This window comes from Talpa europaea, assembly GCF_964194135.1.
Source record: "Talpa europaea genome assembly, chromosome: 9".
Taxonomy (NCBI): Eukaryota; Metazoa; Chordata; class Mammalia; order Eulipotyphla; family Talpidae; genus Talpa; species Talpa europaea.
In genome coordinates, this window is record NC_140076.1 from 116,912,247 (window position 1) to 116,978,422 (window position 66,176).

Below are 66,176 nucleotides of genomic sequence, written 5' to 3' on the forward strand. Positions count from 1 at the left end.
GGCTCAGCAGGAAGAGTCTCACACTGCAGCCAGGGTGTGCCTCCAGGTGGCTGGGAAACTCTTGTGAAAACAGCTACTGTTAGGGCCTCTTTACTGCCATTGTTAGCTGTGGGCAGGGCTGAGGTGGGGCCACCCCGCCTGCCCGAGGCTCTCCCTGCCTAACTCTCCTCTCCCCAGGCACCTGGTGGTCTTCTTCCTCATCGTGACCCAGCTGGGCTTCTGCTGTGTCTACGTTGTGTTTCTGGCCGATAATTTAAAACAGGTAGAGTGTTCTAGAAAGGGAGGAAGTGGGCACGACAGGAGCGTCCCCTCCAGCTGCGGGTCAGATCGCTCCTGCCCGTGGGTGCCCGTCCCGAGGGCCCGGCAAAGGAAGGTGTGAGGGGCTGCAGGGGGCCGGACGCTCTGCCTTGCCCCCGCCAGCCCCCGCCCCTGCCCAGGCCTGTCCTCAGGGCCGGCTCTGGGAGGCCCTGGTTCTGCCAAAGTCCTGGCTCAGGGCTCGTGGGGGGCACCTGCTCTGGCACCTGCTCCCGTCTGCTGACCTGAGGAGCCGAGGCCCGAGCCCTGGTCTGGACCAGACGCCGCCCTGCAGGGGGCGGAGCAGCGGCCATCGCGGCCATCCTCAGCCGGGCACGCGCGCCCTACACGGCCGCTCCTTAGGACGCGCCTTCTGCTGCATGAGACCAGAAATCTGGACACTGATAACTATAGAAAGAAGGGGCGCCCGGCGCGCGAGGCTGAGTGGCCCGGGTGCAGCGTCCCGACCTGCCTCGCTCGGCTCCTGTGACCTTCTCGGGCAGGTCTGTGGTGAAGGTCACAGCGCCAAGGTCAGAAGCGCGCGTGTGCCCCAGAGTTCAGTTCTTAGCACCGAGCCCCGGGTCGGCCTCAGAGCAGAACCGCGTTACTGTTAGTCCACGGCGATGGGCAGCGGCCAGGCCCTGCGGGCCTCCTGCAATGCCCTCCCAGAGCAGGAGGCGACGGCCCACCCCACGCTCGGGGTCTCTGCTACTGCGCCTCGGCCTGCAGCACACCCTCCGAAGGCGTCTACACCCTCCTTAGAGTGGAGTGACTGGGTCATTGTTTGAGGGCACATAAAACGCACGGCCCAGTTGGTTGCACCAAAACCCAGCTGAGTCCCAGCATTGCCCCTGGAAGCCCACAGGCGCCAACTCTGGGGCGGGGCTCAGCCGGGCACCGACACACACCCGTGCAGCAGCAAGGTGGTATTTTGGGGCCGGGGTCGGACACCACTAACAATGCCCAGAGAAGGGGACAGAGCAGGGCGGGGAGGCTGCTGAGGCCTCCCTGGGGTCTTCGGCCATGGCCCTGGGCGCAGGGAGGGTCCCAGCCCCGGGAGACGAGGTGGGTGGGCGGGATCTGTGGGCTGGGAGCAGACGCTCCAGGCAGTGGCCCTGCAGGAGGCCCGAAGGCCGGGGTCACCCCCTCGTGGTGAGCAGGCAGAGAGGCTGGGACTCCTCGGGCCTGGGGCTGACTGAGGCAGAGCCGCCGGCCGGCCGGCGCTGCTGTTCCGGTGTGAGGGGCTGCAGGGGGCCGGACACTCTGCCTTTCCCCTGCTTTTCCCCCCACTGCCCGCTCAGCCCCGGCTGCCCCTCTATGCCCCTATATCCCGAACCCCCTGGTGGGGATTCCAGCGGTGGGGGCTGTCTCCTGACAGGGCTGTGCTCCAGGAGGAGGAGGACACGCAACAGGGAGGGAGGGGATTTTGGGTGGAAGCGAGAGAAAGATTCTGGGGAACTTAAAGAGAAAGCAGGTTTGGTGGGGAATGTGGGCTGACTCTCAGAATGACAGCGAGAGCTTGAAACCTGCAAGCACAGAAGAGGAACAGACTGGGGACGGGGCGCCCAGGGGTGGGGGCGGCCGGGGGGCGGGGACGGGGCTGCCGGAGCCCATGGGGCGAGCATGGATGTGTCTGGTCTGGCTCTGCTCTCATGTCAGGCCCCGGAGGGGGTGCCCGCTGAGGCCCAGGCTGGCCTCCTTCCCCGTGACCCCCACACCCCCAACCCAGCGTGTTGGGGTGCACGCTTACCAGGCAGGGCCGGGACGCCAGGCCGGGCGGGCCCAGCCAATGGGCAGTGCTCAGGTCCAGGGAGACCTACCTGCTGCGCCCCAGCCCCCCACGTAGGCTCCTGGGCCGGCCCGAGCCTCCCACGGCTGAGTGCCCACCTGTCCCCCCACGCAGGTCGTGGAGGAGGCCAACAGCACCACCAGCGATTGCCAAGCCAACGCCACGGTGGTCCTCACGCCCACCATGGACTCGCGGCTCTACATGCTGGCCTTCCTGCCCTGCCTGGTGCTGCTGTGCTTCTTCCGCAACCTGCGCGTCCTGTCTGCCCTCTCCCTGCTGGCCAACGCCAGCATGCTGGTCAGCCTGGTCATCCTCACCCAGTACATCGTGCAGGTGAGCGTGGTCTGGCCGGCCCCGGGCGCCCGAGGGTGGTGGCGGTCAGGGGCGGCGATAGCCAGTCCTGTCCCGCTCTCCGCAGGGCATCCCGGACCCCAGCCGGCTGCCCCTGGTGGGGAGCTGGACGACCTACCCGCTCTTCTTCGGGACCGCCGTCTTCTCCTACGAGAGCATCGGCCTGGTGAGCTGCCGGGCGGGCGGCCGCAGCCGGGCCTGGCCCGCGGGAGGGGTGACGCAGAGGGTCATTCTTGTCTGTGTGGTGGGGCGAGGCCCAGGCTGGGGGCTCCGGCCATGTGCTGGGGCCCGGGTGTCCGTGACGAGGGACCGTGGGGGCCTGCAGCCCCTTAACCCATTATCTGGACACCCAAGCTGACCCCCCAGTGTCCCGCAGCCGAGGGCGGATCTCCTGTGTCTCCTGAGGCCCTTGCTGCCCTGGGCGTCCAGGCTGTGCTGGCCACAGCTGGCCTTTGCTTTCATGGCGATGGTGGCAAAATTACTCCAACATGGAGTTCACGTCTCTGAAACGCGTTGCCCGGTGGCTTTAAAGACGTTCACGCTCTGCGGGTCATTCCCACCCCCGCCCACCCCCAGGTCCCCCTCGGCCCCCCACAACTGGGCCCCTCCCCGTGGGCAGCGTGTCCTGAAGGCTCACGGGTGGGGAGGGTCAGGTGCCCTCTGGAGAGGCTGCCGCCGGCCACGGTCGCTGGGCCGCTCCGCCTGCTGCCCGGCCACTGCCCTCTCCGCGCTCACGCCGTCCCCCGCGCTGGCCCCAGGTCCTGCCTCTGGAGAACAAGATGGAGGACGCCCGCCGCTTCCCGGCCATCCTGTCGGTGGGGATGCTCATCGTCACCGTGGTCTACGCCCTGGTCGCCACGCTGGGCTACGTGCGCTTCGGGGAGGACGTCAGGGCCAGCATCACCCTGAACCTGCCCAGCTGCTGGTAACGGGCCTGGGCCGCGGGGAGCAGGGTGTGGGCCACGGGGCCAGGCCCCCCCGGGGCGCTGGTGTCCTCCCTCGCACACCCACCCGCGTGCTCGCCACGGGAGGCCTGTCTGTCTGAGGGTCACACGCACCCTAGTTCTCCTAAAGGGGTGCCTTTCCCCCCACACACACGGGCACACCAGTGCCTGTGCACACACACCTGCTCACACATCTGCTGACACAGACCCCGCTAAGTGGAGGCAGGCCTGGGCACCCCAGGGCCCCCGCCCTCAGCCCCAGCCCTGCAGCCCCCTCCAGGCCTCCGCCCCCTAGAGGGGCCCTACCCCTGAGGCAGGCGGAGGGTGTGAGGCTGGAGCCCAGGGCACTGGGGGCCCCAAGGCTGCACAGGCTCCCTGGCGGGCCTGGCCTCAGGCTGTGCCTGAAATCTGGGAGGGCGCCCCGGCAGACCTGGCGGGCCCAGGGTGCTGCGTCCCGCAACCACGGCCTCTCAGCGGCCCCGCCTGGGCTGGGGGTGGCCGGGCTCCGGAGGTGTCTGAGCGGGGCTGAGGCCTGTGTGTGCCGCAGGCTGTACCAGTCGGTCAAGCTGCTGTACGTGCTGGGCATCCTGTGCTCCTACCCCCTGCCCTTCTACGTCCCGGCCGAGATTGTCGTCCCCTTCGCCGTGTCCCGTGTGTCCAAGCGCTGGAAGCTGCCGCTGGACCTGTCCGTCCGCCTGGCCATGGTCTGCCTGACCGGTGAGTGGGTGCTTGGGGCCACGGGCGTGTCTCTGGCTGACCAGCACCAGCGGCTGGAGGGTGGCGCGGGGCCTGAGAGCAGCGTGAGGGTGCGTGTCCTCCAGGCCCAGCTGGGGCCGGGCTCTGCTGCTGACCACTTGTCCAAACGCATGGAACAGTCAGGCCCGAGTGCAGGGGTCCAGCTGGCCGCCCGCCCGCAGCAGGCCTGACGACGTCAGCGCTGCCCTGTGTCCCGGGCAGAGCCCTTGAGTCCATCCGTCCGCGTGCTGGACTCGGGCGCCGCGGGGGTGCTCAGCAGCTGGGGCTGTGACTGGCCCAAGCTCACAACAGGCAGCCAGGCGGGAGCCAGGCGCAATGACCGGGACGAGCTCATCCACTCCAGCCCTAGCCCAGGGCCGCCCTGCAGGCGTGATGGAGAGCAGACGCCCGGCGAGAGCAGTGGCCGCGAGCGTGGGGCTGGGCCTCCCTGTCCGCACCCAGGCCCACGTCTAGGGCGCCTTCCCACGCTCCGCGAAGGCCGGGGGGCGGCAGTGGAGGGTCTGCGGGTCTCGGGCCGCACTCCCCGCTGCAGTGCCCTGGGTGTCCCGGCAGCCGCGCCGTCCCCTGCAGCTGTCCCCTGGCCTCGGCTGGCCTCTCCCCCAGGCCCCGGGCTCCGGCCCAGGCCGCCTTCTCTGGGTCTTTTAGCCGAGACAGAGGGTGCGCAGACGCCCAGCCAGTGTGAGACCAGCGTCCTGCGGCTGTGATGAGCGATTCAGCGCAATCATCTGAGTCTCACTGACCTGGACGCAGTGTCCAGTGGACACGCTGACTTTCTCAGTCCCGTGTCGTTTCCAGCGGCGCACGCAGAACGTCAGACCCCAGAGCCAGGGGCCTGCCCTGGGTGGGGTGGGGGGGATCCCGGGTCCTGGAGCCTGGACTCCGACGGCGGGTGTGCGGAGCCCATGCCAGGGCGAGCCGATCAAGGAGAGCAGAGACCGCTCGTCTGAGGCCTTGAAAGAATCAGCTCTCAGACGCGGCCCTGCCGGGGGGCTGTGCCCTACACACAAAGTCCCCTGCCAGAGACACGAGACCGTGGGGGGCTGCAGCGCCCGGCCCTCCCGCCCGCCGAGCCCCTCCACCCTGGCAGGGGCGTCTGCTCTTTCTTGGCTGACCAGTAAAATTTTCCATCAGGTAAAATCAAAAATAGGCAAAAGCTGCAAACACTCAGAATCCTCCCCTCTTAGTGTCTGTCCAGCAGGACAGCACTGGAGGGGCCGGCCGACTTGCTCGCACACGGCCAGCCCGACCGGGCAGCGGGCGATGGCGTGTGGCCGCAGAGGGCCCGCCCCGAGCCGGGGTCTCTGAATTCTGTCTGTTTCTCGGGGAGAGATGTCAACAGCACAGTGCCCGCGACCGGGAGGACCTTCGCTGTGGAAAATGTGGGACTTGCAGCCGGGGACGTAACGACTGTTTCAGGCCAAAAATGTCTGCGCGCGCAGCAGGGGGTGAGGGCACCTTACCCAGACCCCTCGTGACGCCGGGGGTGGCCGGCCCCACAGCACCCTCAGGGACGCGCCCCAGAATCGGTCTTGACGTGCGGACACGTTCTCCCCGCGGCTCCTTCCGCCCCATCCCCCACGAAGCGGGGCCCGGGCCCTCTCTGTGCTCCTTTCCCCGAGGGTGTCCAGTCCTACAGGAGCCCGTCCGTCCTCCCGTTAGAGCCCGTCAGAGGCATCCGCCCGCCCCGGCCGGGGCCTCATGGGGGGGGGAGCTTGGCGGAGTCGGGGGAGCACGTCTGAAAGAGGAAGGAGCCACATCCCCCACGCAGCCTCCTGCCAGGCCCGGGGCGAGGGGTTTCAGTTTCTCGACGGAACTGGTGGTGCGAGGGCCGGGAGCTTCCGCGCGTTAAGAAAAGGATTTTAGGAACAAGCCCAGGAGCTCAGCTCGCACGGACGACCCACCCGCCCGTCCTCTCCCACAGGCGTCCTGGCCATCCTCATCCCCCGCCTGGACCTGGTCCTCTCCCTGGTGGGCTCCGTGAGCAGCAGCGCCCTGGCCCTCATCATCCCGCCCCTGCTGGAGATCGCCACCTACTACTCCGAGGGCCTGAGCCCGCTGGTCATCGCCAAGGACGCCCTGATCAGCGTGCTGGGCTTCCTGGGCTTTGTGGTGGGCACCTACCAGGCGCTGTATGAGCTGGCCATGCCAGGCGGTGCCCCCGCCCATGCCAACTCCACCGCTGTTGTCCAGTGAGGAGGGCCCATCCCGCCCCACCATCCCGGCCAGCGCGGCCCAGGCCTCAGATGCGTGGCCTCCCCTGGGCAGTCCCGGTGGGTGAAAAGCCAGGACTCGCAGGTGCAGACAGTGACGCCGCTGTGCTGCTTACTCCTCGCCGCCCCCTCCAGCCTCACTGGCCGCCCCTTCCCGAGGCCTGCCTCCGCCCACTTCTTGGCAAATCCGCACAGATGTCACCCCGCAGCGTGCGGGTGTGCGCATGTGTGTGCGGGTGTGTGCATGTGCACAGGTGTGGGTGTGCGGGCGTGTGCGGGCGTGTGGCACTTGTAGCCGCTGCAGGGATGGCCGCACCCGGGATGGCTCCACCCAGGTGGAGCCGCGGGGATGCAGTGGACAGCCGTGCCCCCGTGGGGCTGCTCCGAGGAGGAGACCTCCTGGGCGAGACAACACAGGCCACAGGACACGGCAGGCCGGAGGGGCTGGGAGCACAATGCAACCTGGCGAGGGATGGCTGGTGCCCACGGGGCAGAGGGTGGCAAGGACACTGGCTACCCGAGTCCCCACCAGCACACCCAGCTGCCTTCTGCGTGCCAAGCCGCCCAGGGTCCTGGGAGCCACTTGGGCCTCGTGGTGGTGACTTCACAGCCCCTTCCGGCCAGGCCGGGTCTGCGTCTCCACCCTTGGGTCTGGTCCCACCTGGTAATGCAGAGCCTGGGGGACAGCAGACCCTGGGAGGGGCCACCCCCTGCTGTCCCTGGAGCCTCGATCTCAAGGCAGCAGCTGGGCACCCTCGGGTGAGAGGCCACACAAGGGGCTTCCCAGCTGGGCCGTCCCCCCTGCCCGGCCTTCCAGCGACAGGCTCAGGGGTGCTCCCCGGCCCCAGCCACCCTGGTCTGGCTGGCCCAGGCCACAGCACTGCCCGTGAGCCGCCGCGCCGTGAGAAGCAATAAACGCTGTGTCCCATGGTGTGGGGTCCCGCGCAGCTGCGTGTCACTCTGAGGGAGGCGCGCCAGGGAGACAGAACCCCCCACCCCAGAGGAGGGCCAAGGAGGGCCCACCAGGCCAAGCCACCACCGAGGGCCCCTTGGAGCTGCTGGGCCAGACGGCCCCGCTCCCAGAAAGAGCCCAGCTGAGTGCCAGGACAGGTGCCCGGCGCCCTCGTCAGTCTTGCCCCCAGCCGGTCAGCTGGGGTTTGGTCTTGGGGTGGAGAAGCCGGCGCGGCCCTGGCATGACCGAGGACGGGGCGCTGGCACCTCAGACATGGGGCTGAGTGTGAGAACCGGCCGAGGACGGCCCCTGCGCCCCGCTTCCCCCCCTAACACCAGGATTACAGCGTCTTCAGCTGCTGGGTTGCTGTGAGCCGAGGGTCACAGACGCCCGCCGGGCGCAGCAAGCAGGACGCGTGCGCAGAGGCCAGAGTGCTGCCGTTGGTGGCCATTCAGAACCGAGCCAGAGCCAGGCCCACCAGCCAGCCCGGCCGTGGTGCAGCCCAGCCCTTGCCTGCGGCCCACTGGGGTGGGCGCCCCCCGCCTGGGTCCCAGAGCAGAGGGCGGGGGTAGGCGGGGGCGGGAGGGTGCACCAGGACTCCTTGAGCCCCAGCAGCTGCCCAGAGGCGCCAAGTTGGGGGGGGGGCTCCGCCACAGTCGCAGCCCCACTGGGAGGAGGATGCGCAAGGGTGGTGCAGGCTCTGGCTTCTGTGGGTAAAGCGAGTTCCATCACCCTCCAGCCACGGGCGAAAACAGAGGCCTCTCCCACCAGCAAGCTGCCGTCACTGTGGAGATGGGGCCTGCAGGGGTGGGCAAGCCCCCTCCTGGCGTCTGCGCCGAGCGCGTCCTACAGCCCCCCACGCTCCGGAGGCCACGCTTCCGCCTGCGATGTCTAAGGTCGCCGGGCGCGCATCGGGCTGAGGGGCTGAGCAGTTTGGGGGGCAGGATCTCACCACGTGCAGGGGCTGCCAACCTACTCAAAAATTACCCTGAGCTTGGGGACGGCTTTGCAGGCGCGAGGGCACGGCCAACATGCCCCACTGGGCCAACATGCCCCGCCGGCCCGCTGATTTCATTCTGGGAATCTTTCTCACGACTCTCGTGCTGGCAAAGGTCGCTGCATCGCTGGGGTGATAGGAAGCTGGATGCTGGCAGCCGCGGGCTGAATGGCTGCTCCGCCGTGAATGGCGCGCCCCGCGCCTCCCAAGGGTGGCAAAACGCGCGTGTCCATGTGCAGACACTCAGCGGCAGGGAGCCGGCCGGGACACAGGGGGGCCGAGACCAGCTGCCTTTTAAGAGCAAAACTTGGGCGTCCAGACACAGGACATAAGTGGAACCTGGACCCTGGCCCTGAAAGGCCGGGCCAGGCCAGCTCTACAGGGGTCCCAGATGGACACAGCAGGCCTAAGACGGCCACGGCACCTTCGGGAGACGTCACAGGGGGAAGAAAAGCGGCCTCGGGCTAGGCAAGGACTGCTCAGCCGGGACGCCACGGCACAATCCGTAGGAGGAGAAATTACTAAACGGGCGGGGTCCATCAAAACTAAAACCCACGCTCTTCCAAAGCGCCCTGGAGAGACAGGAAGGCCAGGGCCTCGGGGCTGGTGCACCCCCTTGGGCAGCGGGAAGCTGGGCGGGCCTGAGTCCACAGCGCGCTTTATCGTCAGAAGGCGGTGATCTGCAGAACGGGGCGCTTCACCCCCAAGCCCATCCGACATCGCCCCTGCAGCTGGCCTTTTCCTAGGGAGCTAAGGAAGAGGTGAACCAGAGGGAGGCCCCGCAGCAGCCCCTTGGTCAGCCCGATCCCCGAGTCCGCTTTGCCCCACAGCGAGCAGGAGCTGCAACTCCAAGAGCGCGGGCGTCGGGGCGCCTGAGCCGTGGGCCGCAGCAGGGGCGCCCCCAAGGGTCCTGAGGAGCAGGGGGAGGTGCCGCGCAGGTGAGCAGGGGAACCCCAGGAGCCCGCCTCGCCCCTGCCCCCCCCAAGGGCACCCACCTCCCCGCGCTGGCTCCCGAGCATGCATCCTTCTTGCCCTCCAAATGGGAACCCCGGCCGTGGCAGCTCCCCAGGCGGCCTCACGACCCTCACGGCCTCCCTCAGGCAACCTGCGCGGTTCAGCCCGAGCCCAGCGTCAGCCTCGGGGGTCCCTAATGCACTCATCCCCTTGCTTGGGGTTCACCCCATTGCTGTACTAGGGTTCTGCCCGCCGAGGGGTGGCCCCCCCCCCGGGCTCGCTCCCGACAGCACCCCGCTCCGCTGGGGGCGCCTGCGCAGGGCAGGCGGGGCTGCAGGGGCTCCTTTGTTTTGGGGGCTGGTCCTGCGCGGCGGCCCCCGGGCCCGTCCCCCCCCCCCCCCGCCCCGGAGGGTTCCTGGGAAGGTGTCTGGCATGGGAGGCGCTGTCACGGGGGGGGGGGGGGGGACCCCTCCCTGCGGCCTGCCCCACCCCCAAATAGCTCAGCTCATCCGTCTGACTCGGTGCAGCGGGGCCGAGTCCCCTCCTGGCCCAGCAGCAGCGCCGGACACATCCCGCAGCCTCGCGCCTTTAGCGTGTCCCAGACACCCTGCGCCCCTCGTCTAAGCGCATCCTTGTCTGCCCGTCCCCTTGTCTGCGCACCCCCTCGTCTGCACGTGCCCCCCCCGCCCCGCCCCCGTCTGGCGCCCCAGCCCAGCACCGGGCAGACCCTGGGCAGGGGGTGCTGTCCCGGGAGGTGACCCCGCTGCACTGCTGTGGGTGCCGACTTGCCCCTCAGCCCAGGAGGGTCCACGCGGCCACCCCCCTCCGCGGGACGGCGCCTTCCGGTGTTTCAGGGCCATTTGTGTGGGGAACAGAGGGCGAGAGAGACACCCCCTCATTACCTTTCCCCACTCTCCCCATCAAGTTTTCGGTCCTTTGTCCTGTAATTTTCGCTTCCTAAATCTTTTTTCATTGCGATGACATCAGTTTACAGTAGTTTTTCTCACCTCAGCACCTGTCCACATCACACCTCACCCGCCAATGCCACCATCCCCCCCCCCCGCCAGCGCCCCCCCACCCCCCCATGCTCTGCAGTCAGGGTTTGCCTTTGCTTTGTTCGTTCCTTTGCTTTTTTCCGTTTATATTCCACAAATTTTACCCTACTGCAGTAAGGGGGGCGGGATCCTTGGTCTACAACGTGAGCTACAGATGCTTTCCGAGCGCTCTGAGTTTACGGTGCTTTCGCCAAGCAATCGCTTTGTTTTTGGGGATCCACGTCTATCTGCCCTTCACTGCCTCTGGGCCCTCCCCGAGACTTCTCCGTGCGGTCACCCTGTGCACCCCGCCTCCACTCCCGAGGCATCCCCTTGGCTCACAGGCGTATTAAGCCCCCTCTGCCCGTGACTTGCGACTTCTCAGGCCCTCCCGCTGGGGCCCGGGGGCCTGGCCCCAGAACCCAGGCCCAGCAGAAGCGGGTGCTGAGATGTGGGGTGAAAGCGCTCCAGCCAGCGCAGGGGCAGAGGCGGCGGGAGGGGGTACAAAGGAGGAACGATGGGGGGGGGGGTTGACGAAGCCGGCAGTCCCTGAGTCAGCCCCGAAGCTGCCCCCGGCCCCAGCAGCACCCCACAGTCGCTCCCGGAATCCCAGAGGCGGCTCTCAGCAGGTCAGGTTTATTGCCACGCAGGCTGCGCGGGGCTGGGTGCTGGCCACGGCTCTCCAGCTACCTGCCCCTCAGAGCGCCAGATGCCACCCCCAGGCCCGCGGGCGCAGCAGAGGCTGCTGGGAGGTGGGCGCACACGCCGCCCCGCCACGAGGCTTCTGTCTCTCGGGCCAGGATGGTGTTTCCAAAAACAACCAGTTGCCAATATGCAAAGATGTAAGATTTTTAAGATTACATATAAAAGTCTGGATTTCTGGTACCTCTAGGGAAAAACATTGAGAATATTTGGCAAAAGGAACCCCAACACCATCATGTGGCACCAGCGGGGTACAGAGCCCCAGCAGCTGCCCTGGAGCAGGTGGCCCCGGTGCCCCAGCCAGCCCAGTCCCCAGGGAGACGGCTGGGCCGCCTGGTGCCAGGCAGAGGATCCGTGTAAAGGTCAGAGGGCAGAGGCGCCCCCGTGCCCCCTCACCCCGCCTGCTGGGGTGCAGCGGCTGCTGTCAGCCAGGTCAGTCCAGGACAGAAGCGTGAACTCGTCGCAGAAGATCAGGGAGGAGACTCGATCCGAGGCCCCTCACCCAGGGCCGGGGCTGGTGAGACGGGGAGGGGTTAGCGCGCTGGCGTTAGTGGCCGCCCCACAGTGGGGGGCAGCAGAGGGGACAGCAGGCTGGGGACGGCCAGCGTGAGCCAGATCATGGCACGCAGGCCCACCCTTGCTGGGCAGGAGGGAGCGAAGGAGGGAGCAGCAGCGTGGAGGGCGGCTGCTGGCCCGGCAGGGCTGCGGCGGGGAGGCAGCGAGGGGCTGGTGGCACTGAAGTGGGGGCCCGAGGGGCAGAGTCGCGTGCGGCCTGGCCATGTACCTGGGACCAGGTGGTGCCCACCCCATGGGGCCTGCCGTGGCACCATCATTTGCCCTTCAGGGAGAAGGAGACCTTGACGCAGCCCAGTCGCTGGCCGCTGCTGAGGACGCCCTGGACGCGGTAGTGGCCGCTACTGAGCCAGCCGGGCAGCTCCAAGTCGGGCAGTGTGAAATCGCTCCTGGGCAGCGCATAGGTGCCCTGTGGGAAGCGGGCGTCAGCGGGTCCTGCAGGCCACCCTTCCCGGCCAGCCGCCGGCGCCACGGTCAGGCCCCCGCACCCCTGTGGACAGACTGAGGCCCCTCAAAGAGCAGCAACACACACCCACAGACATGCAGATCTGTGGGGCTGACGGGACCCCCGCACCTCCCCTCCGCCCCAGCCAGGGCCCCTCTGGTACTCACGGCTTTGAAGGGGCAGTGGCAGGGCAGCCCGTAGGTGTGCAGGAGCCCCGGGCAGGGGTGCCCGGGGGGGATGAGCGTGTCCAGCATGTCGCAGATGTTCTCGTAGGTGCAGCTGCCCATCTGCTCCACGCACGGGATTTTCACCCAGATGCCCGCCACCTCCTTCTCCACGGTCAGCTCCACCTGCCGAGAGAGCGCAGGACACTCAGAGTCACCGGCCCCACCTCTGCGAGGCAGCCCTTCCCCTGGCACAGGGTGCCGCTGGCACACCTGGAGTGCAGCCCCTGGGGGGGTCAGGGCTGCGAGGCACCTGGCCCCACTGCCGGCCCGCACATGCCCTGATGCACATGGACACAGGCAGGACGGCCCTCTGGAGGTCGGCGGGGCACGGCTCAGGGGCACACTGAGTGTGCACGCGCCCTGTTTACGAGGACGCGCTGTGACCGCGGGAGAAATCCCAGAGAACAGCCTGCACGACGCTGACGTGCCGGACCCTCTGCCCAGGGGCCAGCATGCTCCCGGATGTGTCGGCCAGTGCTCCGACCGCGGTCTTGGGACTGATACCACCTCGGGGCCCAAGTGCCGCACCGCCCGGGCTGTCTGGAGGGAGCACGCCCACCGTCGCAGTGAGGGAGCCCCTCCACCCACCACAGCCCAGGCCACACCTCGCGCCCTCTCAGCTCCGTGACCCGACCGTCCCCGAGTCTGAGCCCGAGAGGGAGCCGCGTCCCTTGCTGCCTGGGACTCTAGCCTCTGGCGGACCCTTCCCTGCCCCGCACCCAGCTCACCTTCAGAGGAGTGAGCAGGGGGACGCTGGTCTTGGCCTCAGCGCTGACAGTCAAGTTTCCAGGAACGGCGATGGGGTCTGGCTCCACGGTCATGCTGGTGACCACCGCCGGGTCCTTCCCCTCATCACAGTTGTCCCAGGTGAAGTTGCTGGCCTGGCGGGGACACGGGGCAGCAAGGAGAGAAAAGGCCAGATGAGCTCTCCCACGTAAGCAGAATCAACGGACTGGCCTCACTGGGACCTGGCAAGGCACTGCCCTTCCCAGCCTCACGCGGAGCTCCACACCTGGGGCTCCACACCTGGAGCTCCGCACCTGGAATAGACACCTAGCGTACACACCTGGGGCTCCACACCTGGCGCTCCACACCAGGAGCTCCACACCCGCACCTGGATGACACGGCCCTACCTACTTCTCAGGCAGGAGTAAGAAAGATTCAGTCTCCCACAAGACGCCATGAGCCACGAAGCACAGGACACCAGCCTTCAGAGTCAAATGGGAGACCCACGAGGTCGGAGCCTGGCAAACGTCTCCCTGTCCCCCACCTCCTGGTTTGGGGGGGTCCCTGGGAGATTCCTGGAGGACCCACCTTGCAGCCCATTCCCAGCGGCTTGTTCAGGTCACTCAAAGCCCAATCCAGCCCAGGAAGTCGGGAGCAGGCCAGCAGCGTGACCTGACACTGGGCAGCACCACATCCCGAGGGCACAGGCCAAGCAGGAACGCCCCCAGGCCACTTGCTGATAGCCGGTCCTCACTGGGGCCTTCTCCCTCCCGGGCGCCCGCAGGTCCTGTCTGGGCACCCTCCTCCCCTCAGCTGAGTCACCGCTCTTCCTCCACACCCTGAGGGCTCCTGACCCCACCACCCGCCCACGACCCCACTGCCTGGCCAGGGCCCCAGCCCCCTCCCACTGCAGTGGCTGCCCTGCGCCCGCTCACACCGCCCAGCCCCCAAGGGCCAGCTACAAAGCCCACCTCTCCACCACACAGCCCGGCTGACCCCACGGCAGGACACCCAGAGCCAGAGCCCGACAGGCACCTGACCATGCGGCTGGCCCCATCAGGGAGCCCAAAGACCTCGCTCTTCGGCTTGGCCCCGCTGTGGGGCCACAACCTTTGGGGGCAGGGGGCCAAGCACCTGGCCTGTGGGCCGAGGCCCAGCCAGTGCTGGGGGAGAGGCCAGAGGAGGGGCTCTGCTGGTCCGGCAGGGTCCGATGGAGCTCCCCCCTCCCCCCGCCACAGGCTGAGCCTGGGGTGGGCTCTGGAGGAGAGACGGGTAGGTCCGGCTGAGTCCTCGGCCCCCGGCTGAGCTGTGAGCCGCCCCACCTGCTCCTCGGGCAGGCCCAGCCCAGGCAGGTCTCCGGCTGGGGCAGGTGGGCATGGGCAGAGCTCCTGCACATTGAGGTCCCCAGACCGCCGGCCCCCACAGCGTGGGCGTCCCCACGCGATTCCCCGCACGCCTGGGGCAGACGCCCCTTCACCTGAGCTTCCTGGAATGAAAGGCCGGGCTGGGACCAAGAAGGCAGGCCGGGGTGACTCAGGGCGCCTGCCCCTCAGCCCCCCAGCGGGTGCCTGTCAGCACAGGCTCAGCGTTCACTCACAGTATTTGTGGAGCGGTGGCCGAGGTCCGGCAAGCACGGCTGCTCCCGCCCTACCCTGAGAAGCTTCCAGGCCAGGGCAGAAAGATTACTCACCCAGGCCCGAGCAGCACCCGGGAACGAACAGGGGTGATGCTGGGAATGACACGGGACTGCCTAATGGGCGGTGAGGAAGCAATACCTGGGGGTGAGGAGTCAGCCCTGGACTCACCAGGGAAAGAATGTTCCGGCACAGGGAGTGTGCGCAAAGGCCCCGTGGTGGGGAGAAGTGGCGCTGCCCTGGCACGCCAAGGCCGGGGCGGCTGACCCAGAGGAGATGGGAGGGCGGCAGGGTCACGTCCGGGAGCTGGAAGGGGAGGTGCCCACCGGGAGCTCCCCACCGCCGCCGCCGGGGCCGTGCTCTGGGGAGGGCTGTGAACACGGGAGAGGGGAGGCCTGGAGGCCGAGCATTAGGGTCCCCTCTGCAGTGCTGAAAGGCCCGGACCCCGCTGGGCCGGGCGGCCCCGGGAGCAGCTGTGCCTGCAGCGGGGCTGCGCACGCGGAGGCCACAGGCGGGTGAGCCCAGGAGGCTCCGTTTCCTCCTCAGGAGCCGGAGCAGCTGTCACGGGACAGGACAGGACGGGAACCGAAACCACCCGTGGTGCAGCCCCCAGGCCGGCGGGCAGGTGGCGGAAGGCCCACTGGGCTCTCAGCTTCCACACACACGCACACGCATGCACACACATGCACGCACACACCGTGTGTGCTCCCACAAGGGTGCAGCAGGGACCGCTGTCACGTCTGAGACTCTGCCCCAACCTAAAACCACCCAAGAGTTCACAGGAGGCAAAGCACAGGCTCGGCTCCGCTCCGCGCCCAGGGAGGGACCGCGGGTGCCCAGGGGCGCCCCAGCCTGGCCGGGCTCAGCGCTGCAGGAGGCACTGGAAGGGGCTCGCGCTGACTCACACGGCCCGGCCAGCTCTGGGGGGCTGGGGCTCCTGTCACGAGCCCCGAGCCCTGGGTGACAGCAGACGGAGACCACAGTGCAATGTGGGGTGCGCCCCCCACTCTCGGGCCCGGAGCCTGCGGCGGGAGCCGGGGCGGCCGGCTGGGCGTCCAGCCGCCTCCGCCCCCCGCCCCATAGCGGTCACCCCGGGCCAGAACAACATCCCCGGCCCGCGCGGCCGGCCGAGGGGGGCCGCCGGCCCCGCGCTGCGCTCCACGGGCAAACGGACCCGGGCGCGCGCCCCTTCACCCCGCGGTGAGGCACCTCCCCGCCCGCGGCGCTGGGGCGCCCCTGGACCGGCCCCCGCCCGCGGCGCTGGGGCGCCCCTGGACCCGGCCCCCGCCCGCGGCGCTGGGGCGCCCCTGGACCCGGCCCCCGCCCGCGGCGCTGGGGCGCCCCTGGACCCGACCCCCGCCCGCGGCGCTGGGGCGCCCCTGGACCCGGCCCCCGCCCGCGGCGCTGGGGCGCCCCTGGACCCGACCCCCGCCCGCGGCGCTGGGGCGCCCCTGGACCCGACCCCCGCCCGCGGCGCTGGGGCGCCCCTGGACCCGGCCCCCGCCCGCGGCGCTGGGGCGCCCCTGGACCCGACCCCCGCCCGCGGCGCTGGGGCGCCCCCGCGGCCCCAGGCCGGCCCCCGCCGCCGGGAAGCCCCCGCGGCCCTCGCCCCCGCCCGCCCCCCGCTGCTCCCGCGCGTTTCCAGGCGCCGCGGAGGGCCCGGCCGCGAGGCGCGCGAGGCCTGCCCTGGGCCCGCGGTGCAGGGGCGCGGGGGGCGCGGGGCGCGCGGGGCGCACGGTCGGCGGCGGGTCCGGGCCGAGGTCCGCCCGCCCGGGGCTGCGCCGGCCCAGGCCCCCGGCCCCGCCCCCCCCCGCGCCCGCCCCCCCCCCGCGCCCGCCCGGGGCTCACCCGGCGCAGGGCCCCGCGGGCCGGCGCGGCGGCGCGGGCGAGCAGCAGGCCCAGCGCGGCCAGGAGCGCGGCGCGCAGCGGGGGGCGCGGCGGGGGGCGCATCGCGGGGGCGCGGTCGGGGGCGCGCGGCGGCCGGGCGCGCTTTAAAGGGTGGCTCGGGACGCGCGGACGCACGGCGCGCCGGCCCCGCCCCCTGACGCAGGCCCCGCCCCCGACGCCGGCCCCGCCCAGGGCGGAACAGGGAAGGGGCGGGGCTTGGACGGGGCGGGGCCGGGCTGGCCGGTGCCTGGCGGGGCGGAAGGGGGTGGAAGGGGGCGGAGCATGACGGGGCGGGGGCGGGCCGGGGCGGGAGGGGCGTGGCTGGCCGTTGCCTGGCGGGAGGAAGGGGGCGGAGCTTGGCCGGGGCGGGGCCGGGGCGGAAGGGGCGGGGCTGGGCGGGCTGCGGCCTGGGCGCGGGGAGCCCCGGGTGTGCCCCCCAAGCCCCGGCCCGCGCCTGCGGGCTCTGGGGTCCCTGCGCCCGCCTCCGCGGCGCTGCCGAGAGCAAGAGCCGCGCGCCAGGAGGGCGAGGAGCACAGCCCGGCCTGTCCCCGCCCCCGGCCGCGCGCCGCCCCCGGCGCCCCCTGACCCCCACGGGCCCGGCCCACCCGCCGGCGCCCCGCGGGCCCTGGAAGGAGGAGGCGCCCGGGGCCCAGACACCCCCTCGCAGCGTCCCCCGCCGGCCCGGGTCTCCTGCGCAGTCAGGCGGGAGGCGGCAGCTGCACAGGCGCTGAGGCCAGACAGAGACGCCCTGACGAGCTTCCTCGGAGCGGGAGACCCTCGGGCTCGGCCCCAGGGCGCGTCCTCGGTCACCTCGAGAAAAACTGTCGGGCCTCCCCGGGGGCGCAGCGGCTGAGCGCTGGGCGGCGAAGCTGCCCGCGGCCTCTGCGGCGCCGGTTCGATCCCCGGCTGCTCCCCGGCCACCGGAGGAGGGTCCCGCATGGCGCGCAGACCTCTCCTGCCGCCCGCTGCTCCCCCTGTAACAGGGTGGTCCCCAGGAAAGGGGGAGGTTCCCTGCCCCACCCAAGGGAGGGTGGAGCTGAGCAGGAAGAGGAGAAGCTGAAGAAGAGACTGAGGAAGGAAGCAGGATGGAGCCAGGAGACCTGGAGGAGGCGCATGGAGCCTAGAGACACGTGAAGAAACTGCACTTGTCTTTTGGTCGTGGACTGGGTGACACAGATGTGGGTGAGACCCGTGGGGAGGTGACCATGGCAGCTTTTATCTGGATGTTGATTTTGCTCTTTTCCTTCCGGGCTTGTCTGGTTGTTTGTGACCCTTTTCTGTGGGTCCCCACTGGAAGATGCTTTAGACTTGTGGCAGGCTTTGGGGCCTTGCTCTGGGCCGATCCCATTTGGATGGAGTTTTACCCACGAGGGGACGGGTAACTTTGGGTGCTTCATTTAGAAACTAGACTCTTTGCCTTACCTGGATTGTTTCCTAGTTTTATTAAAGTTCCTTCCCCTTAAAGTCTCCTATGTTTTGTGTTGATGCGGCGGATGGCAGAACCCATTTAGAATAGGCAGGTTTGCGGGGTTTGGGCTGCCCCTCTCCCTGTCCTATAACACCCCCAGCAGGGTCCTTCCGTCCCTCTGCCTGCTCTGCTCCCCGCTCTGGCTCTGGTGGATTCTCTCTCCCTCCCGCGCTTCTGACTGTGCCCAGTGCTTGTGTAAAACAAACAAACAAACAAACAAAAATAAATAAATTACAAAAAATGCTCTATTTAAAAAATAAAAAAAGAAAATATAAGAACTTTCAAAAAATGCTATAATAAAAAAAAAACTGTTCTAGAGCAACCCCGATATTAAATGGGTTCCTGGCTGGGGGTCCTCACCAGCGCACTTTAAAGGGACTTATGAATCCTCCACTGCAGGACACGCAAAAGGTTCATAAAAGGTTTATTTACAAGGGAAAAGGAAATAAGGAAAGTGTACAACTCAGGGAGAAAATAGGGAAATAAAGTCTTTCATGCGTCCTACCCGATCCGCCGACCTGGAAACCCAAAGGCACTCTCCGAGCTGGCCGGACGGACGCTGCAGCTGGCGGGGAGCCAACATGGGGGAACCCCAAAGCCCACGTGTCTGGCTTTTGTATCCACCTGGCTGCTGAACCCCACCCTCAGGTCCCAGCCACCTTCCCTTGGGTGGGGATGGGATGTGGAGCTCCCAGTGTCTTTGACTTTGACCTGGGGTGGGGGTGGAGTCCACAAAGCCTGTATGGAATTAGCTTTGGGACATCCTTTTCCCCCTAACAAAACCAGCGACAATTACTTTCCTGGCGCCCCTCATCGCCCAGCAGGGTCACCCCTCCAAGGCAGCACAGTATTCGCTGACAGTGAATCATCCTAGCGAACCCTCCCGTCTGGGAGCGGGTGAGCGTCCCGCCTGTGTCTGTTACTAAAGTCAGCCTGAGAGTCTCCCCAGCACACGGATAACCCAGCTAACTTACCAATCACTTCAAAGTGGCCTGAAGTAACTCATCAGATCCATTTAATCCTACAGACGTCTAACCCTTAACTGGAAATACCGAACCTCCCCACGGCCCGCAGGCTACTGCTGCCGCAAACACTACCCCCGTTAGGCCATGGCTTCCAAGCACAGCTGGCTCAGGGCGGCTTGTGCGCCATAGTTCTCAGGGCCGAAACGTTTCTTTCCTATACCTTTAGCAATTTTTACTTTCTTTAGTAATGATTCAAGCATAAGAACAATAGGCCAACGAATGCCTAGGTCCGAATTAGGTTTTCACAAGCCGATTTATAACTAACTTAACCAAGAACACACAGGAGAGCATTAGTAGGAGTTGCGGTGGAAACTCCTTATTCAGCTCTTCTGGGAAGTGCAGAACTCCCCTCTTTTCGGGAGTCTCCCCCAATGCCCGGACCTTGTCAAGAGACAGCATGGGTAGCGCCGCCTACAGCAGCATTCCACTGATCAGCTTCTGGGGTCCCTTGTCAGACATGGGTCCTCGGCCCCCAAGTCATACCTCTTGATGCACACCCTTCCCAGAGTGATCAGGCTTTCTGCTCTTGATTGATATGGAAGGCGCCTTGTAAGGTTTGGCTCACATGACTGTGACTGGACAGTGCTGACCTTTGCATAGGAACGCAGAACTGCAGGGAACCATAATGGTGGCTGAGCAGGTCGCTTAAGTCTAGCAGACCCGCAGGGTATGGGGGGTGGAGGAGGGGTGCTTGTAGAGGCTCCTCGGTCCTCACCTTCAGCCTAGCCACGCCATGGGAGTAACTAGGTTGACAAAAGTCCACCCTCCACCAGGGAGTGAGCCCCCAGAGAGACGACTCCTCTAGGCAGTCTCTGCCCTGGCCCAGCTGCGTCCTGCTGCCCCCGACTACCCAGTCTCTCTGCCCAAACCTCCCTTTCGGGGCCGTGTCTCCTGCCCGCTGGTGTCCCTGCAAGCTGAAAGGTTCGGCGCCGTGAAGAGAAGGAGAGCCAGGCCAGTTTCTAACAGGCAGAAACTTTATTGTGCCCCAGGCGAGATTTGCCGACCCCCACGGTCGCGCCCGTTGTGGGGGGAGATGTCCTTTTGTAACAGGGTGGTCCCCAGGAAAGGGGGTGTCCTACAACACTTTCATAGGGTGAGGAGAGGTGAGGCAGGAAAACTGGGTTGGTGACGGGGAGCAGGTTTAGGCCAAAGTTGTTTTTCGTGGAGCCGAGTTGTTTTTCTCCTGCTCATGGCTTTAGTTTCAGCTTGATGGGATCATATCAGGGGTCCTGGCGTCAGGGCATCTTGGTTTTTTTTTCTCTGTGGGTTTCCTCATTCCTGGCCCCTGCTGAGACCTTTCACAGCTTCCTTCACTCTTCCCCTGCCCCCCACCCCCCACCCCTTTATAGTAAACCTGCCCTTTTGGATACACCGAGCGAGCGCCGGGGGTCTGGTGAGAAGCTCGCTGGTGCCGCTGAAAGGGGCGCTCTGCGGACACTTTCCCTGGGGGTATCCTAAGGACCCAGCTCTCCAGGCCGCACCCCTCCAAACCAACGTCACGAACTTTAAGCAATGCCTTTTGCCTCCCAGCCTGCTCCCATCTGCAGGGAGGTAGGCTCAAGGCCGAATCCTCAGGGTCCCTGGAGAGGCGCGAGGAGTACAGCTAAGCAGCCAGGCCGGTCCCCAGCCCCGACCAGCCCCTGGCCGCTGGCCGGTGGCCCCAGGCTGAGGGCCCTCCTCTGAGCAGGGCTGCCTGGGTGGGAGCGCGGCCTTCTCACCGCCCCTGGGGAACCTGAGCCACCAGGGGGTGCCAGTGCAGGGGGCGGAGCGATGCAACTGGTCGGGCAGGCCGGTCTGGCTGGAGTGCTGGGGAGCTGGTCTGAGGCCCTGGGCAGCCCAGGCTCCAGAGGGCTGTCTCTCCTCGAGCCTTCAAGCCTGAGCCTGAGCCTGGAGCTGAGATTCCGCAGAGATGCTGTGGAGATGCAGATCCCGACCCAGCAGGCCTCGGGTTCCCAGAACTGCACTGCAGAACCGCTCGGTCCCGTGACAGTCCCTCCCCAGGACTCCCTGCTCTCCCCCATGTTGACTGAGGCAGCAGCAGGGACAAAGCCTCATTGTTCAGGCCTCGGGCCCCACGCCTCGCCCTGCCTGTCCGTAGGCAGCCCTGACGCCTGGGGTCAGCCTGATGCTGTGACTGGAGCTCGTGGCACTGCCTGGGGAGCGCCCCTCTTGGGCCCTGGCCCCCTTCCATGGCTGCCCCACGCTGGGCTCAGTGGGACCCGGCCATTTTCCAACCAAAGACCATCCTGCCGACTTCTCAGGAGACCCGGGCAATCCCAAGAGAAGGCTGTCCCAGCTGTCCTGCGGGGCCTGGGTTGAAGGGGGTGTGATCGCCTGTCCCTTCTAAGAACTGGCAGGACCCAAGCAGGGCAGCACCACCTCCCACCCCACCCCGGGCCCTGCCTGTTCCAAAACACCCTCTCTACTATCTGTCCTTGCGGGGGACGGGCTCCTGGGCATAGAGAGGGAGGGGCTCCAGCTGCTGGCCGGGACAGCGTGGGGGGCCTGCAGTGCTCCCCTCCACCAGCGCGCGGCAGCCCTCACCGCCAGGGCCACAGCTGCAGACGCCAGGCTGGGGCAGACCTGAGTCTGCAGGAGCTGGGTATTTGCGTCCCTGTGAATTCTTCGAAGCCCCAAGGATGAGCAGCCAGTTCAGATGGTCGTAAAACACTCCCGTGAGCTAAAAATAACCGTGGGCAATCACGCTCCAGGCGCCCGGGGGCCGAGGCTGCCCTGCGGCCTCAGCTTTGCCTGAGCCCTGGCAGGCGCGCCTGAGGGCCAGCAGCGGGAGACTGAGTCTCAGCAGAGGCCTGGCCCAGCCTCGCCAGGCAGGTCTGCAGGAAACGCCCTGACCCCCAACCCCCAGGCCCGGAGACAGGCCCCTGAGCCCCACAGGCGGTGCCCTCCGAGCAGCCCCACTAAGGGGAGGTCTACGGAGCCCCAGGGCAGGGGGGGCGAGTTTATTTTTAGCTGCCTAGAATGTGCACAGAGCCTTATTTAGACATGAGGCCACGGGTGGGGGCGGGGCAGGCGTGGCCCCTCCGGCTCCACTTACAGGCCTCTGCCCAGGCCGCTGCTCCTGGGGGCTCCGCGGGCTCTAAATAGCAGCCAGGAGCGGCTGCCTCTTCCCCCACCCCTCCCGGCCCCGCAGTCCTGCAGAGACACACAACTCCCGGCCCTGGGAATGATTTTCTCTTCGCCCTCTGCCCATGTGTGGCCAGTCACAGACCCCTGAGAAGCTGGAGGAATGCACCCCAGTTAGAGCACAGGCTGGGGCACCCCATACCGGGGGTTCAACCAGCACCTGCCCCAAAGGCGGACACTCCACAGACCTGAGGTTTAAGGTGACCAGCCAGCAAGGAGACCACGCGGGCTGGGCCTGGGCACAGCCTCCCAAGTCCAGGGTGAAACTGGTGGCTGAGCATCAGGCCGTCCCCAGGAGAGGGCCACGGGGTTCACACGGGTGTCCGCGTGCCCTGGACCGTCCACTCACACACTGCTCGCCCACCTCTGCGGCCGAGAACGCCAGGCCAGGTCTGGGCAGGCCACACGGTGGGGACACAAGACCAGGGAAGTGACTGTGTCAGTTATTCCGGGTGAAAGATGCAAATCAGCATCAGAACAAGTCTCTGTCTTAAAGACAGCGTGATCGAGGAAAGATTGGTTGGTATAAAACTGCCCGTGTGTGGCCACGTGATGGTGAGCTGGACATCGCGCACACTGCGGCTGGTCAGCGCGGCCGAGCACCCGGCAGGCCTGTCACCCTGGTTCGGGCTCTGCCTTGGGGTAGAAAGGTCCCTGGAGACCCGCCCATCGAGGGCCCTCGTGCCATGTGCTGGCCCAGGCCCTGCTGGGACCCCCTCCTGTCCCCCGGGGACCGGCCCCTGGCTGGGATCCGCGGCGTTCATGCTGTGACTGGCATGTGTGACTCAGCGCAGCACCCCTGGGTCATTCGGGTGGTCAGGGGCACAGAATCCCTCCTTTTTCAAGCCTGAGTGGTATTCCCTGGGAGGTTCATCCTGTGTGGGCACGGATGCAGATATCTACTCAGCACGGGACCTCAACCCTTTGGGGTCCGTCCCCAGACCAGGAGACAGGGGCCTGTGTGTGGGTCCCCAAAACCCGCCTCTGCACTGGCCCCACTGTGCATCCCACTAGCCGCACAGCAGGCGGGAGCGTCCCTCTTGCTCCTGACTCCGTTGGGGAGTGTCTCTGGAAGGGGGTCAAAAATGCCTCCCAGTCCATCAAAACCACCAGGGGAGGGTCCCTGGGCTTTCCCCAAGCCCCAGCAGGCTTCCTCCCACAGGCCCAGAAAGGCTGGCCTCTGCCCGCCCCGCGGGGCACTCATCCCTTCCCGGTCAGACCCCAGACCCAGGCCTGAGCAGTCAGCCGGGCCCCTGAGGCAGCTGGTGCTCCCCCCCCCCCCCCCCAGAAAGAGCAGGGCTGGCTGACTAGCCGACCCCTTCCGCGCTGCCTGCAGCTGCCTCGGGGAGCAGGACACGGGCTGCGCCCAGCTACTGTCCTTGGAGCCCAGCCAGGGCCCTGATTTAAAAGGTATCGCAACTTTTTAAAAAACAAACGCGTGTTGTAACCCAAGGCCCTGGTAACCACAACACTGCTGCAGCGCCTCCGGCAGGCAGACGGCCCAGGCAGCCAGGGGCGGGGAGGAAGCTGCACCCAGGCTCAGGCCGTAGTTCCCTGATTAGAGCAGCGCGGCAGGGAGGGCAGCGCCCGGCCCTCGCCAGACCCGCTCCCTCCAGCAGTGGCCCTGGAGGATGGCACCTGCCTCTCCCAAGTGCTAGGGCGCAGATGCCCCCCTCCTCCTGCCCTTCCAGCTCCAGCTCCAGCTCTCTCAGGCCCTACCTGCTGGTTTACAGCATCTACCTGCTGCAAACCACGCCCACAAGCAGGTCAGGCCTGTGGCCGAGGCCCTAGGGCACGTCCCTCCTCCTGCCCTGGCCTGGCCCCACCACAGAGACCAGCTGCTCCTTGGCCTGTGGGTTTCCCAGAACCTGTTGCACCGTCTGCACACACCAGGGGCCCGCACCCCTACACCTGTGGGCGTCCCACCCAGCCTTCGTGGAGAGGTGTGTATGCATGTGTGTGCATGTGTGTGCACGTGTGTGTGTGCGTGAGTGTGTGAGAGAGATATTGTGCTTTAAAAACCAATTTCCAGCTTCTCCTGCACAGAGGCTGTCAGCCTGGCCGGCCCAGCTGACCCTCCGTGGGCCCAGCCGCCTGCCCCTGCTCCTGCCAGGGAGAGCCCAGGCCCCGCTGTCAGGGCCAGCCTGGGCCCCTGAGCCTGGACTCTGCTCTGAGCCCATTAAAGAGACTGTGGACGCGAGGAGGGCGGCTGGGCCAGCTGGAGGACGCTCAGCCGAGGCCAGCATTCTGAGGGCAGCCCAGGAATTTGTGTTTCTAGCAATTTCCCATGAGACTGCGCTACCGGTGCCCTCCCGGGACCCCGCGAGGCACTCGTGGAGAGAATCGCCCCTCGCCCGCTCCCTGCGCCTGCAGCCCCTGGGCCCGGCTTCCCTGGCCCAGCCCTGGGCTGCCCCGCGTAGCCCAGGAGCTCCAGACTGGGCCTCGCCGGACAGAAGGGACACTGCCCGGCAGTGCAGCAGGAGCCCTCGAGAGGGTGGTGGCGGCTTCTCCAGACAGCCCCTCGCCCCAGAGGCACCTGGCTCAGGGCTAATTGGGCCTCCAAGGCTCTGAGCAGGGACTCCCCACTCACTGCCTCCAGGGTGATTAAGGCAGCAACCGCAGCCCCGGGAGAGGCTGCACAGCCGAGGCTGCTGGGTGTCCTCAGAGGGCCCCCGGGGCCGTTCAGGAGCGGATCTGCAGCCCAGTCCCCAGCGCCTCCAGGAGAAGCCCAGGGCCCCCCGCGCATGGCCGCGCCTCCCCTCACACAGGCGCAGAGGGCACAGGTCTGGGGAGCCACTGCCCCAGCAGGAGACCTGAGCAAAGCAGGTCAGGAGCGAGATGGACACGGGGTGATGCCGGAGCTGAGCGTCCCTGCCCTGGAGCTCAACCCCCACACCTGCCCTAGAGTGTGCCCCCCCATCCCGGAATGCACCCCCCCCCGCCAGCAATGGGGGCCTGCGCCCTGGGGTGGGCTCGCGGGGTGTTCAGGACATTCCCTTATTCTCTTCAGTCCGCCCCAAAGAGGGCCCTCAGCTCCTGTCCCTTTACACACAGCCGAGGCTCCTCCCCCGGCCTCCACTGACTCTCAGGCTGCTCCTCCCTCCTCAGTCACTGCGCCCCCAGGTCAGGGAGGACAGTGACCCCGTCACCAGCAGCATTTCCACAGACCGCTTGGGGGTCCTGAGCCTCCTGTCAGCTGCGTCCGAGGCCGTCCCGAGCAGGACCCCAGGTCCCTTTGGGGTAACCCTTGTCTTCGCGCTTCCCCCGGGAAGGCCTCCGTGCTGTCCCACCCCGTCTCCTCTCCTTCAGTGCTAACGCCTCGTGTGTGGGGAACGCAGCCTGCACGCGCTGTGTCGCCGTGTGGCCCTTCACGCCTCTCCCATGCATAGTGCAAGGTCGACAGGTCACCACTGACCCAGGGACGAGGCCTGGCCGCTCGCTCCGTCCCTCTGCTGGGCCCTGCCTGAAGGTGCCAACCAGCCCGCGTGCTGAGGGCTGCAGTGGGCACCCCGGAACGAGCGGGACGGACGGTCAGTCACCCACTGTCCAGGCGTAGTCCCCAGAGCACACGACCTGCTGATGGCCTGGAGCGGTCAGGCCCGCTGCTGCTGGTGTTGCCGGCTCCCTCCCCGGCGCCGCTGCCCTCCCCGCCCCAGGGCAGGGCCTGGCATTGCCCGTGGCCCCACACCCTCATCCACAGGGTCCCCACCCTGGAACACGGGGTGGTGTAGAGGCCGCTGACCCACGCCGGGCACGCGCTCAGTCCCTGCTGCCTGCCCTGTGCGGGGCTCGCCCGGCAGACCTGGCTGCATGGGTGATGGGGCGGCTGAAAGCGAGGAAATAAGATGGAAGGCCTCGCCCCCGCAGGTGGCTGCATGATGCTAGTTTTCACAGCTACAGGGTCATTTACTGGACGGGCGGCTTTTCCTGGGTGGTTTTTTTTTTTTTAAAGATTTATTTATTTATACGAGAACCGGGGTACAGGCCAGATACGCGGGAGGGTGAGCGGACCCGCCAGAGAAAGAGCGGGGAACAGAACAGGCAGACTGACGAAATCCACTGCTGCGGGGAGCAGCGGACAAGGCAGGAGAGGTCTGCTGCGCCATGTGGGACCCTCGCTGGGCGGCCAGGATCGAATCCGCACTGCAGAGGCTGCGGACGGCTTCACAGTGCGGCTCTCAACCACCTGCGCCACCAGGGAGGCCCTTTCCTGGGGTTTTTTGCAGGTTTGGGTTTTGTCTTCTTTGAGTCCCGCCTTCCTACCTGGTCAGTGGTCAGTGCGTTGCCCTCCTGCGTGGCCCTCACGCTGGGAAGCCGGGAGTTCCAGACTTCAGGGCCCGTCGGGCTGGGCGGGCCTGAGACCCTGCATTCCTAACCAGTGGTTTCACACTCTGGGGTCCACCATCGTCTGTTATTCTTCCTTCCACTGGGTCTTAGAATTGCTGCGGCTCCTACTCCCTGGAGGGAGGCGGCTTTCAGAGCCCCTGAGGCCAGGCCCCACCCCCTCAACAGCTGTCAAGTGCTGGGGCCTGGACCAGTTTTCAAGCACAAGCAGGTAGCTCTCAGCAGTTCTCAGCATGGGGGTCCTTCTCCTGCACCCCCAGACACCGCTGGGGCAGCAGGGGGACTTGGGTGAAAGCTCCCCCTGGGCCCTGACTTGTCCTGCCTGCTCCTTTCCTCTCTGTCCACTGCAGGCTGGTGTGCAGATGGCATCTACCTGGACGGAAGGGCGGACAGACAGACACTTGGACAGGAGAGTGGGGGACAGCGAGTTGTGGGGAGCCGGGCGCCGCCGGGGGCCCATTACAACCTGCCGAGCAATGGCGCTTGTAGGGGGGAGGCTCAGGCCCAGCTCGGCTGCTTCTGGGGCTGGTGCCTGCCAACGGGGCCAAGGCGGACCACTGGCCCCGGAGTCCTTGTCCTCCCGTCACTGCGTGAAGTGAGGGACGGCACCTTCCCGGCAGGGCAGGGCACAGAAGCACTGAGCGGAAGAGAAGAGCCCCCAGCCTGCAGGCGCCCCCACCGCATTGTTTTGACTTCCAGCGCCCCATCCTGTCGCTGGGGGCCCTCCCCACCCGCGCGGGCTCAGTGGCCACGGCCTCCTCCCGGGTCACTGGCAGCGGGGGCACCGCCGCCGGCTGGGCCCTGCTCTTCGGGTAATTACGGTGCAGCCGCGGCTCCGCTCAAGTCCGCGCTTCCAGGTTCAGTTTCGGGGTCTCGCCGGGTGCCCCGGCCGGCCGGCGGCCGAGCCCAGCACAGGGGCAGGTCCCGCGCGGGAGGATGGGCTGTGGGCGCAGCCGGCCGAGCTGCTGCAAACCCCCCAAAAAGGTAGGGGCGCCAATGGGGAAGTTTGCTTTGGGGGAAGGAGGGTGTAGCGCACCGGGCGGGCGCGGGATCCTCGGCCCCAGCTCCCCAGCCCCTGACCCTGGTGGGACTCCTGGCTGCGGCCGGCCGACCTCCAACTTTCGACCTCCGACCCGGCTGGCTGAGGGGCTTGGGTCCTCCCTGGCCCGCGTGGGGCTCGGGCTCTGGCAGGTGCCCTTGCTCCGGCCGCTCTGGGCCTGCGCGCTGGGTGCCGGGACCAGCCGCTCCACCTCTCTGGGCTGCTGGCGGCTCCGGCCGACCGGCTGGGGTTCCCCACGCCTGGCTCAGGGCCCCCTGGCGGGTCGGCCACACTTGCCACTGGACACACAGCCCCGCCGCCGCCCACCGCTAGCTCAGGCATCTCAGCGGGGGCAACGCTGAGGTCTAGGCAGCGGTGGGAGCCGCTGTTCTGGGGGCAGCTGGGAGGGGCGGGAGGGGTCTATCCCCAGGGGCTCCCTCCCTGCCCCCCCCCAGGGCCCCTGAGCGCCTGGGAGACCCACTGCAGTGGGGCCAGCTGGGGTCTCCCAGGTCAGCCTCCCCTGGGACCTGGGGGCCCAGGGGGGTGAGTCCTGTGCTGCCCCCCAGGCAGGAGGGAGTAGCTGACCCCAGAACCCTGGTGATCAGCCTGGGCCCCAGGCTGGCGGAGTCTTTGGTGATCGGTGGTGACTGGCCCTCCCTCTGCCTGGCATAGTGCCCCCACCTGCCTCACCACAGCCCAGAGCCACCCTCCAAGGGGGAAACTGAGGCCCGCCCGGCCCCTCCTCCCACAGGGCGGCTGGCTGCCGAGTAGGGGCTGCACTGTGACTGTCACAGGCACTGCAGGGCCTGAGCCTGCAGCCCTCGCTGCCTGCTGGGCCTCAGTTTCCCTCCCTGTGCGGAGGGCAGGCCTCTCCCTGAGGGCCTGGGAGCCCTTGTTCTCTGCACTTGTGCCAACAGCTCAGACTGCAAAGTGGGCCAAGGTGAACTCCACCCACCCCGGCAGCGGGCAGCGCTGGACGAGGGCCCTGCCCAGACCTGGCCCCCCCCCGCCCGAGCAGGGGCCCCTGGGCTCCGGCTCCGGCTCCTGCCCGCTGAGCACAGCTGTCCCTGTCTGTCCCTGGCACCGCCTGAATGGACCTCTGGCCCAAGCCGTCTGGGAGGGAAGGGGCCTGGTGCCCCCGGGGGGCCAGCGTCGGGCCGGGCCAGGCCAGGGTCAGGCCAGGAGGGTGGCCGTGGAGGTCCAGGGCAGCCCCAGCCATCTTCTTGCCTCCACCCCCACTCTGCTTCCGGGGCTTCTGGACGACTCTGAAGCCCTTTGGCATAAAAGTCTGGACCCGCGGCCTCGGCAGGGCCTGGCACGTCGCCCTGGCACTGCCCTCGGGCCCTGCGCCTCGTGCCGGTTTCCAGGCCGGTGGTGTTTCCCGCTCCCGCTGGTGTGCAGCTCCGGGCCGGCCCCACCCGGAGCAGCCCCGGGCCCCGGCCCCCGCCCCAGAGACGGTTCTGGAGATGAGACGCGTGATCTTTGTGCAGAGGGAGGTCACGGCCAGCTCGGGGCCATCAGTCCCTTGGAGCCCAGCACGGGTGGAGGGGCACAGGCAGGCCTGCGTGTCCGGTCAGAGCCGCCTCCACCCTCCCGGGGCGCCCGCCGGTGCCGTGGTGTCTGAGTGGGGGTGAGCCGGGGTCCCCGTGTGCCCCGCCGGCGCCGGGATGGCAGGGGTCCCAGGAGGACTTGCGGGGAGGCCGGGGGGAGGGAGGCCCCTGCTGGGCCCCAGCAGGTGTGGACGCCAGGCGCGTCCGGCCGAGGAGGCCCCAGTGCCGGGCAGGGCAGAGCGAGGGGCGGGGGAGCCCGGCCAGGGCGGCGGTCAGTGAGACAAGCCTGCACCCGGGGGACCGCTGCCCTCCAGGCCGTGCCGGGGTGACGGGGCTCGGGGGGCTCTGGGCCAGGCCTGCCCCATCCCTGCAGGGTCCTTGCTGTCCTGGCGGCGTGGGGCCCCTGTGGGTTGTGCTTCTAAGGGCACTGCGTGGGCCACACCCAGCGGAGCGAGCAGGGCGTGGGGCGGCCCTGGAGGCCTGCAGGGTGGGGGCAGCCGAGCCTGGAGCCCTTGCCCGGGCAGGGGCAGCCGTCCTCCCTCCAGCCGGCCCCAGGCAGCGAGGGGACTGCGGGGAGACGAGGCGGAGGGGCGAGAGCCCCAGCGGCTTCAGGGGAGGTCAGCGGGCCTGGGCCAGGGTGTTCAAGGGGAGGGAAGCCTCGGGCTGTGCACGCTCAGGGCTCCGCTCGGGAAGGTGAATTACTCTGGCTGGGACCCAAGGCGGGGCAACGTTGCAAAAGCTTTCAAATTCGGGAAAGTGTCAGGAACAGGAGCCTGGGCGCTGGTCCCCGGGGGCTCCCGCGAGGCGTGGCCGCGGTTGCCGGGGCTTGGGGCAGGAGCCCTCTGCTGGGGCATGTCCCCTCTGCGGGCTGGGGGAGGATGGTCCCTGGGGCCGCCGCCTGTTCTGCGACTGTACCCCGCTCAGCGGGAGCCCCGAGTCTTCCTGCTTCTGCCAACAGCTCGATTTTAATCACCCAAATCATTTATCTTGTGACTTCATTTCCAAACCTTCCAGAATTTAGGCCACTGGCTTCACAACACACAGAGCTCACCCTGTCCCGTCCACTCGTGACAGGGGCCGTGCACCCTGACCCGCCCGCGGGGCATGGCCCCCGCGTGCACAACGGCCTCGGCGCCCTCTGCCCGCAGCCCTCACCCTCAGGAACCGGCGTCGTGACCCTAATGGAAGCTTGTCCTCAGAGCCCAGGCCCCTGAGCCTGCGAGCCAGGCCCTGCCCAAGCAGGATGCTGGCCGAGGCCGGCCTTCTCGTTCCCGAGAGCCTGGGGTGGCCGGTGTCTCTGTAAGAAGAGGATGCCAGGGAGAGGCCAGGCAAAGGCTAGAGCGGGGGGGGGGGGGCGGGCATCTGCAGCGGGTCGCAGGCAGCTGGACAGATGATGGAACAGGCCCCTGGGTCTTCGGGGAGTCCCTGCCGATGTCTGACCTCTGGGACCCAGAAAGACCCCCTGCAGTGAGCAGCCAGCCTGGTGCTTTGGGCTGCAGCCTTGGCCGTGGCCCCTGGTGCCCAGGCCACTGTCCAGTCACGGGCTCAGGGCTTCCAGGGCCATGAGGGTCATGCTTGTACTTGTCTGTCACGCGGCAGCGCGTGGATAAGCCCAGGCATGGGAAAACGGCGCGGCCAAAAGCTGGGCACTGGGTACCTATGCACCACCAGCCGGAGGGCATGATGCCCGCGTGTCCGCCAAGCTCACCCATTGCCCACTCACCCACCGCCCCGCCCAGACCCCGCCCGGCTGATGCGCAGCCCCACGCCCCGCCGGCTGCAGCCCCTGTGCTCCATGTGGCCGCCCCGCCGCGCCTCCTTAGGCGCTGCTCCAGGCCCCCTAGGGGATGCGGCATGGACTCTGGTCGCCAGTGTCGTGGGGGCGGAGCGGGCTCTGGGGGACAGGCGCCCGCGCGGGCCAGTGGGAGGGCCTGGCCGTCCCTGTCGTGGGCCACATCTGCGGGGCGATTGGCAGAGGCCCGCGCTCCTGAGCCCCAGTCGGCTGGAGCGGGCAGGCCAGGCTGACCGGCGCGCTGTTCATTCAGCCTCGCGCCTCCGCAGGCTCTTGTCCCTCCGCAGGCTCTTGTCCCACGAAGCCGGAAAAGGAATTCACAGACTTCTTAGATAAGTGCGCGGGGAGAAGCAGACTTTATTCAAGAAAGTAAGAAAAGGTTCCTTTCGAGGCGAGACAGCCAGAGCGAAGACTCCAGCGCAGGCGGAGGCGGGGCAGGGGCGCCGTGGTGGGCCCGGCTAGGGGACATTTAACCCCCTTTGTCCCTCTACCCTGAAATCTCATCACCCCCTCGCGGGACTGGCTCTCGGCCCGGGGCCACGGTCCTCCGGCAGACGGGCCGTGTCCCCGCTCTCACCTCAGAGTCCTCTTTGTACCTCCCCTGGCCAAGGTCTCCGAAAGTTGACTGTCCCAATTAGCCTCACATTTCAGCCCGAAAATTTACTGCCTTGAATCGACTGCCCCCTTGGCCTCCTGACTGTCTCTGCCCTCACCTCGGAGGCCTCCCTGAGCCCTCCCGGGCCCCTGCGTGCTGCCCCTGAAGCTGCCTTTCTCCCTCACTTGCCCTGGGACTCCCGCGGTCCCGTGTCGAGTGGCCTGGACGGGCAGGCGGGTCTGCCCGGCGGGGGCGCGGGGCCCCACAAGCGCAGCAGGAGCGAGCTACGTCGTCAGCGTCGCCGGCCTGAGTGCGCCCCAGCGGGGGGACGGGACAGGCCCCTTGTCCTCCGGAGGCGTCCAGGCCGCGTCCCGCGGTGTCTCCATGCCGGCCCCGTCATCGGGGTGTGAACCCACACATTTCTCAACGGCTGACACACGGGCCGTTCCTCCCGGGGCCCCCGCCCCGCCCCCACCTCCTTCCTGCCTGTCCCTCCGCCAACGGGCTCCACCTGCGGTCGCTCAGATCCTGAAACTAGGGGTGCGGGCCCCTCCCACGCAGCTCCACCGGAAAGCCTGCTGAGATACGGAGGGCGTGACTGTCCCCAGGGGCCCCGCATCACCCCTCCCCTGCAGGGCCGGCCACCCCATCAATCTGTGTCTGCAGGAAGGAAGTGGCGGGCTCTCGGCTCGGCCGGGAATCCGGACTCTCACGACCCTGCCCTGGCCTGTGCCTCTGACCAGCTGCGGCCACCCTCCCCCTCCCCCAGCCTCAGTTTCTCCATCTGGAAATAGGGGGTGGGGGCTGGGCCGGAGGGGCTGTCCCTCGGGGCCCTGCCTATCCGGTCCTCCGGGCCTCAGGGACCTTCCCGTCCTTGGCCAGGATGGGTGTGGGGCCGCGAGGGCGGGGAGAGGCCAGGCCGCAGCCGCAGGGGAGGGTCTGCTCTTAGGGCCCTTCCGGGACTAAGCTCCAGCCCACAGAGCTGAGTCAGCAAACCCCCCCCCCCCCCCCCCCGAGAAAGCACCGTCCGGGAGGCCCCGGGAAGGCAGAGCCATGGCCCCACAGTGAGGTGTCCGCAGGGGCTGAGCCCTCAGGTGCCTGGGCTGCATCTCGGGGACCCCAGTAGCCTCTGCACCCCCCACCAGGTGAGGGTCAGTGTGAGGGGTGGAGGGTGCTGCCAGAGGCTTGGTGTGGTGCGAGAGATCTGCACTCCGAGGCGTGGCGGCTGCCAGGCCCACCCGGCCCAAGGCCGTCCACAGCTCTGCCTGCGGAGCCCCGGGGCAGGCCTCAGGATCCCAGACGCAGCGTCCACGGTCTCCGAGTCCAGCCCAACCCATGACCGAAGCTGCTCTCCTTGCCCGCCGCCAGGGACGGGGCTCACGGCCGCCGAGCCCTCCTCCCACACGGCTGCTGCGTCTCACTCTGAGCCCTCCGGTCCTGCCTGAGGCTCACGGTGTAGGCGGCGTCCGTGGGAGGGTCCTGCAGAGGCCCGAAGGGGGTGGCCGGGCCTGCTGCAGCAACAGTCGTTGGGTTTTGAACCCCCTTCCTGGTTCCGTTGGCTCCGGGTGCCTCGGCTGCCCAGCTCCTGCTCTGCTTTGCTGCTCCCGCTCCGGGGACCCTGCTCCCGGGCCTCGGGGGCAGCAGGGAACCCAGGGGGTGCACGCCCCAGCCATTGCCCAGCTCTGCGCCTGCAGCCCAGCTCCCGCCAGCCCCGAGTCTCCTGCAGACGGTCAAGGGCAGCGCAGCAGAAACTGCAGCAAGTGCAGAGGCCTGGAGAGTGTCTCTGGCCTCGGGATGGCCTCCTGGACCGGAGCACGAGGGGGTGGGGTTGGGACCTGGCAGATTCGCCGCCATTTCTGGGAAGTGGCCCTGCCGTTGGCGGCTGTGGGAAGACGGCCTGGTGGGCCAGCAGCGAGAGGGCCAGAGAGCACATGGGCGACGCGGGGGTGGCCAGTGCTCGCTCGAGCAGGACTTGGGAACTCCAAATAGAACACACCAGGCCCTCAGCAGCGGGGCTGGGTCCACCAGGAGCGCCGCGCCCGGGCACGAGGGGGCGTGTCACAGAATGCTCCCACTGGGGTCCGCACTTATGCCAGCAGAGAGTGTCCACCGGGAGAGGCCCGTGGCTCTCTAACCGGCTTACAGTGTCCACACGTCCAGGAGACGGGTGGGAGGTGGGGCACAGCCACCACCTCTGGGGCTGAGTCTGAGCTCGGGGGGGAGGGGGGGCTCCCCTGGCCTCTGTCTCCCCAGAAGGGGGTGGAGGAGGGACTTCTCCAGACCCCTGGAAAGCAGAGTTCTCAGCCACAGAAACGCGGCCCAGACAAGTGCCATGTCGACCCGCGTCCTCCCGCCCAGGGCAGGGGGAACAGCCTCCCTGCCTTGCTGATGCTCCGGCGCTGGCCAGGCAGCCCTCTCCCCGGAAGGGGCCCAGCGCCCAGGGGTGGAGGCTCCATCACCGGCACCCAAGCTCAGAGCAGGTTCGGGTCCAAGGCCTGGGAGGCCCCATTTGGTTTTCAGGCTCACCCTGGGCTGCCCGCTGCCGGGCAGGAGCCACCTGCTCTAGAAGCTTCCCCTTGACAGGCCTCCCTTTCTCCCCTCCCAGGCTGTGCAGAGCATTCCAGGGTTCCTTGGGTTTGGGAGGTTTCTACTTTAAAAATAGCTCCCATAGTAAAGGTGCCAGCTCACCTCCTCGCACGGTCACGTTTCTTTCAGAGGCGCCAAGAACCAGATCAGCCACCCAGACCAGAAACGCAGGAACTAGGTCCCCTCCGTGGGGACACAGGTGAGTCGTCGCCCATAAATGTCCTCCCCGGCAGCCACGAGGCTCCCTGCTTTGTCATCCACACAGGTGCGACCGCTGCTTCATTGCCTCGTGAGGTCTTAGGCGGCTGCATTAATGGGCGTAGTGTGTCTGCAGCCAGGGAGGGGACAGTCCCGGCCGAGCATCCTGCTCTGGGCTGTTGACACACACCTGGGTGCCGTGTGTATCTCTAAGGAGCGTTTCAGAGGGGCCCAGCAAACTGGGGGGCGTGCCGTGGGGAGCGGTGGGTGGGAGGACAGAGGTGCCCCACCTGGAAAAGAGTGGTGAGAAAGCACAACAGTTCTCTCCGGGTGTCCGAAGCGACCTCGCCGATGAAGATGAGCCTAGTTCAGGCTGACCCGGAAGTCAGGACGGGGTCAAGACACCAGGAGGCAGGCAGAATTCAGCTCCACGCCAAAGGGCCTCTGGGGGGCTGCCTGGGGCCTGGGCTCACCATGGGGTATGTGGTCACTGTGGAGGCTGGAAGGTTGGTCCTGACAAAGTCCAGTACCGGGTCAGCCCCTTGCCAAGGCTCAGAGACTGCCCAGGCTCTGCACGGGGGTGGCCAGCGGGGACAAAGGCCGGGGTGCCCACCAAGTGAGACCCCCAGGGAGCCGGGCTCCCCAGCTCTTCCAGAAGGTGGGGCTTCTGGGCAGCCTCTCTGGCCGGCACCCCGTGGGGTCCAGAGCAAGTTGTGCAGGAGCCGGCTCTGGTCTTGCCCGCTGCCCTCCCCGGGCACAGGGCACAGGGCCAGCTGACAGACAGACAGAGCCAGCAGGACAGGGTGGGGGGTGTCAGAGGGCGGCTGGAAATGGACGTTACTAAGTAAAAGTCACCCAGCGCCGCGAGTGACATCAGCTATTTACAATTCACAATTTAGTTCTCGGGTGGAGCAAAGAGACCACCTTTAAGGGCCAGGCCTGTGTGGGGGACGGGGTTCTGCTGTGGACGCCCCGTCCCAGGGAGCCCGGGCCTGGGCCCTCCCACACCCCACTCTGTGGCCCTGACCCTCGCCCTGCTGGGCTCTGCCTTCTCGCAGCCCCCGCCGTCCAGCCGTGTGCCTGTGCCGAGCAGCGCCGGGACCCCGCCAGAACCCCCCAGCAGCGCGAAGAGGACGAGAGGCAATGGGAGCAGCAGGTGCGCCCGGGGGACAGCCCCCCTCAGGCTCCAGCGGGGCCTGTCCTGCTGCCGCACTCCCCTGCAGGAGCCTCACTCACACCACAGAAGGCCCGGCCCCTGGACCCCGCCCTTCCACCCCCACTGGGGCCACCAGCCCCCACCTTGAGGGCCATCTGGCTAGAAGGTCAAACTGCCCACCGAGGGGGCCGGAACCCCTTCCTCAGCCCCCAAGGGCAGCCGCTGCCTCTGCCATGTGGGAGTCCACGCGCGCTCGGGCAGGTCACCCTCAGTCAGTGGGGGTGCTGGGTGGGGCGACGGGCTGACCTTCTGATCTCCCCTTGCTGGTGCCTGCGCAGGTGGAGAGGGACCTGGAGCGGGAGCTGCGCCAGAGGCTGGACGAGCAGCGGAGGGGCCTGGAGGTCGAGCACGAAGCGGCTCTACAAGGTCAGGGGGCAGCGGGGTGGGGGAGGGTCCCCACCGCTGAGGGCCAGCCCCTCCCAGCCACGTGCCTCGGGGGTCCGCAGGGCCTGGCTCGTAGAAGTTAGCACCTGTGGGTCGAACCAAAGGCCCTGAGAGCGCCACGTGTCCCCTGCACCCCCACTTGCTTAGCTGAGCGCCCGGGTCTGGCCGTTGGCCACTGCGGGCCTCGCCATGGTCCAAGCAGCCCGTCTGCAAGGCCTAGGCTGCGCCTGGGACATCAGCACTGGAATGACCCTTGTAGGACGGGCTTGGACGTGTATTTGTGTGTTCGCCAAAATGCACCAGTGTGCTATTTACCATAAATGACATTTACCACGTTCCCAAAGCCGGCAGCCATCACGCCGTCCACTTCCAGAACCCTGGCGGCCCTGGGAGTGGGCCGGCCTGCCACGCTGCCCCCGGGTGCTCCCAGCGCCTTGCGGCCTTCCGCCGGCCGGCCTGCACAGGGGAGCTCGAGCCACAGCTGACCCCCCACCGGCTCCACCCGCCCCCGGGGTCCCTCAGCTCACCCTCTGCCCTGGCGTGGGCTGCCCACCCTGCACTGCAGGGACACACTGACCGCGTGCCTGCTCCTCCGTGGGTGGACGGGTGGCGCCCCTCTCTGGCCGCTGTGAGTACTGCCCTCAGGTAGAAGCGACTGCCTTGGAGCCCACAGAGGAAGCCCCCGGGGTAGGGGGGCTGGGCCACTGGTCATTCCACACCTTGCTTTTTGAGAAAGCGCCAGACAGTTCCCCGGTGCTGCCCACGGCACCTCCCCAGCCCCGGCCCCGCTCCCACGTCCCCTGCAGTTGCTGTCTCTGCTGCAGCCGCCGCCTACTCAGGTGCGCACAAGCTGTTCCTCCGGAGGAGGTTTGAGGTTGACCTTGGAAGTGTCCTGCCAGCTTTCCCTTGAATGACCAGCTTTGTTTATCTTTTAAAGAGACACTTCATGGTCACTTTATACAGCTGGGCAGTCCTTTTAATTTAGCGCTGTGTGTGCGGAGCTGCTAACGCTCGCAAAGGCGACGCCTCGGCCAGTTTCCCTGTTCCTGGGAGACAGACCCCTGCCTCCCGGCTAAACAACAGCGTCCGCATTGCCCTTTGCAGACAGACGCCAGTGCAGCAGCACTGGGTTTCCCAGAAGTGCAGTAACTAGAGCAGAGGTCTGAGCCCTTTTCAGATCCTTGAGACATGTTGCTACCTTAGCCAAACCGTTTTGAAATGGCCTCCAAGGCCGACCCACATCCCTGACCCACCCGGGCCAGCTTGACCCGCCCGGGCGCAGCCCCCCACACTGAGTTTCCCCACATGGATTTGCCCCTTTTCGTCTTGTGCGTGGAGCGACAGGAAAGCTCCCTGTGGTGGAGCCTGGGGGACGGCTGGCCTGGTCAGAGCCCCCTGGCCAGGTTCTCAGGGAGATGTGACAGGTGTGTGCAGAGTGAGCAGGCCCCACGTGAGGAGACACGTGGGCTTTGTTGGGGGGGTGCTGGTTGGGGGGACCAGGAGGTGGTTTTCACAGCTGATGGGCCTGGTTTTCTCTTAGTTTTGTTTTTTTTTTAAGATTTATTTATGCATACAAGAACTAGCACTCAGGCCAGAGGTGCGGGGGGTGAGAGGACTCACCAGAGACAGAGCGGGGAGCAGAACAGGCAGACTGACTGAAACCCACTGCTGAGGGGAGCAGCGGGGAGACAGGAGAGGTCAGCTTCACCACGTGGGTTGCTCCCTGGGCAGGGATTAAACTCATGCTGCAGTGGCTGCGGACAGCTTCGTAGGTTGCGTCTTAACCCCTCGCGCCACCAGGAAGGCCCAGTTTTGGTTTTTTAAAAACCATCCTGCTCCACAGACCCCAACATGAATAAACCTGTCACAGCAGCCATCCCTCAGGCAGTCACCATCTGGCAGCCTCTACCCTGCCCGCCACTGCCCCTGGCCTTTGCCTTCTCCGCGCTGTCCATCCACACTGGCCCTGCCGCTCCGCAGATGCCATCCGTGGGCCCAGCCCCACCTGGTTCTAGCCCATGTAAGGCCTTAGAGGCAACCACAGAGCCTTCCTGCCCACTCTGGGTCGCAGGCGCCCAGGGGTGCCGAGTCCACTTGGGTCCTGGTCCCAGACCAGATGTGGGTTCAGCTGGGAAGTGTCCATCTGCCTCCCTCCCTGCCGGCGAGGCCTGGTCCCTCCATCCCGCCCACAAACGCCCACGGGTGTCTTATTCGGGCAGCTCTGACCCGGGGGCAGGGGTGGTGCTGGCGGGTTAGTTTGTGCTAAGCAGCTAATCACACTGACCACCCCGGGTTAGTTTGTGCTAAGCAGCTAATCACACTGACCACCCCCTTGGCGTCGCCGCCTGACCTCCTCTGGCCACGTCTGCTCCAGCCTTCGGCCAGTGCTGACCGGCAGCTTCTTCCTACTGCCGAGTTTTGAGAGATTTTTATGTATTTTGAATTCGACCCCTTTACATTTGCAAATTTTTCCCGTAGTCTGTATATTTTCTTGCTCCTAACAAAGCAAAACTTTGCCTTCCACAGAGCAGAGCCTTTAATTTGGACAAATTCCAGTTTACTCTGCCGGTGGGGAGCTCACTGCTGGACCCAGATAGCCAAGGTCCTCGTGGTTTCTGGCCAACGGGGTTTTTCTGCTTTAGCTTGCTCATGGGGCGCCGGGCGCCGTCCTGAGCCGCAGAGCGCTGACCCAGTGTCCACCCCGAGGGCAGCCTCTGCTGGCCGTCGCTCTCTGGTCCCGGCCAGGCGGCTTGTGGTCCTCCTGCAGACGCGGGCGTCCCGCCGGGGGCTGCGCTTCCTTGGCTTTAGAGCCGGGCCCGCGACCCCGTGGGGTGGAAGGGACTGTCTAACCGGGGCGGCGACGTTTCTCGATGCTCAGTGGCGTCTGCAGGGAGACGGCAGTTACCTTCAGCAGTGATGGGGCTGCTCGGGACAGGCCGCCTCGGTGAGTCCCGGCAGGCCGCAGTTTCCTGGGACCGGCACGTCCCGGCTAATGGCGGCGTTTCTGTGCCAGGACAGTTGTGCCTCCCTATGGCCTCGCGCTCGCTGCCCCTGGAGCCGCCCCCGGCCCTGGGGACCGGTCGGTCACCGTGTCAGTCCTGTCAGGAAACTATCTGGTTCCGCTGACTTTTCCCTGCTTTCCTACCGTCCGCTGCTGTTCCTCTCCTTCCTGCGGCCTCCTCCCGCGTCACTTCTACTTGCCCTGAAAGCAGACTGAGCCTTGAGATGGCCCGAGACCCTCCCGCCCGCCCGGCCCCAGGCTGACGCTGTGTTCCCACTGTCCTCCGTCAAAGCGTCCGTCCCCCAAGCCCTCCGGGCCTCCTCTTCGGCCAAGTGGGTGTCTAGAAGGGTGTTTCCTCCTAAGCGCCTGCAGTAGGCGCAGGTGGATTTTCCGGGTCTCTGCAGCCCACGTCGAGGCCCTGCCGTGGCCAGAGGGCGCAGCTCCCTCACCCGTCTGCTGGGAGCACGGCCCCCGTGTCTCACAGGAGGCCTTGACCCGGCACCCGCGCGGCCTCGCTCCGCGTGGCTTCACCTGCTGCCTCGCTCCTCCCGGCTGCGTGTCCACCCTCGCTCTGGACGCCCAGCCGCGCGGGTGCCTGTGAGCCGCTGCAGATGGTGTGTGAAGCCCGACCTCGCCCTGGAGTCTGCTCCTTGGCGAGACCAGGCCGTTCGGCTGGCACCGTCTGAGCTGGTGAATTCAGGGCTGTCACCTCAGGGTTTGTTTTCTGTCTTTTTGTAACCCTGTTCTGTTGCGTTTTCTCTGGCGTGTGGAACACCCGGTACCCCCAGGTCCCCCGTTGCTGTGTCTCGGCCGTGCTCATGGCACCTGTGCTGGGCCTCCTGGACGGCGCCGCTTCATGGCCCCGTGGGTCCTCCCCGTGTCCACCCGCTGGGCAGGCTCGCTGGGCCGTCATCCGAGTGTGAAGGGCGGATCATGGTGCACTGCAGGGGGCAGCCCCCACTCGCTGCCCTGCAGGCCTGGCCCCTGCCCAGGGGAGGCCTGAGACACCTCCTCGTCTTCACTGGCCCCCTCCCTCTCCTCAGCGGCTTTAAATGCTCTGATTCCCTGAGGCCCGGCCTCACGGGTGCGCCTGTCACTGAACTGTCCGCAGTAACAAGCCGTCGCTCTGGCTCTGTCAGGTTCTCTCCTCCTTGCTGGTCTCCAGAAACGATGTCTCTGGCCGAGTTTCTTTGGGAATCAGTGAGCATCTGTAACGGGCGGGGTAGGCTGCAAGGAGCTTCAGGGGCGGACACCAGGAGCCCCTGTGCCAGGTGCTCCGGCCCTCGAGGGGCGGCCAGAGGGCCCTGGGCACAGTCGGGCTCACGCAGCTCCTTCTCCACAGCCCTGCAGGCCTCCCACACGCAGGAGACAGCAGCGCTCACACGCTCCTTCCAGGAGGCTGAGACGGCCCTGCAGGTGAGCAGGTGGGGTCTCCGGGAGGCTCAGGAGGCCGGAGCAACCGTGGCCCGGGCAGGGCGAGGACGAGGCTTGTGGGGGAGGTGGGCGGGGGGCCCTGCTGGGGCTGTGATGTGTCCTAGAGGAAGGACACCGGGCCTTGGTGGACATACTCCATGCCCCGCCGACCTGGCCTGGAGCCCGGACACTGGACTCTATTGCAGTTTACGCATCGGGGGTGCCCTGCCCCGACGTGCAGTCCATGCGCCCATATCCTCGGGAGGGTGGGGCCACAGACGCGCCCACCACGGCCCCTGGCCCTGCAGTCCCCCTGAGCTGTCCATCCCTGCCCCTTGCCAGGACACCATCGCTGGGCTGACCTCCCAGCTGGAGGCCTTCCAGGCCAAGGCCAAGAGGGTGGAGGAGTCCATTCGGAGCCGAGACTATAAGAAGCACTGCCAGGTGGGGCCTTCCTGGGAGGCCCCTGGGAGGTCAGGGGCGCGGCACAAGGACCTGGGAGGAGGCAGTCGGGGAGGGGCAGCTGGGGCGGCAGCGCCCGGGGTCTGGGTCAGAGAGGACGGGGTGCGAGGCGACCTCTCCCTCCGGGGCCTGCCCGCCTGAGCCCTGAGCCCTCCTCCCGGAACAGAGGTGCTTTTGGGTGCTGGGCCCCGGGACCCTGACAGCTGCCGGGGAGCCTCAGGGCAGGCTCAGGGCCTGGCCCGCAGGAGGCCCAGCAGGCCGGGGGTGGCGGCCAGAGGGCCCGGCACCCACCTGTCTCCACCCACAGGACCACGGCAGCCTCAGCCCGTTCTGGGAGCAGGAGCTGGAGAGCCTGCACTTCGTCATCGAGATGCGGAGCCAGCGCATGCACGAGCTAGACCGGCGGCTGGCCCTCATGGAGACCGTGGTGCGTGCTGGCCGCCCCCCCCCATCTGCCTGTTCCCCGCCTCCAGCGCAGGCCGGCCGGGGGAGGGGTATTTGACTGAGGTGGGCCGGGGCGGAGTCCCCAGGGACCCGGGTGCCCTGGAGAAGCCCCACGCCCATCTCTGGCCCTGTCAAGTCTATTTCTATCCGGTGGCACCAAAGTCCCCCGAAACCTGCCCCCCGGGGCGACTACGTCCCAGAGCCCCAGCGGGCTCCTGGAGACCCGGCCTCCCGCCTGGACGCTCCTCTCCCCTGGGGGCTGGGGGGTCTCCTCGACACACGCGGAGGGCACAGCGCCTGCGCCTCGTCCTCTCAGGGCCCTCCTGCCCGGGGAAGAGGCCGGCCCTGGACGAGGGCGCAGCCGGGGCAAGTGTGACTGTCCAGTGCGCCGGTTTGTTCCAGAAAGAGAAGAACCTGATGCTGGAGGAGAAGGTCACAGCCCTGCAGCAGGAGAACGAGGTCCTGCGGGCGCGCAGCCTCAGCCAGGCCGCCTCCGCGCGGTAAGGCCCCGCCCTGCCCCGACCGCCAGCGTCCCCGCAGCCCAACTGCCCTCCCGCCCGCTGAGACCTTCGGGACGGGGCCCTGGGGCCGGGCGGAGGGTCCGGCGCCCAGGCTGTTCTGGGAGTCAGCAGGTCTAGGAAAGCCCAGTGGGGAGGGGCACCGGAGGCGACGGACGAAGGAGTGAGGCTGTTCTAAGTGCTGGGGAGGGCAGTGGGCGTCACCGGCTGGACGCAGTGTCCCCCCAGTGACCGGGACGGCCCCGTAGCCGACGCTGGTGCTCACCGGCCGGGGGACTCTTGGGCTCCTCGGTCCAGAGGGAGCCGCCCTGGGTGCGCCCGGAGGCCCGAGCAGTCCCCGGGAGCGCAGGGCTGTCCCCACAGGCCTGGCCCGTCTGTCCCTCAGGCAGCTCTCCGAGGACCTGCTGGGTGCGCGCGAGGCCCTGGAGAAGGAGCGTCGGCTCCGGCAGCAGCTGCAGCAGGAGAAGGACGAGCTGTTGTTCCAGGTGCTGGGCGCCCAGGCCTCGCCCGCCTTCCCCCTGGCCCCCGTCACCCCCACCGAGGTCTCCCTGGCCACGTAGGCGGCGGCTCGTGGCCTGGGCGCCCCCTCCAGGCCTGTGGGGACACAGCAGGAGCCTCTGCCCGCCGACCGCCGGGGGCTGGAAGTGCCTTCGGCCGGTCCAGGAAGCCTGGGTGCTGACCGCCCTGGTGCTCTGTCCAGAGCGGGGCTCCTAGGGCACCCAGGTGGCCTTGGGCTCTGACGAAGAGGAGACAGCTGTCCTGCTGGTGGGGACGGCCCTGCCGCCTGCCTGCCCGCCGCCCAGCCCTCACCCGCGCCCCCCTGCTGCCCTGGGCGCGCCCTCCTGTGTCCCCCTCCCCTGTGTCCTGGACTGTCCATCACGGAACCAGAGCCAGCCCCAAAGGGGGCATTTAGTCAAGGCTTCTGTGCCCACCCGCAGGAGGCCCCAGCAGGTCCCACCTCCTCAGCGGCAGAGCACCCCCATCCAGCCCGGCGGCACCCCCGCCTGCTGCTGCCTCGGGGGGGGGGGGAACGTCCCCCCCACCCAACGCAGGAGGCCCCTCTTCCCCTCCCCCCCTGCTCCTCCCCTTCTACCCCCCCTCAAGCCGGGCTGTGACTGTCTGGGCTGCGGCAGGCCCGGCGGGCAGGCGGGCAGCGAGGCACCATCTTCCGCACACGCACCCGGGCCCCCTGCACGCTCACGGGCCGGCCGAGGACAGCCGGTTACCAGAACGATTGGAGAAACTCTGGGCTCGCTCCAGTGGAACAGAGCTGCCCCCTGTGGCTTCTGGAAGCTTCCGCCTGGTGTCCGCAGCCCGCGGAGGAGCAGAGCCAGCACCTCTGGATGACTTGGACCGGGCTTGTGGCCGTGGCGGCTGCGCCTCGCAGGAAGTCCGAGGGGCTGGGGGGCCGGGGGTGGGGCCCGCCTGTGCCCTGGGGCTCAGGGAGACACTGCAGCCCGTGGGCAGACAAGCTGCGAAACCAAAGACAGACATGATGGCCTGGTCTCTGTGTTCCTGGGGGTGGGCTGCGGCTGTCTCAGGGCGCTCGGGTGCCCTTGGGGGGCAGGTCTGGGCCTGGGCGCTGGCCCCTGGGTACTGGCTGGTGGGGCCTGGGCAGCGGGTGGGGCGGGGCAGGGCAGGGCTGGGAGTGGGGCCCAGGGGCTGAAGCAAGGGGCCGAACAGCGCCGGGCGGGGTGTGAGTCTTCCTGGCCCCGGGAACTCAGGCCCACACGTTCCCTGCCGCTCCAGCCCACTCCCCACCGTGTCTCAGTTGAGGAGCCAGGGTTGGCAGGGGAGACTTGGGGTTGCAGGTGGGGGGGTGCACGGCACCTGCCCTGTAGTTGGCGGCCTGGCAGGTGTGGATGCCCACCTCCTGCCCCGGCCTCCCCACACGCAGCCCCATGCGCTGCCCGCCTCCTGCCGCCCTCAGCCCTCCCTGCACCGCCCCGAGTCCACCCGCTGCTGTGGGGGCCACCCAGCTGCAGGGACAGGGCAGGGTCCATCCGCTGGCAGCACGGTCCCTTCCCGGGAGAGACACCTGCCCAAGGCCACGCCCGTGTCGGGGAAGAAATGAAGCTTTGCACGTCTCTGGGGAAAGCCAGGGCCTCTGCCCAGACGGCTTGGAGAGACTCAGGGTGTGTGGGGATGCAGATGGCTGCCACCCCCTGCCCCCCGGAGGGAGAGCTGGGGCCCCACAGCTAACACTGTTGCGGAAGCTGGAGACAAGCCGAGTCTGGCTGGGCAGCCGGAAACTGGGGCTCCGCTGCTGGCGCCTGGACCCTCCCGGTTGGCTGACACCACGGGGGGTGGTGTTTTCCTAAGCACACTGCGGGGGCGGGGTGGGGGGGTTGCCTCCCAAGGAGCAAGCTTGGGCAATGCTGGCCAGCACAGCCAGCGGGAGTCCCAGCCTCCTGCTGGCCATTCCCACCCCCGCTAAGCCTCAGCTTCCCTCTGGACGGTGGGATGAGCCTTCATTCACCCTTTACCTCCAAAGGCCTTCGGGGCTGGGCTTCACCCGTCTCGGGAGCCCTCCCCCCTCAACCCTTGTGCCAAATCAGCTCTTCTGGGAAGCTCCTCTGGGAACTCCTAAGCCCGAGGGCCCGTGCCTGCTGGCCCAGCTGCTCACCAGATGTGGGGCTCCAGACCAGCACCACCTCCCCGCAGCCCTGGAAGGGCGGCCTGGCCTCGGCTCAGACTCCAGCTCAGGCTGTGGGGCTTGGTGTCCGCTCAGCTTCCGGCCCTGCCCTCGGGCGGGAGCACCCAGGGCCCCAGGGGAGGGCGGGATCATGCCTGAGCGCCCAGCAGCTCCTGGGTAAGCCCAGGAGGCAGATCCCACCTCAGCTGGCCCCAGGGTCTCAGCAGACAGTGTTCAGTCGCTGGACAAAGGCCCCTTCCAGCCCCTCTTTACTGGACAAACTAACAAAGGACAAATCGTAGCTAACCACGAGCCACCCGAGATGCACTTGGGCTGACCAATGAGGAGACTGAGGCCTGGGTGGGGCCGCCTGCCCAGGGGGTGGGGAAAATGGTCAGCTCCGGGATGGTCAGCAAGCCTCAGATTCACCGCTAGGCCGTGGTTCCGCTCTGGCCCTCAGGGCGTCCTAGGTGCCCCGCCTGTCAGTCACACCCGCACCCACACAGCCACCCCCTCTGACCCTGCCACCTTCTGCCCTGGGTGCTCCCCACTAAAGCCCAGGCGGTCTCTGGGCTGACACGGGCGCGCTCCCAGCTGTGCTCAAGATGCAGCTCGTAGGGTGGGCTGGGAGGAGGGTGGGCCTGCGGGGGGGAGGGGGGGAGAAACAAGGGGTCCGGGTGCGTGGTCTCTAGGCCATGTGTGTGGCCGTTCTGACCCCGAGGCGGAGTGTCTGCTCGGATTCCCTGCCCGCCCACCAGCTGTAGGTCTTCCTCCTGCATCCTGGCCCTTTAGGGGATCCCCACCTGGCTCCATAGTACTGACAATGGCAAAGGAGACCAGCTGGGGGGCACCCACAGGCCCTGTGGCCCTCAGCAGCGCGTCTGAGGCCAGGCTCCTGGGTCTGGGACCTCCTGGGGATCTACTTTCCTGGGGAGCGCCTCGCCCCGCGGCTGTGGGGCCCTGGCGGTGCCCCTGAGGCTGCTGCCGGGGCTGTCAGACGCACCTGCTTCTCCATCTAAACTCGATCCCCCCTGTTCGGCGGCTTCCACCGCAGGTGGAACAGCTTTAGAATTCATCAAGCCCTGGTCTGAAGCAGCTGCCCAAGGGGCTTCAAAAACAACCCTTTCCGGGCACCCCCACCGTTCCGGCCCCAGCCTGCCCCTCCCTGCTGAGAACGGAACCCTGCTGGAACGGGGGTTTATGGTGCCTCCGGGCCCCCAAACCTCCCTGAAAGTGGGCACTGCCTGCAGGTCTGGACCCCCGGGGTCCACGCTCCATCCACACCAGGACGCTGCCCTGAAATCTGTTTTAACAGCTGCCAGCGACACTGCCCAGGGGGGTCACACCTCTGAATGGATGCCTAGGTGTGGGGTCAGCACCTCCAGGTGACCACAAGGGGGTGGTGTGAGTGGGGAAGAGGCCACTGAGTCTGGGGGAGTCACCTGTCTCCTGCGCCAGCAGAGCTGGGCCCGGACTCGTGGCTCTCTGGAGAGCCGGCATGGAGTGCGCACGCGCGAGGATCATGGGGTTCACAGGTGCTTTCCCGCCTCCGCCAGCCTCTCCGGCCACCTGTCCTCCCAGGTTTTGGACCCACATGTGATGACACGTTACTGCAGAAAGCACCTGGGAGCACAGGACAGGCCACAGGCACCCACAACTGCAGCAGGGAGGAAGCCCAGCTGGCGCGCAGGGCGCACACCTGGGGCGCACACCTGGGTGGGAGGGAGGGAGGAGGAGAGGAGGGAGGACCCCCCTGCCCCAACTCAGGCTGTCGTGGGCCGGCCGCTTTCTGGGGCAGGTCAGGGGTCTCCGGCCCCAGGGGAACGGCGGCGTCCCGGGCACTGGCCAAGAAGGCTGGACCGGCCTCCTCCCTGCGGCCGGGGAAGCCCTTGCAGAGGCGCCCGTGGTCCGCATGTGGCCGGGACCGGCTCCTCGACGGCGTCCCCTCTGTGCTGGCCCCCCGTGTCTGCCCGTCTCCGCTCACCAAGGAGCCACTCGGGTGGGGGGTGCAGTCGACCCCATAGCACCACCCCATTTCTGACCCCCCTGGGAGGCCCAGCCTGGTGCCTTTGTGTTCTGCGACTTGCTAGGAGGGTCTGCAGGCCAGGGAACTGCCCACTTTACTGTTACGGGGGACAGAGGTGAACAGCTGGGGCCAGCCACGCACAGGGCAAGATCTGGGCAGGGGTGCAGACACCCCTCCTCTCCCCTGGGCCCCCCAGAGAGAGCTCAGCCATCTCCAGCCCTCTCCCCTCTGGGCCACCACTGAATTCCAGATTGCTGAACTTAAATGACAGCGGAGTGGGGACCCCTTTGGTGTGGAGGGGGCGTGGGGCGGGCAGGCCTCTATCACCCTAGTGGGTTCTGGGGTTCACCCCTCCCCCTGGACAGGGCTATCAGTCAGGCACTGGGAGAGTGCAGAGGCTGGGCCTGGGGGTGTCGGGGGGAGCACAGAGCCTTGGAGATGGAAGGAGAGGGGCAGGGCCCAGGCCAGGCCGTGGGACTCGCCATGGGGGCTCAGGGGCGAGGCGCTGGCCTGAAGGGCAGAGCTGGGTGGGAGCAACCTGGGCACGGGCGGGAGGGGCCCGATCTCACAGCTGCGTCCTGGCTGCTCTGGGGCCCAGACAAACTCCTTCCTCTGGGTCCGCCTGCCAAGGTGAACAGAGTCAGTCAGAGCCACCAGGAGAAGCCAGTGGTGGCCAGGGATCCGGCAGCCTTGGGGACCCGGTGACAGCAGGTGCGGGGCTGGGGCGGGAGGCTCAGGTGCCAGAGCTGCGCCAGCCCCGGAGCTGAGACCTTCTAACATTTTTAAGTGCTTGGAAAAAATTATTTGGTAACGCTCGAAAATGACACGAAATCAGAACTGCAGTGGCCACCAGCAGGGGGGGGGGGCTTCTCGGTGTGCGCCAGCCGCGGGCTGACCCTGGGCCAGGAAGAAGGAACCTGCGGCCGGTGGTGGCCGGTGGTGGCCGGTGGTGGCCGCAGAGCCAGGCCGGCCCCTCCCGGCCCCTCGCAGGCGGCGTCTGCCCTGCCCCAAAGGACGGTCTTTCTCAGAGGCGGGTCGCCCTTCCCGAGCGGCGCACATTCACCCCCAGAGCAAGAAGGGGAAGCTCGCGGGGACCCCTCCCGCCTGCGGCTGCGCCCACGGCTTGGGCAGGCGTCTTGTCCCCATTTCTGGAGCCTCCTTTAGGTTGACAGAAGACACGAGTGGGGCGCAGCGGGCCTCCGCGCCGCCCCCCCCCCCCCCGCCCACCTGCCGGCCGCCCCCCACCCAGCAGGCTCACCTGCCGCCCCCCACCCAGCGCGCTCACCTGCCGGCCGCCCCCCACCCAGCAGGCTCACCTGCCGCCCCCCCTCCTGCGCGCTCACCTGCCGCCCCCCCTCCTGCGCGCTCACCTGCCGCCCCCCCCTCCTGCGCGCTCACCTGCCGCCCCCCCCTCCTGCACGCTCACCTGCCGCCCCCCCCCCCCCCCCCTGCGCGCTCACCTGCCGGCCGCCGTGGCGTCCCGCAGCGTCTCGCGCGGCCTCGGGCGGCTCCCGGCCGGTCCTGGCGGGCGTCGCGGCCCCGCAGCCCCCGCTCCTGGCGGCCGGCGCGGGCCTGGGCATCGGGTCCAGCGGCTCGGCCGGGGCGCCCGCGCGGCCCTGGAACTCGCCTGCGCGGGGGGGCGGCCTGTCCAGGCGCCGGGGCGTGTGCAGCTCGGCCCGAGCGCCCCCCCCGCCCCCCACCCCGCCGTCCACCCGCCGGGCTCGCGCCGGCTGCGGGCGCTCGGGGAGGGGCGCCGTGGGGGCGGGGCTGGGGCCGCGCCAGGGAGGGGGGGCGGGACCCTGCCCTGGAGCGCTGGCCCAGGAGCGCCCCGAGGCGCCTCCCCATCTGCCCCGGGGTGGACTCCGGGCTCTGGCCTCCTGCGTCGTCGCCGCCTCTCTTCAGTGTGAGCCCCACGGAAGCCTGAGGGTCCGAGCTGGGTCCCCCCAAGCTGATGGCTCCAAGGGAGGGGCGGGACCTGGGGGCCAGCCCTCCTATCAGGGTTCCCCAGGAGAGGCCTCCAGCTGACCTCTGGGGGCACAGGGCACCTGGCCGGGCTGGCGGCCTGCCCGCTCCCAGGGCGTGCCCCCCTCGCCCGCGGCCCTGCCCGCCAGCTCTGTGGGGGCCGGCCCAGCTGCGGGGCTGGCCTCTGTCCCGTCCTCCGCGCGGGCCTGGCGTGTGGCGTGGCCTCAAACGGCAGCTCCAGAGCGAGACTAGGCCTTCTCTGCGGCCTGTGGTCCCCCAAAGGCACTGGTAACAGGGTGGGGAGCAAAGGGAGTGCAAACGCTCAGGAACTGGGGCCACTGGTCACGCCCCCTGCCTGCGGAGCTGGCCCCCTGGCAGTGAGCACTCCTGGAGTCTGGGCTGGGGGGGCATTTGCTCAGGGCTCTTTGCATGGCCCCAGCATGGAAGCACCCGCCGGCATCTGGGTGATGGAGACAGACACCAACCCAAGGGCACAAATACAAGCCTCTACCCACCGGGCTTCCCTGTGATGGGAAAGCGGGGGCTGGGGCTCAGGAGGGGGGGCGAAGGGCAGGGGCGAGCTAGCTGAGGAGCCTCAGCCTGCAGGGGTTGGGCAGCAGGCTTCCCGCCAGGAGAACAAGTCCCGGGGCCCCGGAACCCCAGAGAGAGGGCCTCAGAGGGTCCTAGCCTCAGAATCTTAGAGACTGGCACATGGGCAGATGCAGGAGGGGCGGCTATCCTAACACCAGGACACGGGGCATCTTCAGCAGCCTCTCCCCTGGCCCCCTCTGCTGTGGAAGACAGGCCGGGACACGGGGCAGGACCTCTGGGCGCCAGCACAGCCCAGGACCCGCCGTCCATGGTAAACAGACCATGGCTCGCTGCTGCTACTAACCATGATTATATCCGAGGGCTCTGGCCCCCGAGTGGGGGCAAACTCCTGCCTTGGGCCTGTGCAGAGCTGAGAGGCTCAGAGAGAAGAGTCGGAACGCTGGGGGGCACCAAGCAGACCGGGCTGGGCACGGCCCCGGGCACTTTGCTAACTTGGGTCTCTACTGTGCAGACCCTGCTCGCAGCCAGCACACACAGGGGCTGACCACAGGGGCTGTGAGGCCTCCCCTGGCTACCCTCTAGGGGTCAGCTTGCTGTGGGCCTTGGCTGGCTGGGAGGGAGCCCTCTGCCACCCTCTGAGGGGCCAGTGTGCAGCGCTGGCCCCTGTGCGGGTCCCTGCCTGGCAGGGGAGGAAGGACTGGCCACAGGGCTGGGCACCCGCTGCCCTTCCCGAGAGGGCTGCAGCCCCAGGCCTGGGCAGGAATGCAGGCCAGAGGCTGGGGGAGCTGTGTGCGGGAGAGGGCTTCCGGGGTGCTTGTAGACATGGGGTCTGGGCATCCCCTTGAAAGGCCCCCCGAGTCCCATCCCACAGGGCCGCAGAAGTGGCAGCAGCTGGCAGGCAGCCGCCTCCAGCCAGCGCTGCCCAGAAGCTGGGCTGCACCTGCCAGGTCCTCTTACGCAGAGAACGCACAGCCCCAGAAAGAGCTTGCGACCCCACGCACTGCCCTGCCTGGCCCACACCCCACACACCCCACCGAAGCCGATCCGCGGGGAGGGGCTGAGAAGCACCGGAAGCTGAACTCACCCTCTGCTCCCCCCCAGGCTCTGCTTCCTTCCAGGCTTTGTTCCTGCCAGCAGGCCCACACCTGCGCCCGGCCTGCGCCTGGCCTGCGCCCTGCGCTTCAGGGGGGATGCGGCCCTCAGGCCCTGCAGAGGCCAAAGCCAAGTGTCTTTAGAGAAACCACCCCCCCAGCCCCCCGCCAGGAGGGGACCAAAACCAAGAAGCGGAACCCCCAGTGCTGGCCAGGAGGAGGGGCGCTGGGCACACGGACCAGGCAGCGGCCCTGGCAAGGGTCTGGCCCGCGTCTACATGCAGCGCTGACCCGGCTCAGGCCTTCGTGCCCGAGTGTCCACAGAGCCCTGTCCAGAGGGTCCCTCCTGAACGGCCAGGCATGGGCTCTGTTCACACACGGCCTCGCGCCCAGCCGCTCACAGCGGCAGGCCCTGCACCCACCACGTGGTGGGCTCCAGGAGGTGTGTGCCCCCCGGGGTCCACAAGATGTGTTGTCGTCGCTGGCCGGGGAGGCAAGATCTGCGTGTGTCTTGGGCATCCAGGAGAAACCAACGGGCCCCAGCCCTGCGCCTACTCCCTGCAGGCCCAGATGGCAGGCCGCACCCTCGCGGGGCCACGGGTCCTGTCTCTGCTCCCCGAAGCTCGTCCCCCTCTGCGCTGGCCCCCTGCCCCCACTGCTGCTGGAGCGACCAGACCCCCACCGGCTCCACTTCCTCGCTGCCCTCCCTGTGGTCCCTGGTGGTGCTGGCGGGCGCCCCGTTGCCAGGCTCTGCGCTCCTTCTCTTGTCCACTGCCGCCTGCTGAGCCACCGCTGCCCACTCACCCAGTGTCCATCTTCCCTTAGAGGCAGATGCGGAGGGACGGACTTCAGTTGTTTGCTGATAAAACTCTGAAACGCTGGCTGGTGCGGAACAGGTGCCAGCAGACCAGCTCGCCGGGTGGGGGTGGAAGGGCTGTCCGGGCCCAGGAGCGCCCACTGCCCCCCGATGGCCTGGTATCCCCGGCAGGGACTGGCCAGTGGCCGCACAGCTCCTCTGCAGGCCTCATTCTAACTCCTCAGGCCCGACTGGACGCCACTCCCCTTCTGGCCTGGACCCCATCCCTCGGCGCCGGGGCCACCTCAGCCCCCGAGGACAGGCTCTGCCGCAGTGAGCCGGGGCTGGGTCCAGGAGGGCCGCCCACCGCTCTCCAGCTCAGGGCCTGCGTCCTTCCCTCAGGGGTCAGCGCCTCCCCTGGCCCTCACCCCCCGCGGGACTTTGGCCGGGGTGGGGGCACGACCATCACTACCGGTCTCTGGGGGGCCCTGCAGCGCTGGGGGGCCCTGGTTCTCGCGTCCCGGACTGCACAGGCGCCATCATTACGGGCCACTCCCCCAGCCCGGGGCGAGCCCTCAGGGAGCCCCGCGTCCCCGCCGGCCTGGGGCGGCGACCTCTGGCCAGCACGGCCGGGAGGGGGTCAGGGGCGCGGGCGCGGGGCGCGGCCTCTCGGGCTCTCCCGCGCTCCCGCCGATCTCTGGCAAGTGGAGGGACTTGGGGAGACTGAGCTGGGGCGCGCCCCCCTCTCGGCTGGCGGGAGAGGTGACTTTGGGGGATTCCGGCGGGGGCGCGGGCGGGGCGCGGGCGCGGGCGGGGCGCGGGGGGCGGCGCCCATTGGCCCCCGAGCGCCACGTGTCCGCGCGGCCGAGGCCCGGCCCCTTCCCTGCCCCCACGGCCGCCGGCTTAACGGGACGGACTGGACGCGGCGGGTCTGCAGGGCCGGTGAGTCCCCGCCGCGACCCGGCCTCGCGCTGGCCCCGGGGAGGGGCGCGGGGGGCGCGCGGGGGCGCAGGCGGGGCGGGGGCGGGGCCGGGGCGCAGGTCGGGTGGTCCCCGGGGCGCGCGGCGGGGCTGACTCTGCGGAGGGCGCGGGGCCCGGACCGGCGGGGCCGGTGGGGGCGGCGGGACGCGCTGGGGACCCGCAGGGGAGGGTGTGTCCGAGGCCGTGGAGGCAGACCCGGGGCGGGGGGCTTCGGGGTGCGGGCCTGGGGGAGGGGCGCCGCCCACGGAGGAAGACCCCGGCCGGCGCAGCGCGCCTCTCCCCGCAGGCTCCTGGAGGAGACTCCCCGGGCTCGAAGGGCCCCACCCGCCTCGCTGCACCCCCAGGCCCAGTTTGGGTTTCCCCAAGCTCTGGGGCGTCACAGGAATCCCACAGTACCCCTGGGGGGCTAGGCCGGCGGTGGGGCCCCTCACCCCGGGATTAGCTGCCTTCCTCCAGGGCGGACCCCACCTCAGAGGACCTGGAGGCCGGGACTGCCTGGAGGCCGGGGGTCTGGGTCACAGCTCCGGGGCTGCCGCTCCCCAGGCCCAGCCCCGCTTCCGCTCTGCCCTCAGGGCCTGCCCTGACGGCTCCAAATTTGGGCTTAAGTCTCCCAGGGGTCGTGGGGGGGCTGTGGTCCCCCACCCCTGCGGGGCATCCTGACCTGCTGGGCCCGGAGGTCAGTGGCCACCCAGCCTCAGCTCCAGGGACGCTGCCCTGGGCTTCCCTGGTGGCTCGGGGCAGCCGGGCATATTTCTGGGGGCTGGAGGGGGGCAAGCCCCTTTCCTCCCTGGGCTTGTCCACAGCGAGGGCTGCCGAGCCGGTCGCCGGGGCGCCCACGCTGGGATCCTGCTCAAGGGTTCAGCTTCTGGGAGTTGGGTGGGGCCCGGGTGGGGGGGCAGAGGCCTCCATCCCGCCTGCAGCTGTGGCCGCCACTCACCGTCCCCCTCGGCCTTCGGCCTTCGCGGCCCCAAGGCGCTGGCTGCCGGGACACCGAGTGTCTGTGGCTTCTGGGAAAGGCCACGGATGTGGCAAATGTGGCTGCGAGTGTGCAGAGAGGTCTAATCTGGGGCGGCGGGGGACCCCGCCTTTGGGGCCTCTGACTCTGGATGGGGGGCGGCTCCGCAGGCTGGGTCCTCACCGGCGTAGGCGACCTGCACTGCAGCACCCAGGGAGCTGCCCAGCCCCCGAGCCCCAGCCTGCCCTGCCCCTGGGGCCCAGCTGGTGCAGAGGCTGGGCTGCTGGGTTCAGGCCTGCACCCCCTCGGATTCTCTGGGGAGGCCCGGATGTGCACAGGGGCACCCCGCCCAGCATCTCCAAGATACTTCCTGGTGGGAACAGCACCCCCCGCCCCCACGGAGGGGGAGGTCTGTGGATGGGGTGACCTGACCTGCATTGACCTGGGCTCCGAACCAGCTACTTTCCGACCTGCTGGCCGAGGAGCCCCTGGGCGGTGGCTGCAGGGATGGCCCTCTTTGCCCTCTGAAGTCGCGCGGGGCGGGGGTGTGTGGGGGGGGAGGCGAGGAGGGGTGCGCTCTCCTGCAGCGTGAGGCCAGCGTCCTGCAGGCCCTAGAGGGCAGCGCAGGGAGAAGCAGTGTGGTCCCGCGGGGCGGGGGTCCCGGAGGGGCGGGCGCTTGGCTCGGGACCTGGCGGGAGGAGCCTTGCTCTGAGGAGCTGCGGTGACCGCACAGGCGGGCTCCGCCCTGCTCCCACCCCCACTCCACCTCGTTCTTTGCACCGTTGCGAAGCGGCCCTTGGCCGTGGACGCTCCTTGGTCTGGCCAATGACCAGACTCTCCTACCTGCGTACACCGGGCCTGCTCCCGGCCCCCTGCCCAGGCTGGGCCCTCCTGGCCTTGGAGCCACTCGGGCCTCAGTTCCTGAAGCGCCTGCCCCAGCGGCTCTGGGAGGCACCTGAGGGGGCCTGGTTGCCAGGGGAACCGGCCTGTGATTGGAGTGTCAGGGGATTTCCGGGGAGGGTTTCCGGGGAGGGGAGACGGGTAATTTCCTCCCCCTACGGAGAGCTGAGGCCCCCTGAGGATCCCCAGCTGAGGGGGTGCCCGGCGGTTTCCCCGGCCCTCTTGCAGGCCCCACTCCAGGGGCTCAGAGCCCCTTTGGGGAGCTGGCTCAGTGTTCCCTCCATCTGGCTGTTGACCGCGCCCTTGCATAACTTTCGCAGGACAGCGGTGACCTGCGCGTGGACAGGATTCCTGAGTCAGGTGTGGTAGTCGGTGCGGGGAGGGTCCGGCGCCTGCCCGTGGCCAGCAGCTCCCCTCTGCCCGACGTTGCGCACACGGTCACCTGAGCTGCACTGGGAGCCGGGCTCTCCGGGCCTGGTCCAGCCCCCAGATCGATGGTCTGGGTCAGAGGAGGGAGGCTGCTCTCTAAGAAACCCGAGTGCCTCTGGCGGGGTGCTGGCGGCCAGGGGTGCCTTCCGCCTGGCTTCCCGAGAGGAGCCTTGGGGGGCGGGAGGGGAGAGGGTCCAGATGTCCCAGGGTGCTGGCCGGGCTTTGGGGAGCTGCCACCAGTGGGGACAGCTGGGCCACCAGCCTCTGGGGGAGGGGCGGACTCTTCTTCCTGCCTCTGTCCTCTGCAGGAGGGGGGGAGGGGGAGGGGGGAAGGGAGGGGCTCACTGGAGCCTTCGCAAGTGCACCCTGCTTCTCCTGCCTGGCCTGCGCCCGCTCTCCCAGTGTGCCGGGGCTTCCGCCTGCCGGGGGTCCTGGGCCTCTGCTCTCTCCGGTTGCCCGCGAGGCTGCCAAAGGTATGCCCCAGCAGCGCCGCCCACCGAGCTGCCCCGTGGGCACAGGGAGGCCCGGTGGCCCCCTCAGGACGGCAGGAGCAGCACGCCTGCGGGGAGAGGCTGCTGGGAACCAGCCCACTGCAGGCGTGATGTGGGCACCCTGCGGTGACGGCGTGGGGTGGGCAGCCTCGTGGTCAGACGGGCTTAGCGGGTGTAGTGACTTCGGCGCCATCAGGTGTCCGCAGCGTCCGGCTGCAAACACCGCAACCAGTGGGAGCAGGCCAGAGGGCTGGGAGGGGCCTCGGAGCCAGCAGGCCCATCTGCTGGGGGGTCCTGGAAGGAGCCGGGGCTTCCCGCTCCCCATAATGAGAGTCGGTGTCCGCGTTTCCTCAGCCACCCTGCCCATCCCTCCCGCAGCCTGGCCCTGTGACTGCGGGCTCCCTCCACTCCCTTGGGCTGGACGCCTGGTGCTCGGCCCAGCGTGTCGGAACCCTGGGTGGGCTCAGCGGGCGCCCTGGGGGGCCTCACGCACGCACACCCCAGCCTCACTGCCTCCCGGCTAGTGGGGAAGCCCTTGACTCAGCGGTGCCTGCCCCAAACCGCCCACACGCCCTCGCTTTTTAGGAAAAGTGAAAGGAAAAAATAAGTAAGGAAACTCCGAGCCTGTACTTTTGTGGGGACCGGAGCCCCTCTCGAGCGAGGGGGCTGCAGGAGATGGGCCTGCCTGAGGCCTGAGGGGGGTGCGAGGACGCTCCCCTCCCCGTGGGGCTGAGCCTGCTAACCCAAGACTGGGGCACACCCCGGCCGCCCCTCCTTGTCCCGACAGCCTGGCTGTGCCATCTGCCGGGGGCCACCGGAGGCCGGGGCAGCAGGCGTCGGCCGCCCCCGCGCGCCAGACTTCCGGGCGTTGGCCCCCGGTTGCTCCACTGAGCGTGGGGCTCGCTCCCTGCCCGCTGCTGGGCCCCAGGCCGGGGGAAGCCTGAGCTGGCTTCCCGCCAGGCCCCACAGATGGGCCTACCCGGGACGTGGGGGGAGCTTGTGCTGGAGCCAGCGCGGTTGCCAGGCGACAGCGGGGTTTCCTGTGCCGGCCCGGGGGGTCTGAGGTCATGTAGTGTGAATCTGGGTTCCACGGGGGGCTGGGGGGCGCCCCATGTGCCACCGACCCTGGTGACCCAGAGTGAGCAGGGTCAGGATAGGTCATTGCCCCCGCATTGGGGTTTGGGGGGGTGGCCGGGCTGAGGTGTCTGTGCTTCCCGCCCTCTTGAGCTTGGTTTCTGGGGTCTCCCCGAATCCCCGATAGTCGGTCCCCCGACCTTTGCAAAGCAACGTGGGGTGGGGCTGGCGGCCTTGCGCGGCTGAGCGGGAGCCCCAGACCCCTCTCTCCCTGCCCCCCGGGCTCGCCAGCCCCGACGCGCCTGCCACCTCCCTTCTCTCCTTTCTCTTGAGGCCGGACTTGGCTGTGCTGCCCCTTGGCGGCCGCCGTCTCCCGGGCCCGCCTGGCGAGCTGGCGGGGCTGAGCTGTGTCCCGCGCCAGGCCCCAGGCCTCCGCCCCGTCAGAGAGGACAGCTCAGGCGCCGTCCCCCGGTCCCACGGCCACGCCGGCCACGCGGGGCCTGGGCCCCTTGCCGGTCCCCCCTCCCACCAGCCTCGCCCACACCTGCTTGCTGTCATCTTCTCCGGAGAGCAGCCGCCGCGATTCCCCGCCCTCCAGACACTGCCCTGGTGCCCCCGCAGGGTGCCCCTGAGCCCGTGCCCTGCACCCTCCCCTGAGCTCCGGGCGGCGCTGGGCGGGAGGAAGGCCTTGAGTCCAGCTCCGAGCTGCGGCCTCCGGCCCTGTCCAGGCCTTTGGGGAACTGGCCTGAGGGGCCCAGCAGGGGGCAACAGCAGGGGGCTTGCCCCGGGGAAGGAGGGGTGGCCTGGGGAAGAACGGCCCTGCGCGAGGACCTGATGGCTTCTTTTCTTCTCCACAGTGTTTTCCGCTGCAGAACCTGAGGCCATGGCCAACCCCCAGGTGAGCAGCCTCCCAGAAGCTGGGGCCTCCCCTCTGGGTCAGGACCCCCTCAGTGTCGGGCACAGACCCAGGACTGGCGGGGGAGGGCGGGACCCGTCCCTGCTCCTGTTCGTCTCAGCTCTTGGGGGCACAGCACGCTGGACCCCGCAGCCCCGTGACGGCCTTGGGCCCGTGCCCCGTGCCCCGCCTCCTCCGGCTCTACCTTGGGGTCCTTCCTGGCCTGGCCGCATGTGACCAGCGCAGGCTTCAGACCTGCCCCCCGGGCGGCCTGGAGGACACAACGCAACTGACGCCGCCAGGCCGCATCCCAGGGCTGGGCCTCTCCTGGCTCCTGGGTGTTGGAGCCGGCGTGGGGCAGAGAGACTGGGCTCGGCCCCGGCTCCGCACAGGCTCCCGAGGGCTGCCCGTGATCACACCGGCGGGCGGGGACTGTGAGTGCCAGAGCCCCAGGAGGGCCTGCGGCCCCCGGCTCAGCTGCGGAGGCCCCCCCAGGGGAACGGCCTGTTTGGGGTCTGGGGTCCGGCCCGGGTTTGGGGCTGGAGCCTGGTCAGGGCGGTGGGCAGCTCACCTCCCCCCCACAGGGCGCCAGGTACCGCGGCTCCATCCGAGACTTCCCCAACTTCGATGCGGGCCAGGACGCCGAGGCGCTGTACGCTGCCATGAAGGGCTTCGGTGGGTGCTCGCCAAGAGGGGGTGGGGGGCGGCGCGGCCTCCCCGGTGCGGCCCAGGGCCAGGAGGCAGGGTGGGGACCAGCCCCGCCCGTGGTCTCGTCTCCCCTCCGCCTCTCCAGAGCTTCACAGTGAAATACGCAGGCCAGGCCACTCACCCGGCCCCTGCCCCTGGGAGGTGCCGCCCCTGCTAGGGTGCTGCTGCCTGGGTCTTGGTGGGGTCCTACCCCCTCCAGGCCTCAGTTTCCGCATTTGCCTGATGGGGCCCGTGGGTGCTGCTGTGACCCCCCTCCATGGGCCAAGAGCTCTCCCCAACCCTCCCCACCAGCCTGTGAGCAGAGGCTGATGAGGAGAAGTGAAGCTGGAGGGCTTCCTGGAGGAGGCGGGCTGTGACGGGCCATCCTCCTCAGGCAGCGACAAGGAGGCCATCCTGGAGCTGATCACCTCCCGCAGCAACCGGCAGAGGCAGGACATCTGCCAGAGCTACAAGTCCCTCTACGGCAAGGTACGCGCCGGACAGGGGCCTAGCGGCGCCTCCTCGGCGAGGCGGGCCGCACCCTGGGGCCCACAGTGCGGCGCAGGGAGGGTGCCCGTGGCGGCTGTCCTGCGCCCTGGCCGGTGGCCACCCGAGGGCCCTTTGCAGAGGGCGGGCTGGGGGTCTGCGAACCGTGCTCAATTCTGGCCCTGCCCACCCAGGACCTCATCGCTGACCTCAAGTACGAGCTGACCGGCAAGTTTGAGAGACTGATAGTGGGTCTGATGCGGCCGCTGGCGTATTGGGACGCCAAGGAGATCAAGGATGCCATCTCGGTGAGGGGTGGGCAGGGCAGGGGCGGGGCCGTCTCAGTAAGGGGGCGAAGCACCCCGGTCAGGGTTGGGGGCCGGGCAGGGGGCCCTCCCTGACCAGGTGGTCCCCTCCCAGGGCGCGGGCACTGACGAGAAGTGCCTCATCGAGATCCTGGCCTCCCGGACCAACGAGCAGGTGCACCAGCTGGTGGCCGCCTACAAGGACGGTGAGCCGGCGGGGGGCTCGGCGGGGGTCCTCTCTAGCTCCCCGCTCCGTGGTGTGGGACTTGGGCCAGCAGGTGCCCCGGCGGGCCATGAGGGAGACACATGCAGGGGCCCGGCGCGCCAGGGAGACCCGCTTCTGCCAGGCGGACTCGGGAACCCGTGGCATGAAGGGGGAAGATGCCTCAGCAGGTCCAAAGCCCTGGGCAGAAGCGGCCTGTAGCCATTTTGGGGGGTGCTCAGGGCCAAGGACGGTGGGGCGGGGCAGGAGCCCAGGGCCAAGGCAGGGCTGTCCCCTCACCGCTGTGGCCAGAAAGGGCACGGGAGGCTGTGGCCACCGCCGCCTGCGGGAGGGGCGGGTGGCGTGGGGAGAGGCGGGCACGCCCGCCCGTGGGCCACTGTGAGGGCTGTGAGCTGCACCCTGGCCTTGCCTGCGGGCGGAACCTGGGTTTGGAGTTGGGCGGGCGGCTCCGGGTGGGTCTGGAGCCTGAGGTCCTCCCCTCAGCCTACGAGCGGGACCTGGAGGCCGACGTCATCGGCGACACCTCCGGGCACTTCCAGAAGATGCTGGTGGTCCTGCTGCAGGTGGGTCCCCCGGGGCCCGGTGGGGGGGAGCGGGGCCCTCCCTGAGCCCTGTGGATGGCAGATGGGTGATTGCGGTGTGCATCCCCTCGCCTCGGACCACCCCTTCCCGCTGCCCACGCTGCCCTGCGGAGCTGGCCCCAGAGGCCCCAGGTGGGGGTGGCGTCCATGCCATTGCAGACCGTGCGTCCTGGAGAGGCCAGTCCCAGCCTGTGACCCAAATCTGGGAGTCAAGGACGTCCCCCCCACCCTTGGTCCCAGTGAGGGGTGCCTGGCCCTGAGTCCCAGAGAGAGTGGTGGGGCTTGAGGTCCCGGGTAGCCCAGGGCGGGGGGAGGCTGGCGGGGTCTCGCCTCGGGTAGCCCTCAGGGAGTGGGGAGGCGCCGTCCCCAGGGTGCTCTCCCTGACCTCTGTGCTGCGGGGCCTGGCGCGCGTAGGCTCTGGCCCCGGGAAGGCCTCTGGGTGAGCCCTCCGGGCGCGGGACAGCACGTGCCGAGTAGGAGGGATGCGCGGTCCCTCTGGCCTGTGATCCCGCGCGGGGGCCGGCCTGTCCTCGGGTTCTTCTGGAAGGACGTCCTGTCCCAATCCTTAGGGGAGAGAGCGGCAGCCGGGGGGGGGACCCCTCATGCCCTCAGCCTTTGACTGGCGCGGTTGTGAGCCCACCCTGCCTCTGGGGCTGTCCCCCTGTGGGCCCGCACCCCGTCTGAACGTGCACCCCTGCCTCTGCCCAGGGGACCAGGGAGGAGGACGACGTGGTCAGCGAGGACCTGGTGCAGCAGGATGTCCGGGTGAGGTGCTGGGCGGTGTCCACGGCCCCCTCCATCCCTGCGCCGGCCGGCGGGTGTGGGCACGGCCCTGGAGGCAGCTGCCCGCCCCGCCTGAGCCCCCGCAGCGGTGGGGAGGCAGGCCGGGAGGGAGTCCTGGTCACGGGGGTCACAGCCACGAGAGCAGAGGGCGGTGGGGACCTGGGGGAGGGAGGGATGGACAGACAGACGCAGAGAGGGACGTGCTGTGGGCAGCGGGCTCTGAGGGTGAACCAGGCGTCTCCAGAGAAGGGGAGAGGAGGCAGGGGTGGCTGCTGAGTGCCTGGCTGGGCCGCCCCCAGGACCTGTATGAGGCGGGCGAGCTGAAGTGGGGCACCGACGAGGCCCAGTTCATCTACATCCTGGGGAACCGCAGCAAGCAGCACCTGCGCCTGGGTGAGCCGGGCCCCTCCCTGCGCCCTCCCTGCCGCCCGCAGCCCCGCGCCCCTCCTGGGCCTGGACGCTGCCCCATCACCCCGTGTCTCACCTGGGGTGCTCGGCCCTCTGCCGACAGTGTTTGATGAGTACCTGAAGACCACGGGGATGCCCATCGAGGCCAGCATCCGCAGGGAGCTGTCTGGGGACTTCGAGAAGCTCATGCTGGCTGTGGGTACGTCGGGCCCAGCCCGGGACTCGGGATTCCCGCCCGCCTGGAACCGGGTGGGGGGTGTGGGAAAGGCGCCCTGGCGTGGGGGCGGGGCGAGCGCCCGGGGCAGGGCTGTGGGGCAAGGGGCCCGGCCTCCGGCGGCCCGTGTGTGGGCAGTGTTACCCCTTCTCTCACGGCGCCCCGATCGAGGCCGGGGAAGTGTGATGCGGGAGGGTCTGAGTGGAGGGGCCCGGGCCTGTGCCCCCTCCTGTGGGGTGATCAGCCCTGCCTCGGGGCGTGCAGAGGGATTCCCGCCTGGGCCGGCCCACCCGGGCCCACCCGCACACGGGCTCAGGCTCCCAGAAACTTCCCTGGGCCGGCAGGGCCACCCCTGGCCGGGAGCCGTGGCCCGCCCGGCCAGGGACAGCCCAGAGGGCGGGAAAGACGAAGTGGCCAGTGCGTCCACCGCTTCCCATTTCTGGCCCCCGGTGTGTGATGAAAGTGGAGGCCCGGGGAGCGGTGGGGCTGCAGGTTCCCAGGGGCCCCAGGAAGTGGAGCAGGGGCCCCCGCGCCCAGCAGCGCCTCCTCTTCCTCCCCAGTGAAGTGTATCCGGAGCACCCCCGAGTACTTCGCCGAGAGGCTCTTCAAGGCCATGAAGGTGTGTGGGGTTGTGTGAGCGAGCCTGGGGGTATCTGCCCGCCCCCCCCCCCCCGGGCTGCCCGGACCGCCGGTCCCTGGGCCCACAGGAGCCCTCTGGGTGACAGCAGGACAGGGTGACGCTCTGTCCCTGGTGGTGCCAGAGCTGGAGGCCACTCGGCCACACCTCCCCCGGGAGGGCCCGGCCTCACGCTGACCCAAGGGTGCAGGACAGCTGCCTGCCAGCGGACAGGCTGGACGAGTGGGTGTTCCCAGTCCTGAGGGCAGCCCCGAATGCGTCACTGAGCGTAGCCGGCTGTGGGCCGCCTCAGACGCCAGGCGCAGGGCCGCGTGGGGCAGGGGGCAGGGCCGCGGCAGGGGTGGGGCCTCGCACTCCAAGGCTCAGCTGTCCCCACCCACCTTCCAGGGTCTGGGCACTCGGGACAACACCCTGATCCGCATCATGGTCACCCGCAGCGAGCTGGACATGCTGGACATCCGGGAGATCTTCCGGACCAAATATGAGAAGTCTCTGTACAGCATGATCAAGGCGAGGGGCTTGGGCCGGCGCTGGGGGCGGGGGGACGCTGGGAGCCGTCTCGCGGGGTCTCCTGCGCTGGACCCGGAGCTGCCCCTGTGCTGCCTCCAGGCCCCGCTGGTGGTCTTGGGGGCTCCCGGCCCCCGTCTGGGGGGCGGGGATGACCGTCCCGTCTCCTCTGCAGAATGACACCTCCGGCGAGTACAAGAAGGCGCTGCTGAAGCTGTGTGGGGGCGATGACGAGTGAGTGCGGCCGCCGCGGGGGCCCTGAGGGCCCGTCCGTCCTTGGGTGGGGCCGGGCAGGGTCCTCGAAGCAGGGGCGCTGAGGCGGCTGGAGTGCAGAGTGTGTGTGCGTGTGCGTGTGCGTGGGGTGTATGTGTTGGTGCGTGCTCTGTGGTGTTGCATGTATCCTGTGGGGTGTGCCGCTGTGTGCTGTTCATTTGCGTGTAGCTGCGTGCGTGTGGCTGTGTCCGTGGGTGTGCATGTGCTACTGCGCGTGCATGTCTCCATCTGTGTCTCATGTTGCCATGTGTGTCTCTGTGCACATGTTTTGCTCTGTGTGCACTGGGTGTGCACGTGTGTTGCTGTGTATATTGTGTGTTCACGGTGTGCCTCCACGTGTATGCACGCATGTGCACTGCGTGTGCACGTGGCCTGTCCACGTGTGTGCATGTGTCGCCATGCATGTATATGCACAGTCTCCGTGCGTGTGTCTCTGTGTGTGTGCGTGGCCATGTGCATATGTGTTGCTCTGCGTGCAGATGCGCCTGGGGGTGTGCACACGTGTGCGTGTGTGTGCACGGGTGCAGGTGAGGCCCGCGTGCCGACCGCCCTCTCCGCCCGTTCCAGCGCCGCCGGCCAGTTCTTCCCTGAGGCTGCGCAGGTGGCCTACCAGATGTGGGAACTTAGTGCAGTGGCCCGAATAGAGGTCAGACCCTCCCCGCCCCGCTTGACCTCTCGACCTTGACCTCGCTTCCTCCTGCCGCGGGGCCTGCTGCCCACTCTCACTAACACCGGCTCCCGCGTGGGCTGCCCCTCACGGCTCAGGCTGCTGCTGCCCTCCCAGCCGACGTCCTGAGCAGAGGCCCCGGGGCTGCAGGCCAGGTCATCCTGCCCACGCTGGACGTGGAGGGGGCAGCCAGCGCGGAGCAGCCCACGCAGGGAGGGCGCAGTGCTCCGGACACAGGCCTGCGCCGAGCTCCGGCTGCGACCCTACACAGCACTTCTGCCACTACCCCGCCAGACTCACTCCTCTGCTGGGCTCCCCGGTGCTCCCGCCGCTCGGCCCGGTGCTCCCCGGCCCCAGGCGCTTGGGCTCTGCTCCACCACAGGCTTCCCAATCCCACGCCGGCCCCCAGTCGCGCAAGAAGTGCGTTCAGTGTGGGGTCCCGTGGCACAGTGCTGAGCCCCCATGGGCGCTGTTCCCCACCCCACCCTACTCCACCCTTGGCCTGGCTGAGTCCATTGGCTCTTGCGGCCTGAGGGGCTTGGCCCCGAGTCTGGTTTGTCCCCGTCCGCCCTGTGGTGGGGTGGCCTGAGGGTGTCACTGCTCCCGCGAGGGCTCAGCACTCCCTCCCGTGCCAGACAGCGGACAGGCCCTCGCCCAGGAGTGGGCGCCGAGTGCCGGTCAGAACGAGGCCCTGGGGGTGGGCGCAGGGCAGGTGCAGGCGGCCCAGGGGGTGCAGGACCCAGTGGACCTGGGAACCTCTGGGCGGTCAGAGCATCTCTGTGTCTGGGGGACCGGCTCGTGGGAATGAAGCAGAGCCCAGGGGCAGGGTGGGCCCTCGGGCGGCCCCAGGGTCAGGAGCTGGCCTCCTGGCCCGACCGCCCCAAGGACACCGCCCTGCCCAGCGGGTCTCTGCTGGGGGTTCTCTCTGCTGCACCTTTGCCCCTCCCCAGGCTGCTTGGTTGGGGGCTCTGGGCCAGGCCCCCTCGCATGCTCCTCTCTGTGGCCAGGGCACCGGACACTGAGTGTCCCTGCTTCTTGCAGCTGAAGGGGACCGTGCGCGCCGCCGAGGACTTCAACCCCGACGCAGACGCCAAGGCCTTGCGGAAAGCCATGAAGGGGCTAGGTGAGGGCCGGACGGGGCCCAGAGAGGCCACTGGCAGGAGGGCTTCTTCGTGGCCCCCACCCCCACCTGCACCTCTGGGCTGGGAGAGTAGGGAGCCCCTGCCTCTCTGTGTAAGAGGACTCGAGAGGCCTGTTTCTGGGGTGCAGGCATCCCTGTCACCCCCCAACAGGGAGAGCGGCTCTGCAGGGACTCCTCGCAAAGGCCAGCGGGACACACCCGTGGGCCTCTCAGCCCTCAGGCCTGCCCCAGCACCCCTGGGTGCTGCCTCACACCTGGTTCACCTGCCCGTGGAGTAGCAGTCCCTGTGGCTGGCTAGGGCTGCAGGGTGGGGCGGGGCCGGAGGCCTGTGGATGGGGCCTTGATGGCCCGGCTGCTGGCCTAGCTGTCCCTGTGGAAGGCGGCCACGTGCCTCGGGGTGTTGGGTGTCGGGTGCAGGGCGCGGAGTAGGGACCGGGCCCTGCGGGCTCCTGGGGGCTGGGGCGGGGCTCAACGGCTGTCCAGACCAGGGCCGCGTTCGCACGGGGGCACAGGGGCTGGGGAGGCTCCTGCAGGGGGCAGCGCAGGCCAGGGCCGGCCGTCGGCCCCCCTGAGCGTGCGCTCCGTGCAGGCACTGACGAGGCCACCATCATCGACATCGTCACGCACCGCAGCAACGCGCAGCGGCAGCAGATCCGCCAGACCTTCAAGTCCCACTTCGGCCGGGTGAGGCCCCCGCGCGCCCCACGGCTGTCCTGCCAGGCGTGTCCACGGCCTCCGCGGTGGCCCTGAGGGTGATGGGCCGGGGTCAGGCCGCCCGCTGGCACCGGGGAGGGGTGGGGGTCAGCTCAGGCTGTGGGGTCCCACTTGAGTGGCAGCCTGGGGGTCTGGGCCTCGCAGTGCCCACTGCAGGGGCCCCAGGCCCAGGCCGAGCTGGCGGTGTGTGCCCCGGGGTGCCGGGGGTGGCCGCGAGGCCCGGGGAGGGACAGTGCCGTCGTCCTCTCACCCCACATCCCTGCCTGTGGCGGCCACCTGTGGGCGCTGAGCTGGGGGGCCGGACCTGCTTGCAGGACTTGATGGCTGACCTGAAGTCCGAGATCTCTGGGGACCTGGCCAGGCTGATCCTGGGGCTCATGATGCCCCCGGCCCATTACGACGCCAAGCAGCTGAAGAAGGCCATGGAGGTGTGCCTGGTGGGGAGAGCGGGGTGGGGGTGGTGTGGTTGAGGGGGGCCGTGAGGTTGGGGGTGCTGGGGCAGGGTAGGGTGGGCTGGGTTCAGGCACCCCACGGCTGGGGGCTGCTTGCTGCCTCCTGGTGGCGCCCACGGGAGCCGGCCTGGTGGACACCAGGGCCGGAACGCAGAGGCGCGGGCTTAGGCGTGGCTCGTCTGGGTGCATGTCTGGACACGGGGGATGGCTCGTGTCTGCCCTTTCGCTTTCGCTGGTTGGCTCACATGGGGTCCCTGCCGGTGTCCACTGGCCACGTCTGGGTGGAGCTGGTGTTGCGCAGGGTGCGGGCAGTTTCTCGGCACAGGCCAAGCCTCCCCCCGCATGGGACAACAAGCCGGCTTGCCCTGGGGCCCTGGGCGCAGTCCTTGGGCAGCAGCGAGCACAGCGAGTGCCTGCTAGGGCGCTGTCGGTCCAGGCCGTCCTCTGCTGTCCTGGGGGCTGGCCCCCACTCCCCTGCCCCCTACCGCGAGGCTCTCGGTGCCTCCCATTTGCCATTTGGAGTTGAGGAAACTGACCTTGTGCCCCTGCCGCCCGCAGTGACCGCCCGTGGCGGGTGTTTAGGCGCCTATGAATCTGCCCGCCCCCACCCCAGAGTGGCTCCTTTGGCCAGGGGGTCCCGAGCTGCCCTGTCCAGGACCCGCTGGGCCCATCCCCTGTCCCTCCTCAGCTTCACAATGTGCCAGCACAGTCCACTGTAGAAACGCACAGAGCGAGGAGGGAGATAAAACACCCTGTGCTGCCCACCCAGGCCCCATCGGCCACCTGGCCTTGGCCTGTGGGCACGGGTGAGGGGCAGGGGTGGACCTCGTGGGGTTCCTGACCAGCTGGCGTGGTCGGGCCTGGCTGAGCCAGGGTTCTGGTTGGGGGTGAGGACGACCCGGGAGGGCTGGGCGGGTGGCACCCCAGTGTGGGGCTGGGCTCAGTTCAGGACGCCCCCCACCCCAACCTCAGGGCGCTGGCACGGATGAACAGGCGCTCATCGAAATCCTGGCCACGCGCAGCAACGCCGAGATCCAGGCCATCAACGAGGCCTACAGGGAGGGTGAGTGGGGCCGGGGCCCAGGGAGCCCCAGGGGCCCCCGGCCTCAGGCCGGCGTGGGGGTCACAGCAGGATGGGGCGGGGCGCTGGCTGGGTGGGGCGCTGGGCCTCTGAGCACCGCACTGGCCACGCCTGGACATTCTCAGTTGCTTATTCACAACTGATCACACATCACTGGGAAGAGCCTGATCCCTGGCCAGCAGGGTCAGCAGTCCTGCTGGCGGCAGCTGCGGACACCGTGTGCCAGGGCCCGCCTGGGCACCTGTCATGCAGGCGTGCGGGCCAGAGGACAGTCAGCGTGGGCCTGTGGGCGGGAGGTGGGGCGTGTCACCGCCAACAACAGGGGACTGGATGCCCCAAGGTGCCCCCAGTGCCCGGCCCTCACGGCCGCCCCCCAGAACCCCAGTCCTGGCTGCAGCCCACGCCTCTCTCTGCCTTAGACTACCACACAAGCCTGGAGGACGCCCTGAGCTCCGACACGTCCGGCCACTTCCGGAGGATCCTCATCTCTCTGGCCACGGTGAGTGCCCTCGTGGGCGCGGGGCTGGAGGGCGGGTGCGAGGGTCCCCCATGAGGCGAGGGTGTCCCCGGCCGTCA

General features: G+C 68.5%; 4 protein-coding genes across 4 annotated transcripts in view; 3 read left to right on the forward strand and 1 right to left on the reverse strand.

The window, feature by feature from the left end:
- Positions 1 to 6,327, forward strand: part of LOC311176858 (proton-coupled amino acid transporter 2-like) — a gene marked incomplete at both ends in the record, with an annotated part of 11,262 nt that extends 4,935 nt beyond the window's left edge. Inside the window, 6 exons of the mRNA XM_084242498.1 lie at positions 178 to 262; positions 2,198 to 2,416; positions 2,502 to 2,600; positions 3,193 to 3,359; positions 3,926 to 4,095; positions 6,056 to 6,327. Coding sequence (XP_084098624.1) covers positions 178 to 262; positions 2,198 to 2,416; positions 2,502 to 2,600; positions 3,193 to 3,359; positions 3,926 to 4,095; positions 6,056 to 6,327 — 1,012 coding nt within the window. The remainder of the gene's footprint in view (positions 1 to 177; positions 263 to 2,197; positions 2,417 to 2,501; positions 2,601 to 3,192; positions 3,360 to 3,925; positions 4,096 to 6,055) is intronic.
- Positions 6,328 to 11,723: 5,396 nt separating this feature from the next.
- On the reverse strand, positions 11,724 to 16,538 carry GM2A (ganglioside GM2 activator; the record flags this gene model as incomplete). The annotated part of the gene is made up of 7 exons (XM_084242499.1): positions 11,724 to 11,965; positions 12,169 to 12,351; positions 12,957 to 13,109; positions 13,995 to 14,049; positions 14,645 to 14,704; positions 14,886 to 14,959; positions 16,437 to 16,538. The coding sequence occupies 7 exons, from the start codon at positions 16,536 to 16,538 to the stop codon at positions 11,813 to 11,815; spliced, it is 780 nt and encodes a 259-aa protein (XP_084098625.1). The 3' UTR covers positions 11,724 to 11,812.
- A 10,854-nt stretch (positions 16,539 to 27,392) lies between these two features.
- Positions 27,393 to 42,550, forward strand: CCDC69 (coiled-coil domain containing 69; the record flags this gene model as incomplete). The annotated part of the gene is made up of 9 exons (XM_084242500.1): positions 27,393 to 27,440; positions 34,148 to 34,217; positions 35,275 to 35,372; positions 35,711 to 35,798; positions 40,160 to 40,233; positions 40,573 to 40,674; positions 41,000 to 41,119; positions 41,539 to 41,636; positions 42,040 to 42,550. 9 exons carry the CDS (start codon positions 27,393 to 27,395, stop codon positions 42,212 to 42,214), a joined length of 873 nt encoding a protein of 290 aa, XP_084098626.1. The 3' UTR covers positions 42,215 to 42,550.
- Positions 42,551 to 56,429: 13,879 nt separating this feature from the next.
- The window catches only part of ANXA6 (annexin A6), a gene marked incomplete at its 5' end in the record, with an annotated part of 16,458 nt that continues 6,711 nt past the window's right edge, over positions 56,430 to 66,176 (forward strand). Inside the window, 18 exons of the mRNA XM_084242501.1 lie at positions 56,430 to 56,444; positions 57,026 to 57,120; positions 57,527 to 57,617; positions 57,809 to 57,922; positions 58,035 to 58,125; positions 58,626 to 58,705; positions 59,432 to 59,488; positions 59,806 to 59,899; positions 60,018 to 60,113; positions 60,689 to 60,747; positions 61,153 to 61,275; positions 61,448 to 61,506; positions 62,113 to 62,191; positions 63,254 to 63,335; positions 63,943 to 64,037; positions 64,382 to 64,495; positions 65,492 to 65,582; positions 66,020 to 66,099. Coding sequence (XP_084098627.1) covers positions 56,430 to 56,444; positions 57,026 to 57,120; positions 57,527 to 57,617; positions 57,809 to 57,922; positions 58,035 to 58,125; positions 58,626 to 58,705; positions 59,432 to 59,488; positions 59,806 to 59,899; positions 60,018 to 60,113; positions 60,689 to 60,747; positions 61,153 to 61,275; positions 61,448 to 61,506; positions 62,113 to 62,191; positions 63,254 to 63,335; positions 63,943 to 64,037; positions 64,382 to 64,495; positions 65,492 to 65,582; positions 66,020 to 66,099 — 1,515 coding nt within the window. The remainder of the gene's footprint in view (positions 56,445 to 57,025; positions 57,121 to 57,526; positions 57,618 to 57,808; positions 57,923 to 58,034; positions 58,126 to 58,625; positions 58,706 to 59,431; positions 59,489 to 59,805; positions 59,900 to 60,017; positions 60,114 to 60,688; positions 60,748 to 61,152; positions 61,276 to 61,447; positions 61,507 to 62,112; positions 62,192 to 63,253; positions 63,336 to 63,942; positions 64,038 to 64,381; positions 64,496 to 65,491; positions 65,583 to 66,019; positions 66,100 to 66,176) is intronic.